This window comes from Triticum urartu, chromosome 2 (genome assembly GCF_003073215.2).
Source record: "Triticum urartu cultivar G1812 chromosome 2, Tu2.1, whole genome shotgun sequence".
NCBI classification, from domain to species: Eukaryota; Viridiplantae; Streptophyta; class Magnoliopsida; order Poales; family Poaceae; genus Triticum; species Triticum urartu.
Window position 1 is genome coordinate 544,404,470 of NC_053023.1, and position 72,089 is coordinate 544,476,558.

The window sequence follows — 72,089 nt, forward strand, 5'->3', positions numbered from 1 at the left end:
TGGGTTTATGATCAAGTTTATCTATGAACAATATTTGATTCTCCTCTAAATTCTTTTATGTATGATTGGTTTATCTTTGCAAGTCTCTTCAATTATCAGTTTGGTTTGGCCTACTAGATTGATCTTTCTTGCAATGGGAGAAGTGCTTAGCTTTGGGTTCCATCTTGCGGTGCTCGATCCCAGTGACAGAAAGGGAAACAACACGTATTGTATTGTTGCCATCGAGGATAAAAAGATGGGGTCTATATCATATTGCATGAGTTTATCCCTCTACATCATGTCATCTTCCTTAAAGCATTACTCTGTTCTTATGAACTTAATACTATAGATGCATGCTGGATAGTGGTCAATGTGTGGAGTTATAGTAGTAGATGCAGAATCGTTTCGGTCTACTTGTCGCGGATGTGATGCCTACATACATGATCATACCTAGATATTCTCATAACTATGCTCAATTCTATCAATTGCTCGACAGTAATTCGTTTACCCACCGTAATACTTATGCTCTTGAGAGAAGCCACTAGTGAAACCTATGGCCCCCGGGTCTATCTTCCATCATATTAATCTTCCAACACTTCGTTATTTCTATTGCCGTTTATTTTACTTTGCATCTTTATTTCTCTTTATCATAAAAATACCAAAAATATTATCTTATCATATCTATCAGATCTCACTCTCATGAGTGACTGTGAAGGGATTGGCAACCCCTTTATCGTGTTGGTTGCGAGGTTCTAATTTGTTTGTGTAGGTGCGTGGGACTCGAGCGTGATCTCCTACTAGATTGATACCTTGGTTCTCAAAAACTGAGGGAAATAGTTATGCTACTTTTCTACATCACCCTTTCCTCTTCAAGGGAAAACCAACGCAGTGCTCAAGAGGTAGCACATACCCCCTTGCCAAACTCATGGCGAGGTACACAATAGGTTTGGTACACAGCATAGCATACTTTATAGAACCTATGGCTGAGGCATAGGGAATGACTTTTATTCTCTTTCTATTTTCTGTCGTGGTCGTGTTTTGAGTCTTACTCAACTTTACACCTTGCAATACAAACAAGAACTCCTTCTTTGACTATTCCATTTTGAGCTACTTCAAAATCTTGTCAAGGTATGTACTCATTGAAAAATCTTATCAAGCGTCTTGATCTATCTCTATAGATGTTGATGCCCAATATGTAAGCAGCTTCACCAAGGTCTTTCTTTGAAAAAACTCCTTTCAAACACTCCTTTATGATTTTCAGAAAATTCTACATCATTTCCGATCAACAATATGGCATTCACATATACTTATCAGAAAGGCTGTAGTGCTCCCACTCACTTTCTTGTAAATACAGGCTTCACCGCAAGTCTGTATAAAACTATATGTTTTAATCAACTCATCAAAGCATATATTCCAACTCCGATATGCTTGCACCAGTCCATAAATGGATCGCTGGAGCTTGCACACTTTGTTAGCTCCCTTTGGATCGACAAAACCTTCTGGTTGCATCATATACAACTCTTCTTTAATAAATCCATTAAGAAATACAGTTTTGACATCCATTTGCCAGATTTCATAAAATGCGGCAATTGCTAACATGATTCGGACAGACTTTAAGCATCGATACGAGTGAGAAAATCTCATCGTAGTCAACACCATGAACTTGTCGAAAATCTTTTGTGACAATTCGAGCTTTGTAGATACTAACACCACTATCAGCGTTTTTTGTCTTTCTCTTGAAGATCTATTTAATTTCAATGGACCGTCGATCATCGGGCAAGTCAATCAAAGTCCATACTTTGTTCTTATACATGGATCCCATCTCAGATTTCATGGCCTCAAGCCATTTCGCGGAATCTGGGCTCATCATCGCTTCCTCATAGTTTGTAGGTGTGTTATGGTCTAGTAACATAACTTCCAGAAAGGATTACCGTACCACTCTGGTGCGGACTATGCTCTGGTTGACCTACGAGGTTCGGTGGTAACTTGATCTTAAGTTTCATGATCATCATCATTAGCTTCCTCACTAATTGGTGTAGGAATCACTGGAACTGATTTCTGTGATGAACTACTTTCCAATTCGGGAGAAGGTACAACTACCTCATCAAGTTCTACTTTCCTCGCACTCACTTCTTTTGAGAGAAACTCCTTCTCTAGAAAGGATCCATTCTTGGCAACAAATATCTTGCCTTCGGATCTGTGATAGAAGTGTACCCAGCAGTTTATTTTGGGTATCCTATGAAGACACACTTCACCGATTTGGGTTCGTGCTTATCAGTTTGAAACTTTTTCACATAAGCATCACAACCCCAAACTTTAAGAAATGATAGCTTTGGTTTCTTGCCAAACCATAGTTCATACGGTGTCGTCTCAACGGATTTAGATGGTGCCCTATTTAACGTGAATGCAGCTGTCTCTAATGCATAACCCCCAAACGATAGTGGTAAATCGGTAAGAGACATCATAGATCGCACCATATCTAATAAAGTACAGTTACGACGTTCGGACACACCATTATGCTGTGGTGTTCCAGGTGGCGTGAGTTGTGAAACTATTCCAGATTGCTTTTAAATGAAGGCCAAACTCGTAACTCAAACATTTGCCTCAGTGATCAGATCGTAGAAACTTTTATTTTCTTGTTACGATGATTCTCCACTTTACTCTGAAATTCTTTGAACTTTTCAAATGTTTCAGACTTGTGTTTCATTAAGTAGATATACCCATATCTGCTCAAAGAATCTGTGAAGGTTAGAAAATATTGATACCCGCCGCGAGCCTCAACACTCATCGGACTGCATACATCAGTATGTATTGTTTCCAATAAGCCAGTGGCTCGCTCCATTGTTCCGTAGAACGGAGTCTTAGTCATCTTGCCCACGAGGCATGGTTCGCAAGCATCAAATGATTCATAATCAAGTGATTCCAAAAGTCCATCCACATGGAATTTCTTCATGCGCTTTACACCAATATGACCCAAATGGCAGTGCCACAAATATGTTGCACTATCATTATCAACTTTGCATCCTTTGGCATTAATATTATGAATATGTGTATCACTACGATCGAGATTCAATAAACTATTTATATTGAGTGTATGACCATAGAAGGTTTTATTCATGTAAATAGAATAACAATTATTCTTTGACTTAAATGAATACCCGTATTGCAATAAACATGATCCAATCATATTCATGCTCAACGCAAACACCAAATAACATTTATTTTAGGTTAACACTAATCCCGAAGGTAGAGGGAGTGTGCGATGGTGATCATATCTACCTTGGAATCACTTGCAACACACATCGTCACTTTGCTCTTAACTAGTCTATGTTCATTCTGCAACTCATGTTTTGAGTTACTAATCTTAGCAACTAATCCGGTATCAAATACCCAGGGACTACTATGAACACTAGTAGAGTACACATCAATAACATGTATATCAAATATACCTTTGTTCACTTTGCCATCCTTCTTATCCGCCAAGTATTTGGGGTAGTTCCGCTTCCAGTGACCATTCCCTTTGCAGTAGAAGCACTCAGTTTCAGGCTTAGGTCTAGCTTTGGGTTTCTTCGCGGGAGTGGAAACTTGCTTGCCATTCTTTCTTGAAGTTCCCTTTCTTTTCCTTTGCCCCTTTTCTTAAAACTACTGGTCTTGTTAACCATCAACACTTGATTCTCTTTCTTGATTTCTACCTTCGCCGATTTTAGCATCGCGAAGAGCTCGGGAATTGTTTTTGTCATCCCTTGCATACTATTGTTCATCACGAAGTTCCAATAACTTGGTGATAGTGACTAGAGAAATCTATCAATCACTATCTTATCTGGAAGATTAACTCCCACTTGATTCAAGCGATTGTAGTACTCAGACATTCTGAGCACATGCTCACTGGTTGAGCTAGTCTCCTCCATCTTGTAGGCAAAGTACTTGTCAGAGGTCTCATACCTCCCGACTCGGGCATGAGTCTGAAATACCAATTTTAGCTATTGGAACATCTTATATGCTCTGTGGCATTCAAAACATTTTTGAAGTCCCGGTTCTAAGTCGTAAAGCATGGTGCACTAAACTATTAAGTAGTCATCATACCGAGCTTGCCAAACGTTCATAACGTCTGCATCTGCTCCTGCAATAGGTCTGTCACCTAGCAGTACATCAAGGACATAATTCTTCTGTGCAACAATGAGGATAATCCTCAGATCACGGATCCAGTCCGCATCATTGCTACTATCATCTTTCAACTTATTTTTCTCTAGGAACATACCAAACATAAATAGGGAGCTATAATGTGAGCCATTGATCTACAACATAGTTTGCAAATACTATCAGGACTAAGTTCATGATAAATTAAAGTTCAATTAATCATATTGCTTAAGAACTCCCACTTAGATAGACACCCCTATAGTCATCTAAATGATCACGTGATCCATATCAACTAAACCATGTCCGATCATCACATGAGATGGAGTAGTTTTCAATGGTGAACATCTCTATGTTGATCATATCTACTATATGATTCATGTTCGACCTTTCGGTCTCAGTGTTCCGAGGCCATATCTGCATATGCTAGGCCCGTCAAGTTTAACCTGAGTATTCCGCGTGTGCAAAACTGGCTTACACCCGTTGTATGTGAACGTATAGCTTATAACACCCGATCATCACGTGGTGTCTCGGCACGACGAACTGTCGCAACAGTGCATACTCATGGAGAACACTTATACCTTGAAATTTAGTGAGGGATCATCTTATAATGCCACCGTCGTACTAAGCAAAATAAGATCCATAAAAGATAAACATCACATGCAATCAAAATATGTGACATGATATGGCCATCATCATCTTGTGCCTTTGATCTCCATCTCCAAAGTACCATCATGATCTCCATCATCACTGGGATGACACCATGATCTCCATCATCTTGATCTCTATCAACGTGTCGTCACATGGTCGTCTCGCCAACTATTGCCTTTGCAACTATTGCTATCGCATAGCGATAAAGTAAAACAATTATATAGCACTTGCATCTTATGCAACAAAGAGACAACCATAAGGCTCCTGCCAGTTGCCAATAACTTAAACAAAACATGATCATCTCATACAACAATTTATATCTCATCATGTCTTGACCATATCACATCACAACATGCCCTGCACAAACAAGTTAGACGTCCTCTACTTTGTTGTTGCAAGTTTTACGTAGCTGCTATGGGCTTCTAGCAAGAACCGTTCTTACCTACGCATCAAAACCACAAAGATTTTTCTTCAAGTGTGCTGTTTTAACCTTCAACAAGGACCGGGCGTAGTCAAACTCGATTCAACTAAAGTTGGAGAAACAGACACTCGCTAGCCACCTGTGTGCAAAGCACATCGGTAGAACCAGTCTCATGAACGCGGTCATGTAATGTCGGTCCGGGCTGCTTCATCCAACAATACCGCCAAATCAAAGTAAGACATTGCTGGTAAGCAGTATGACTATTATCGCCCACAACTCATTGTGTTCTACTCGTGCATATAACATCTACGCATAGACCTGGCTCTGATGCCACTGTTGGGGAACACAGTATTTCAAAAATTTCCTACAATCACACAAGATCTATCTAGGAGAAGCATAGCAACGAGCGAGGAGAGTGTGTCCACATACCCTCTTAGACCGAAAGCGGAAGCGTTTACTAACGCGGTTGATGTAGTCGAACATCTTCGTGATCCAACCGATCCAAGCACCGAACGGACCGCACATCCGTGTTCAACACACGTTTAGCTCGATGACGTCCCTCGATCTCTTGATCTAGTTGAGGATGAGGGGGAGTTCCGTCAGCACGACGGCGTGGCGACGGTGATGATGAAGTTACCGGCAGGGCTTCGCCTAAGCACAAAGACGATATGACCGAGATGTGTAACTATGGAAGGGGGCACCGCACACGGCTAAGACAAATCTTGGAGTGCCTTTGGGGTGCCCCCTGCCCACGTATATAAAGGAGGGAGGTAGAGAGGCCGGCCCTCCTAGGGGCGCGCCAAGTGTAGGGAGTCCTACTAGGACGACTCCCAAGTCCTAGTAGGATTCCCTTTCATTTTTGGAGTAGGAAAGAAGGAAAGGAGGGAGACGGAGAAGGAAAGGGGGGGGCGCCCCACCCCTTGTCCAATTCGGTTTGGGCAAGGGGGAGGCGCGTGCCACCTCGTGGCCCTTCTTCCCTCTTTCCACTAAAGCCCGATAAGGCCCATTAACTTCCCTCGGCGAATTCCCGTAACTCTCCGGTACTCCGAAAAATACCCGAATCACTCAGAACGTTTCCGATGTCCGAATATAGCCTTCCAATATATCGATCTTTACATTTCGACCATTTCGAGACTCCTCGTCATGTCCGTGTTTTGGGACTCCGAACAAACTTCGGTCATCAAATCACATAACTCATAATACAAATCATCATCGAACGTTAAGCGTGCGGACCCTATGGGTTCGAGAACTATGTAGACATGACCGAGACATATCTTAGGTCAATAACCAACAACGGAACCTGGATGCTCATATTGGCTCCTACATATTCTACGAAGATCTTTATCGGTCAAACTGCATAACAACATACGTCCTTTTCTTTGTCATCGGTATGTTACTTGCCCGAGATTCGATCGTCGATATCCTCGTACCTAGTTCAATCTCGTTCCCGGCAAGTCTCTTTACTCGTTCCATAATGTATCATCCCGCAACTAACTCATTAGTCACATTGCTTGCAAGGCTTATAGTAATGAGCATTACCAAGAGGGCCCAGAGACACACCCATGACATTTTGGGCCGAACGGAATTTTTTTCTGTCATACATATGACACTTCTATGACGATAATTGTGACAAAACCCGGTATCATCATAGATGTGGTGGGATCCTACTTCTATGACAAAAAATCATGACAGAAAATGGGCTCTAACTGAACCCGAGCGATTGCACTGTAGGCTACGCGTTACTGAACCCGAGCGATCGATCGATGGCTATTAACTGAACCCGATCGAGCGATTCCTTCGCTACTGCTGCTAACTGAAGCCGATCGATGCTGCATCTGGGATGAACAGTGAGCGTTGCGGGGGGTTTGGATGAACAGTGAGCGGTGGTGTTGCCTCTGGATGAACAGGACCCCGTGGTGTGGTGGAGGGTTGGATGAACAGTAGACGGTTGAGGGGTGCCCGTGGAGGGGTGGTTGAACAGGACCCCGTGGTGTGGAGGGCTGGATGAACAGTAGACGGTGGAGGGGTGCCAATGGAGGGGTGGTTGAACAGTAGCCGGTGGAGTAGCGCGCGGTGGAGGCTGGATGAACAGGAGCCCATGGAGGCTGGAGGAGGTCGATGGTGGAGATGAACAGTATCCCGTGGAGTCCCGTTTTGCGGTACGCCACACCCCTCCCGATGAACATGACCCCCATTTCGACCGTAGCGCTCCAACACAAGTCCGTTTCGTCCGTTTTGCGGTACGCCACACCCCTCCCGATCAACAGGACCCCCGTTTCGACCGTAGGAGGTCCGTTTCCTCCGTTTTGCGGTACGCCACACCCCTCCCGATCAACAGGACCCCGCCTCGAACGTAGGAGGTTTGTTTCCTCCGTTGTGCGGTACGCCAGGCCTCATTTCCATCGCCTGTTCCATCCAAGCCCTCCCGATGAACACGACCACGCATTCCGTTCCGACCCAGCCGGTTGGCTCCCACGCGTTCCGTTGCCTCCCGATGAACACGGCGCATTCCGTTGCCTCCCCATGAACACGACGACAACGCTGTTTCTCCGTTCCGACCCAGCCATGTACACGAGCCCTGGCCGTACATATGCGCGAGTAGGCGTTCGAGACCCCGCCCGTATGTACACATACGTGGCCGTATTTTCTTTCTTGCACCCTGGCCGCTGTACGTACGTGTACATGCTACGTGCGCGCCTCTACTACGACATGTACGCGCCTCTACTACGACGCGTGTGCGCCTCTACATCCACCAGTATATATGTACGTACACGTTCGCGACCAGAATGACAACGCTACGTATGCTTCGACCAGGTGGGTCCCGACTGTCAGGCACTTCCTTGCCTGCGAAGATGTAGCTGGTGGGTCCCAGCAGTCAGGGGGAGAATCGTTTTCTTTTGCCCGGACGCACTTCCTTGCATGCGAAGATGTAGCTGGTGGGTCCCAGCAGTCAGGGGGAACGTTTTTTCGTGAAATATAGTGGCCCGTCCGGTGGGTCCCAGCTGTCAGGTGGAGGAATCATTATTTTCCGTGTAATAAGGAGGCACTTCCTTGCTGCGGCCATGGACCTAGCTGTTAGCCTCTCCACATACAGTCCATGTCTGATGGAAGTCGTTCCTTGACCACGTTGACCACGCCGCGCCGAGAGCACTAGGGCGGTGGATGACGGCAAGGCCTAGGAAGGGGACGACGGGGAGCCAGGGAAGAAGGTACAGTGGAAGCCCGCGCAGAGAGGATTACGAGGGTTCACTGGTTCGGCTGCGGTGTGAGGCTGCCGTCGCCGCAGGGCCTGGCCAGCGGTGGGAATAGTAGGGGTGGTGAGGCCTCCGTGGCAGCACAGCCGGCCACGGGAGGCAGGAGCATGCGGCACGATCGGCGCTGCTTTGAACGGCTGGAGCAAGAAGACCAGAGGTTGAAGAAGCACTACGACCGTTGGATGGACATCATACGGTCACTGGAGCTAGAGTCGCTCATATTCACTAAAGTTGACAAAGGCCCCCGTCCTAGTCAACTTAGTAGGCCCTCAAGTCAGCCTCCCACCATGGTGGGTCCCAGCTAGCAGGGGGAGTATTCATTTTTTGTGCGTAATAAGGAGGCACTTCCGGTGGGTCCGAGCTGACAGCGGGGGGAACATTTTTTTCGTGAAATACGCTGGCCCGTCTGGTGGGTCCCAACAGTCAGGGGGGAAACATTTTTTTCGTGAAATAAGGTGGCCCGTCTGGTGGGTCCCTGCTATCAGGTGGAGGAATAATTATTTTGCACGTAATAAGGAGGCACTTCCTTGCGGCCGCCTGGACCACGTTGACCACGCAGCGCCGAGAGCACCAGGGCGGTGGTCTGGACGAGGGCGAGGCCTAGGAAAGGGGACGATGCGGAGCCGGAGAAGACGCAGCAGTGGAAGCCCGCACGGAGAGGAGTACGAGGGTTCACTGGTTCGGCTGCGGTGTGAGGCTACCGTCGCCGCAGAATAACAGGGGGTGTGGGTGAGTAGAGGGATGGCCTGGCCAGCGGTGGGAGTAGTACGGGGCGGTGAGGCCTCCGCGGCATCATAGCCGGCCACGGGAGGCAAGAGCACGCGACACGACCGGCGCTGCTTTGGGCAGCTGGAGCAATAAGACCAGAGGTTGAAGAAGCACTACGGCCGTTGGATGGACATCGTATGATCACTGCAGCTAGAATCGTTTATATTGACTAAGTTGACAAAGCCCTTGGTACGCGTCAACTTAGTAGGCCCACAGCTTGGATTTGGCAGAGAACATATAGCCCATTTGCGATTTGTAAGAATGTACAGCCCATTTTTTAATTCTAATGGAATTTACTACAACCCATTTACAGTTTGTTAAAAGTATAACCCAACTTCTAGCTAGGACAATGATTAATAATTTCAAACAACTGCTCAAAACAGAATTCAAAAATAATTCCCACATTTTGATGGGATCCGAAATATTTTTATCCAAAATTTTTAGTCAGGTCAAATATAATTTCAAAATAAAGTTGTATTACGTTAAAATCCAATGAAATATTGCGCGCGCAACAAGTAATGAAATTAAAATTTTCAAATTCCAAAAATAATATATTTTTCAAACTAATTACATGTTTGGTGCATAATAACTGTCCAGTTATTATAATTACATTCCATTTATTATTTCTTAAAGTCCATTTTCTTGTTAAGCCTAATGCATACCTCCTAGGAAAGTTTGCAGCCCAGCGGGGCGGAGAATAACAAGTTGACCCGGATATTGTGTACAACTGTCGGCCCAGTTGCATTGCTGATGTTGAAAAAAAAGGCCTGTGTAGTACAGTACAACCTAACATGGTTACTCAGCCCACATTCAGCGACGCCAGAAAGGCCCAAACAAGGCTTCTGTACAACTTTTTGAAGTCACTGAGCTCAATTAATAACATAAGAAAAAAGTTAGATTACAATGGAACCTAATTAAAAGCTGTCACGAGAAAATAAATAATTCAACGGGTCTCACTTGTGCGTCCGCGCGTGTGTGCGTGTGTGTGTGTGAGAGAGAGAGAGAGAGACCCATCGGTCGATGCTCGTAAATACATCTTTCAGCCATATGCATTGCTGATGCTCAGTAAAAACTTATATAGTTGACACAATCATATAGAACATCATAGCACACTGAACTTGCATACAAAAATTTCACGCAGGCGGCACAATCAGGATGGAAGCAGTGGATCGCTACGGGAAGGGCTATGTTGAAACCAACGAAGTCGTACATAACGGTTCATCGTCTTTATCAATGACGGGGAAATATCTTGAATGTTGTGCAAAGAAAACAGACAGACAACACAATAAGTTCTGCTAGCACATTAAGTTGATGTACAGCCCTTTCTAAAAAAGTTCAGGTACAAAATTAGAACAGGTCACAATCAAATGTACTGGCATATCAGTGCTTCACACCCATTGCTTGGATTTAACTAGTACTCCCTCCGTCCGGGAAAAGTTGTCCACGGGGCAGTGTATTTGTTTTTTTGCAAAAAAACCCACAGAGTTTTAAACACGTCACAAAGAAGTCCATCTCCTTCCTTCCTCCTCCCCCGTCGCCCGCGCCTTGCAGCCATCGCCGGCTACCCACCTGCGCCGCCGCCCGCCTAGATCTGCGCCGCGACCAACACCAGAACCGTGGCCCAGCTCGCGACCCACAACAGCGCCACCACCCGCTTGCGCCTGTGCCGCGGCTTACCACCTGCACGGCCCACCGTGAAGGCGACCTGCGCCCTCCTCGAGCTACGCCGCCGGCCCTGTTGAAGGTCGCCGCCCATGTTCGCCCACCTTCGCCGCCCACCTGCGCCTCCGATTTCGTCTGCTTCGGCCGCCGGTGCCGTGGACAATTCCGGCCACTCCCGCCTCTCATGCTGCTACTGGTGGACGACGCCGGTGCCATGGACCTCTGATGCTGCTTTTGCCTTTTCCCCTGCCTCGCCTCTGCTGCCACTCCCGCCTGTGCTGGTGAGTCTGCCCCGCCCGCCTCTGCTACTGCTACTGTTCAATTTGTTGCTGTGAGTCTGAATTTGCTGTTCTTAGTACAGGCGGAGAAAATTCAGTCAGGGGATACAAAGCTAGAGAAATAATCCAGGACAAAGGTTGTACACTGCTGCTAAATGATGAACAGATTATAGTGAAAATTTAGTTTGATGCCATCAAATTCATTGAGTAATACTCTTGGCATTCTTGGAGATCTGCTAGTTTTTGGAAGTTTTTCTTGCTACAGTTAACTGAAAATGTTTAGTGTTCCAATACTGTAGAGAAACTACAGTGCCTGTAATTCAGTTATGACTCCTTTACTGAAACTGTAGTGTTTGCTAAAACTGAGATGTAAACTAAAGGAGTTTGTGATTTGCAGAAGCTGTAGCATACTCCAACAAGTGATAAATGCACTCAAAAGTTCACTGAGAAAATGCAGAGGCTGCTCACTTGTTACTGAAAGTTTTCTGGAGTGATAAATGCACGCAAAAGAAGTTCATTTAAGTGTTACTGTTGCTGTATGAATTCCAACCAGGTCAATTTGTTGTCAATTACTCTGTAATACTCAACCAGGTTTATGCAAAATGAAGATCAACCATGTTTATTTGGATTTATTTGAATCATTTGAATTTATTTGCTTTATTTGGATTTATACACCATTTGTCCAATTGCAAACATACCTAAAGTTTCCAATTGTCCAATTTCAGTCATTCGTTTTACAGAGAGCTAAGCATAGCCATGACTCTTCCCTAAATATTCCTGTAGAATCAATTCAAGCAGCACAAAACTAAAAACTGCCACAACCCCTTAACTAAGAGTTGATAAAAACATGTCCCTAAAATTGGAATTATTTGAATTAGCTAGGTTTATTCTTCTTCATATACAGAAAAAGATGAATATTGTTCGTCTACTAGTTACTTCAAATTTAGAACTGAATAAACACTTGTCATCTTCAGTAAACACTTGTAAATCTAGAGTGGTTTAAACTTAGAATGCACCAAGTACTAATATCCTTTGCCAGGCTACACACCATCTATTTGGAGTAGACAGCAAGATTCACAAAGACATGCACGCTTCAATAGACTTGTGAATGCTAGCAAAGTGATAAGTAAAAACTTGGATGTTCTCAGAAATATAGCACCAGAGGACATTAAGTGAACTGGCATGTATGCTAAAGGCAAGGAAATGCCACCTTCTTTTCTTCTTCGAGCAGTTGATGAACTGGCCTGTATGCTGCAGCTACACATAGGTTCTGCAGAAAATGCACCAAAAGAGTTACACACAGGTGAAGTAAGTGGAAAGCAACATTTAATCTCCACTTCTTTTCTTTTGGTAGTGAAATTCAATCTGAATTTTGTAAGCACAGAAAATGCACCAATACTGAGCATTTATTCCCACCTCCACCACCATCTTGTCAGTTTCGATAGTGTGTGTATGGAGTAGTTTTGACGGCAGTATAATTGTGCATCATGTAAACATTATGAGAATGATTAAGGGTTTAGCAATCAGATTATAATTATGATCAGAACAGAGGAACAAATATCATGGTTAGTTTTATGTAAAAAATCAGAAATGGAGTTACTCACTTGAAGTTACTATAGTTACTCACTTGAACTTACTGTAGTAGTGGCCAAAATTTAGAAAAGTTACTAAACAGCAGAAGTAGTGGCCAAAATTCAAAGTACTAAAAAGATTCTACACTAAATATACAGTGTTATCCATGTTCTGTATCCAGGACATTTGAATTATTGAGAGAAGGATAATGCAAATTGAAAAGTGTTACGCAAATTGAAAACTGATCCATGTTCTATATCCAGGACACTAATTTTTGACATTTGAAGCTACATTTCAATTGTTATGCCTCTGTCAATTATTGAATTATTCAGAATATTTAAATTATTCAGAGATCCATGTTCTATATCCAGGATAATGCAAACTGAAAAGTGTTAAAAAAGACCATGTGTTCTTTAGGGTCAAAATCTACATGTAAAACTGAAAAGTGAAAATAAAAATGGAGAATGTTGTGTCTCCCACTCATGCGCTCAAAAAAAAACTACGACACATTTTTTTATTTGTTTGCATAGGTCCCACCTATCAGGAAGGATGGGCACGTACACGAACAGGTACGACTCATCAGTCTACCCGCATAGCCTTTTCGTTTAGTCTACCTAGCCGTCTAATAAACTGCCTGCATGCCACTTCTCCCATTTACTTCTCCATCGGGAACCGATTCTCCTCGGCTTCTTCACCTCCCCTTCGTCTTCATTTGCATCCAAACCCCACTGCGTTCACATTGTTTTAACCTCTTTAAATAATCATCTACTACTTCAGTTAGACTAGCCATCTAATCCTAATTCTCCAAACCATAGCCCTCCGTTCCAGCGGTTCCAAATGGCGAAAGAGATCGAGATGCAGGTTTTTAGCGTCCAACATGTCCTCGTCGAAGGCTCGATGCGCATAGTTGCCACCGTCACCGTCCACCCAAGGGTTGTTCGGTAGTGGATCAACAATGTATCCAACTCCCTCGAAAAGGTAGAGACAACGGTCATCGGTCTCGACGCAGAGTACACGGAGTGTGCCCCTGGGAAGATCCAGCGCGCCACCGTCCTTCAGCTGTGCCACGAAGATGATGTTTTGGTGTACCACATCATACACTCGCCCTCCATACCACGTGAGCTTCACGATTTCTTGTCTCGGGAGGACGTATACTTCTGTGGGGCAGCCATCGAAGGGGACAAACAGAAGCTGGAGCCGTACAACCTTGATTTGAAAAGCATCGCTGACCTACAAACCAGAATCAAAATTCCTGTAGAAGATTGTGATAAACAGACACCATCCCTATTCGACGTAGCAAATTTTGTGCTCGGTACAAATCTTCAGAAGGGTGATGAGACGGTGGCATTAAGGTCGTCTGGATGGGAGAATTATCCCTTGACGTACGAGCGGATAAAATATGCTGCCTTCGATGCCCGTATGAGTTTCGAGATAGCTGCAAGGTCCAAAGAGCTTGTTGCGAAGCCGTCTCCCACAGAGAATGAGAAGAAGAAGAACAAGAAGAAGAAGAAGAAGAAGAAGAAGAAGAAGAAGAAGAAGAAGAAGAAGAAGAAGAAGAAGAGAAGAAGAAGAAGAAGAAGAAGAAGAAGAAGAAGAAGAAAAGGCTGCACCAGCAGGAGGGCATTATGGATGGATGAACTATTTCCTCTCTTGTAAAACAATTATTCCCTCTCGGTGTATATTGATATAGATGGACTATTTCGATGGTGTGCATGTCTTTGGAACAGAGTAGTAGCGTGGGTCCGCTTGACTATAAGTAACTATTTATCCGCATATATAGCTTTCTCTACTACTCCTTCCAGTGATTGGTATGCAGTGCATGTGTCTGTAGACATGACAACTTATGTGCATGACATGTGGGCCACCTAAAATGCGGCGAGCATCAAGTTTCTACCACAGCCACCCGCGATTCCCACGACGTCGCTCGAACCCATGAAACAACACGTCCCCCGACCTGCGGCTCACCCCTCTTGGCCCCACTGCCCCTCTGCCTACGGGAGCATTGCATGTGGACCAGTCACCTATCGGGTCCACATGTTATTGACTCAAAGGTAGGTGTAGTAAGGCGCTGAAGCTCAGTCCCGACGGTCCTGAGAGGCAAATGTAACTCCTGCGCCAGGGCTTGTGGTGCTCCCGCAGCACGAACTCGTGCCAAACTCGAGATTTTTTTCTTTACTATACATGCACGCAACGATTTAATGGACATTGTAATCTCAACATGTGATGGGAAGCTCTAAATTTGAATTTGAAACTTATAAAACGAAAAGATTCAAAACAAATAAACTGGGAGAGAGGGAGTATATCGTAGGATGTGTCCCATACAAAATAAGTCCCCAAGTTTGTCACCACGAAGATGCGGTTAGAAAGGAGCACAACGTCTTCCTACTCGTACGGCAACAAATCGGCCGCAGACAGCATGGTCCGCCTTTGACCGCCATGTGCAAGGTTCGTGCTATCTTATTCAATCTCACCGTGGTTCCATCGTACCAATTCAGGCGGTGGCCCGTTGCATGGCTGATCCCAATGTTGGACAAAGGTTCTACGGGAACGGTGTCACCGTTGTAAATGTTGTGCAAATTGATGTTGGTACCCTCCTGTACATATGCAAGCCAATCTCCACTCGCACCGAGCCTAACCTGTGAAACAGTGGGCAGGGGGAGAATTAGGAAATGGACATGGAAGTAGTCTTTAGAACGCATTTACTACGTGATCAAACTCATCTTACCTGCTCATCGGAGGAAATCCGAGTGCCCCTCAACGTCGGCATCTCAAGGGGCATCAACTTGCAACTACGGCCACGCCTCGCTGGAGAGACCCCCAAGGAAACATCCTCGTGCGTTCCACGGAACATCAAGATGCATTTGTATGAGTAGTTTATCTTGTGAGAGAAAAGGATGAACGAGGGAAGGCCTCTAGAGATAGAGATGGACACTACTACTACCAATGTGCTGGCCCATGTGTTGCAATGGATCCAAAGTAGTAGAATAATACTTGTTCACGTGCTTGAAATATAAACACTCTAGTTTTGATATACATGTGTCAGCAGACATGACAGCTTGTCCATGGAAGTTGAACCATGGCGAACATCACATTTCTTGTTTCTACCACTGCCACACCCACACGCGATTCCCACGACGCCGCTCCAACCCACGGAACGACGTCCCCCGACATGGACATGGATCCTGTAACATGGCTATCACCGCCTTGCCCTGCCTTTCCTTCGCTGACAAGTGGGACCCACGCTTATGGGTCCCACATGTCAGTGACCGAATGGTAGGATTGTTCGCGTCAGGGGATCCTCATCCCCCCGACGTGCACCTCATCCCTCTCGGTCCCACCGCTCCTTTGCCTTTGTGTGCATGACATGCGGGCCAGCTGAACTGCGGCGACCATCAACTTTCTACCACAGACACACCCGATTGGACGCGGTTTGCCTGCTCCGCTGCTGTGTTCTGATCCGTACTCCTGCACCATCGAATTTTCATCTAGCGGCTGTGACACATTTCGTCCCGGGCATAAATCCTCAGCTTGAGTACTTATGTACTCCCTCCGGTCCTTTTTACTCTGCACATTGGATTTGCCGAAAGTCAAACTTTGCTAAGTTTGACCAAATTTATATTAGAAATTATTAGCATCTATAATATCTAATAAATATAATATGAAAATATATTCCAAGATGAATCTAATGATATTGGTGTTGTTATGTGAATGACTATAATTTTTTATATAAACTTGGTCAAAGTTGGATGAGATTGACTTCGGACAAACCTAATATGCAGAGTAAAAAGGACCGGAGGGAGTACTACAGGTAGTACCCGCCAGTGTGGCCATCTACGCCTCGTAACGCCCCGACGCCCAGCTGTGGCACCCTTGCCACGGCCACGCCACCACCGGCCGGTTCATCTCGAATGAGTGAGTCACGAACCATCCCACCACCAACAGAATGACATGTGGGCCAGCCACATTTAAGGTCCGCATGTCATTGACTCATAGGCCGGGCACTAAGCCACTGAAGTTTGATCCCGTGGGCCCCGGGAGGGAAATGTAACTCCTATGGCAGGCCTTGTGGTGCTCCCGCAGTACGAGCTCGTACCAAAACTGGAATTTGTTTCTTACTACTACCAAGTAGTACTAGTAAGGTACACGTGCATTGCACGCATGAGATTCTGGTGGTTTGTGCATTATGCTTCTACATGTGGAGCTTTCTGGATTCTAACAAGTGGCAAAATCTGGTGGAATGTAAGGTTAGGCAAGTTTGATTAACTTAGGTGAGTGTTTGGTTCAAGCCACACCTTAGGCAAGCCACACTAAGGCCCCACATGACATACACACACAAAATGTGGCAAGATTCCCTTAGGCTTGCCAACTTGTTTCTTTCGTTTTGAAGAACTAATAACTCTGCCTAAGCTTAGTTGTGGCAAAGTTAGTCATGAATTAAGTTCAACCATGGAGTCTTCCAGATTATACATGTGGCAGAATCTGGTGGATGATATCCAACGGCCAGTAGTGCTCGGATTTGCCATCTTTGTACCGTCGGATTGGCTTCATCCAACGACCAACTTTCAAAGTTTTTCACACACTATATAGGGGGTATACATATAGATGTGTCGGTCCGTTGCAATGGATCCAAAGTATATATATCTATTTAGTGGAGTGCACTCTAAACACATTACCTATTTATTTTTCTCTAACCTTCCGTAGCCATGCAACCAAGCCACATAAGCTTCATGGGTGCCCCCCACATCATATTATTCATCTATGTTGATTGAAAAAAAAAGATAAATCACCCAAAACAAGATCTTCCCATTTTTTTCCTACGATGTTGTGCCATGCACGTACCTACTAGTTGTATAGTGGTAGTAATAGTAATATAGTATTAGGAGTACAAACTTGGTACTAGTAGGAGTAGTACTAGTACGGAATGCTCCTACTCTATCAACGAGCCCCGTATGACACCAAATTTCTTGGCTTCCGTGCTACAGCTAGATCTTTCCCTTGTTTATGTTTTCCAACCCGGCGGCGGGCGGGGTGTCGGTTTGCTCAACGGCGGTCCCACATGAAAGTGAAAATGCTAGGCAACACGCCTTCCCTAAGCTATGTGTCGTGCCGGACGGGCCGTGTTGTACTCCCGATTCCCGGGCGTGTGGGGGTGCGACGCGAACGCGGTAGGCCTTTTCCTTTTACCAGCAATGTGCCCGTGCATTGCGATGGATCCAAAGTAGTAGAATAGTAGTATTTGTTCACAAACTTGAAAGAAATCACTATTGTTTTGATATACTCCTAATATATTACTCCCTCCGTACCTAAATATTTGTCTTTTTTGAGATTTCAAATGGACTATCACATACAGATTATATAGACATATTCTAGTGTTTCTAGCAAGATGCCCGCGCGTTGCACGAAGTTGATGGAAAAGGTAAGCACAACTTATAAATTGACGGATGGAGTACTAGTTACAGTGATGCATATAATTAAGCAAAGGGATCGCACATTTCGGTATTGACTCAAACAAGAATGCAACAACACAATAAGAATTAAGGCCAGGATGATGCGATCGCAGTGGTGGTTATAGAAGGCAAGAAGAAAGATGGATCCATGAACGTATGACCTCCTCCTCCTCAACTTAGTGCGCCGGGCCACCGACCGACGGCTAAGGAGCGGCGGCTTTTGTGGCGAGGTCGAGGTGCTTCTCAGCAAAGGCATCCAAGGCTTCCAGCCGAGTGAGGAAGGCCAACGTCGTAGCATCCTTGCTAGCCTTGTAGATACCTATGTACACGTTTCCTCGTACATGTGGATGTGTAGGTCGACGAATTCTTGCAGGGCGAGGCGCCTCGCGGCGAGCGCGACCTCCAGGTGGACATTCTTCGTGGCGTCGGCGGGCTGTCGCAGGGCCACCAGTGCTTGAAAGAGGTTCCGGCCATGGAGGCCAATTAGGGTGGCAGGCAATGAGGAGCCCGGGCGCGCGGGCTGGAGGAGTACGGTGATGTCGTCCGCGAGCTTCTTGAGGACGGTGAACTTGTTGCTGGTGGCAATGCTCATCTGGTCCAACTGAGAGTCGTAGTTGGCGTCGAAGGCGGCCATCCACCAGCCGGTCTCCAACACCGTCTAGAGATGATCCTCGGCGCCATGTCGCAGGCCGGCGTCATGGACCATCTGGCGCAGCCGCTGGCCGCTCACGCGCATCACCGCCATGTGTCTAGAGTGAGCTCTTTTGCGCTTAGTGTAGGTGCTTAGGCAAATGCTTAGGTGCGTACGATGTGGTAGATGCATTGGAATGGAGGGGCGCCTTTATATGAGGGCAATGAGGGCAAACTGCGTTGCATTCACATCGTGCGGCCTCTTTTCCCGGACCTCCTCCCATTACTTCCCTCATGCATTAATTGAAGGAGGATGCATTGGCCGTTCAACATATCGGGAACCGCTACTCCCTCCCTCGTCTGCATTAAAGCCGTATCGGGAACTGTGCCGCCCGCTGTCAAATCGAATACTCCCTCCGTCTAGGTGAGTATTAAGTCATCTTACGAAAACCAAATAGTGAACACATATGCGTGGTGCATTAACTCTCATGTTGTTTCTTATTTTTTGACATAAATAGAGGAATCAACCAAGAAGAGATGTGGGGCTTGTATGCTTTTAATGACTCGAGACTATCAAACATGACATGTAGTGGTCAGTTCATTGCACAAGAACAAATACAACCCACGTCAGCACATACGCATATTATATAACATCACATCCAATGGCTATAAAAGATGAATGAGACCAAATTATATCTCATCTAGATGAGTTCTAGCAAAACTGTATTAATAATACGTAGTACTCCTGCGCCATGTATCATATATTAGTATCATGTAGTACTTTATTTATTTATGAGGTATCCAGATGGCACTGCACTGCCAAGAAAAGAGGGTAACATCAAAATTATGGACTACTTTTTTGAGTATGCTGGTTAGGTCCGGTCATAGTCACTTGTTGAAATCTCTAAAAAGACAAATACTCCCTCCATCTGGAAATACTTGTCATCAAAATGGATAAAAGGAAATGTATCTAGACGTATTTTAGTTTTAGATACATCTCTTTTTATCCATTTTGATGACAAGTATTTTTGGATGGAGGGAGTAGAAAACAAAGTTGGTGATGATGGTGTGCGTGCCATCCTGCAATAAAGGCCGCCGGATTTATATCTAACGGATAGAAAAGAAACTATGGCAATTTTGCAAAAATATACCCACACATCTCTCCATGTTTGCAAATAAGGCCTTCCCTCGTTCAACTTTTCTCTCACAAGATAAACTACTCATACAAATGCATCTTGAGGTGTCCATAGAATCGAAGAGAGGGATGATGTGTGTGTGTGCGCGCGCGCAATCGATAAAGAGTGCCATCAAATTTGTGTGTGCCCACGTCAAAGATATAGAGTGGCTGGCCTACTGGAACGTGAGATGGGACATGTGCAGTTTGTCTCTGTGGCATGGATACCTACCTGCAGCGCTCGACTATCGGTGTGTGGTGGGGGAAGAGGGAGGCCCAATTAACTATAGAGGTACAATGGCTGGTATATGTGTGGAGGAGGAGAGAGGCCTACCTCATGTATTAAGGAGATCGATCTGCCTCATGTATTAAGGGAGATCGATCGGCATCCATGCATATGTGCAGGAGAGGAATAAGGTTGGGAGAGAGATAGAGCTAGAGTGTTGGAGGGGGTGGTAGTGGAGTTGCTTCTAACAAATGGTGGGATAGGCTTGCTAGACAAACGGAGGGCACGCCCGCAATATCAATAAGAGAGGAGATGGCTGCTTGTTGTCTGTGCACGTGCGTGTGAGAGACGGGTCAGGAGGCATGCACGAATGATGAGGGGGGACGATGTGGCTGTGGTAAGCAGACGTAACTACATAGGAAGATCAATCACCCCTTGTTAGATAAAGGAGAGACATAACTTGTGAGGTACGTCGATCGATGGGGAGTAGTTAAAGTCGATCTAGGTATATGTTGGGAGATCGATCGGTATACATGCATGTGTGTGTTAGAAGCAAATGAGGCACGAGGAGAAGGATAGAGAGAGAGGGATGCATGTAGGAGGTGGTACGAGAGGCATACTATATCGAGGGGGGAGTGTGCGAGTACGAGAACGATGAAAAGAGTGGTGGGAGTGAGGCATGGACGGTGACAAGAGAAGAGGGGAAGCTTGTGTTTGTGCTAGGCACACCTGGCTAGAGAGGCATATCAATCGATGTGTGCCTTAAAGAAGGAGCTGGGGGGCCTACACACACCGTGGGTGAACGACCTAAAGTGAAAAGACGAATTTGCGCGATGGAGCTAGAGAATGCTGAGGGAGGGTGAGAGGGATGCGGGCGTGTGCATGCACAAGAGAAATTTAGCGCTAGCTACAAAGATAAGAGGGTTGTGTGGGTGTAAAAGACGGATAGAGATCATATATACTTCATTATAAAAAGTGAATTCGGATATTTGAATAATTTATCATAGTGTTTCAAACCGACGCATGTGTGAATATATATAACGGTGATACACATGGTGTGGTTATGAACATGTTATACTACATTTAATATATTTTATCTCTACTCTTATAAAAAAAATGGAGTTGTTGATGATGGTGTGCCTGCCGTCCTGCATTATAGGTTGTCCGATTTATATCTGGCGGATAGCAAGGAAACTATGATGGTTGAAGTTGGCAACAATCATGATTGTAGATTCTTATTGAAATAGAGAAACGAATTCAAATTTAGTTTGAATTGCAGCGGTAGTATAGACATTTGGAATGCACTAAAATGTTGGTGTGAGTAGGTTACATGCATTATACAGCAAGCGGAAAAATTTAATTGGACATAACATGGATTCATACTCCCTCCTTCCATCTATATAGGGCGTAATGAGATTTTTAAGACCGCCTTTGACCATTGAAAAGATTAATAGTACATGACATGCACAATGTGAAAATTATATCATTGAAAGAACCTTTCACAGACGAATTTAACAGTGTGCTTTGTGTAAGTTGCATGTCATATATCATTGCTCTAATATTTGGTCAAATTTAGCATCGAAAAACGCATTAGGCCCTATATAGATGGAAGGAGGGAGTAGCTTTGAATAGCATTTGTATAGTAAAACGGGGCAAGACTCTCTCTTTGTGTGGTGTGAATAGTTTTATTTTTTCGTTTTCTTTTTGGTTGAGGGAAGTGCGAACTGATTTGGTACATACAAGTACAATATTACTACACGTTAGGCTTGTCCCTAAAATTCAACCCGCGTCTTGTTATATCCCGAAAATTCAGATATCGTGCTTCCAAAACTGGCGCCTTCACAACCCGCGCCTTGCTATCCCGAAATTACAACGCGCACGAAAACTCCCTCCAGCTGCCAAATCCCGACACGCGAAATCCCCCTTCTAACCCTGAGCCAAAAGGGCCGCTAGTTCAAATCGGTGGGGGGGGTACTTTTGTAACACACCCTACATTTTGGACAAGCACGTCCCTAAGTCATGCTTCACCCCCTCCCATCGCCCCCTTTTCGCCATTCGAAATCCCAGGCCACCATAACCTCTCCGCTCTAGCCGCGAAACCCCACCCTCCTCTATCTGCCACGTCACCGCTGCCCAGCCGGAGCCTCTTCCCCGATGACGTCATCCACCGCAACAGCTCGACGTCCCTCGTCCACCTCCCCGGATCAGGATCCGTCGTCCATCTCGCCGTCCCGCCGGTTCAGCCGCCCCGTCCTCCACCTCCAAGGAGCTGCTCCGATGATCGCCTCGTCTATCGCGGCTGCTCCATCCCCACAGTGCCGCCTTAACCTGCTCCACCGGAACCGCAGCATCCTCACCGACTCCTCGGACGAAGCCGAGGCCTACTCGGAGCCACCAAAGAGGTTATACACTCATCGCATCGCACCTTCTCCTTAACTCGACATCCCGGCGCTGACGGTGCTCCATCTCGCACCCCCATGGAGCGGCTACCTTGAAGCCGGTGCCGCGGGCGACATCTCCACGGCGGCTCTCCCCCAGTGCGAGGCCCCTTCGGCGGCGGCGGCCATACCAGCCGGATCTGCTGCTGCTGCTCCGGCTCTCGCTCGCTCGCGCTGCTGCTGCTGCTCCGACTCTCGCTCGATCGCTCGCTCACCCAGCTGCTGCTGCTGCTCTCCCCCTCGCTCGTGCTGCTGCTCTGCTCCGATTAAGCCACACTTCAGTCGACTGAATCGACTTTTGGGTCAGTCGATTTTCAGGGGTTGGGGGGCTCGCCGGAGTTAAGGAAGAACCACCCGCAACAGGGACGGGGGCTCGCCGGAGAGGTACCCCACTATCTATCTTAGGGTTCAGGGTGGGGGCGGGGGGCCTAGAGGGCTGGCCGGGGCGGCGGTGGCGAGCTGTTTCGGGGCGGCGAGGCGGCGCTGGGGCCAGTGGTGGCTGGCAGCTCATGGGGGTGCAGGTTGAAGATGAACTGCAGGCCCTCCCTAAACTACATGTCAAGTGCCTCTCTGCTACCATTGTGTTCAGTTTCGACAGTAGCATTCAGATTCCACAGTAAATTTCAGTTTCGACAGTTAAGTTCAGAGTCAACAGTTTTTACCTCATCTGTTGTAGTCAGGTGGTTTTTGGTGATGTTAATTTTACATCCATTTTACATCATCTATTGGAGATGCTATTAGAATCCCACTTGAGATTGACGATGTCTGTCTTGTGCTGCTTCAGCCTTGACGTCTTACGACTCACCAGAGCTGCTCCAACGATAGAACGATCCATCACAACAGAGCAGTGCCCTGGATGCCGTCTACAGATTCCTCAGATCTTCCTCCACACCTCCGACAGCCACCTCTGCCTCAACTGCTTCAGCGACCAACCCAATGATGTTGAGGTCGACACGACTACGGCAAAGAGGTTGTACACTTGTTGCATCACTTATTACTATACATTCACGTCGATCCATTAGGGCTATTTTGGTTCAACGGAAAAACGTCGATCCACTGGTTGTTACCATCACTCTAAATTTATGCATGCTCTCCTTACATAATCTCACCATATTTTTTTCGTATGCATGTCAGACATTGTACACAGTCATGTTGAACATGTAGAGAAAAAGAGAAGAGTTTTGCGCGGCAATACAATGTCATGCAGACATCGCTCCATGGTGGGTTCAATGGCAAACCCTCCCCACCCCTCTCCAGATTGTAATCAAGAGGAAGATATCTGTTCTGAGGCGGATTCAGACGCCGGCTGACCACTCCTATTTACCCCCAAGGTGTTTGCTCTACCTTGGCATGATGATGTTAGTCATACCATGCATATGTTGCCTTGCAGTGCCTACTTTTGACATCATATATGTCATCTGCTTAGTTTAGACATGTTCTGTAATGCCACCTTTTTAGTTTCTATATCATATATGGGAATTATGCAGTCTCATGTCTTTTAGCCAACCATAATATATGTGAAATGTGCAATCCGATCCTGTTTAACCAGGCATCATATATTTGAATGATATATTGCCCATCCTTTTCTTCATTACATTTCCATTTGTCGACAATGTTTGTACATTAAACTACTCTTCCTGTGAATCAGCCATTTGGGTGGGAGATGGAAAAATCTGGAGTAAAAACAAGGCCTTCAGAGCAGACAGTGCTACCTGTCGAAGCAGATCTCTTGTTGGGTCCCGATAGCTCCTCAGAGATGGATTCAGAGATAGATGACCAGTCCTATTCCCCCACTGAGGTGTATGCTCTAACTTGGCACAGTTATACTTCTCATATCATGCATACGGTATCTTGCATTACATAGTTTAGACATCATATAAACAATATTCAACACCATGTTCTTAGTTCAGACATCATATCGAATGCCCTCTGTTTAGCATATAAATCACATATGTGAATTAAATGATGCGATCCTGATTACTTAGATAACATGTAGGTGAATTATGTCATCCAATCCTGTTTAGTTATTCATCATATCTTTGAATTATGTTATGCTATGCTATCCAGTTTAGATATACATCATATATGTGAAATTATGTCATGCTATCTGTTTTAGTTAAACAATAAACATGTCAACTATTTCATGCCCTCTTTTTTCCAGACTATCTATTGCATCTGTCTCTCATACAATGTATGTACATTCAACTATGTTTCCTGTTTATCAGCCATTTGAATTGGAGTGGGTGATGCCAGTATCTAGCGGACTAAAAACACGGTCTTCAAATAAAACAGTGCTACCTCTTGGTGGAGATAGCATCCCGGTTGTACATGCACAAGAACTAGCCCTACCACACATAACCCAAACTCTCGCAGATTGTACCCCTACCGCGATGGACAGAGAACCAGCTTCACCCAATCTAACCCCAACCCCAGCCGATAGTAACCCAGTTCCTGTTGACACAGCACCATCTCCACCACAGAGCTCCCAAACAAGAGTAGTTAGTAAGGCAGCTCCAGTGCCCAAAGGGCCAGTACTATCACGGCGAACCCCAACTCCACCAGTTAGTACGCCTATTCCTGTGGAGGAAGCACAACCAGCTAGTCGTAGTTTAACATCTAGCGCATTTGATGTTGTTAAATCGTATGTGCGTATCTTCCCATCTTGGAAATATTATACTGAAGATGAAGGAAAATTCCAGTTGCAGGTGTTTGTCCAGGAGTTATGTGTAAGTAATGTTATTCATGGCAATTACTTTGCTTCGTCCCATACATCCTACCTCCATGATGGTTATAATATAGCAAAATTTCCCATTTTTCTCTATAGAGAAGGACCAATTTGGAAACTCAGGATGAGGTAACCTGTGCTAATACCTCTGCTATCTTCAAAATGCTTGGTGGCAGTATTGGAATTACCTGAAGAAAACGTACTTCACCGGCAAAGAAACTCATCAAATTCCCTTACGTTCTCCTGAGACACATTTACTGGACGATGACTGGGAACGCCTTGTTCTGTACTGGTCCCGAACCAAGAATGTGGTAAGGTCTATGAGCTCATTTTCTATTTTTAAGTATTATATTCTTGCGTCTTACTGTACTCTGTTCATGTAGAACAAGTGCCTAAACCTGAAGAACAACTGTTCTAATTTAAGATTCCATTGCTATCATAGTTCAAAAAAGCGCTAGGCGTTAATTGTGCGTTTTGCCACCGCCTTGCGCTTTACTGACCAAAGCGCATGCTTATGCGCAGTTATGCACAGATTATGCGTAGTTATGCGCAATACGTTTTTCCAACGCCTAGAGCCTAGGGGCGCTTAAGCGCTCGCTTAGGCACGCCTTTTTTAACTATGATTGCTTTGCTCTTATATCACTGTATTTACTCATACAAACTTATTTTTAAATTAAAGGATCCAATCGAAACTCCAATGGCACAGCAGGTATGTTCACGCATATTTCTTTAACGGGTTTGCTCTTATCAATAGCTCTGTTGATTTCAATTTCAATTGTGTATACAGTTGACTTTCATATCATGCACATTACTAGCATCACAACAGAGCCAATAGTGTTGTTGTACATGTAGACCCGTGGTACCCATCTGAAATCTTGTTGTGCCGTGTAGTTTCCCACGCTTTATATTCTTTCACTGCTGCTTTGTCTTGAACTGATATGATTTGAACCATGTCTCTATTTTGATTTAGCAAGACAATGCAGTGACCATAGGACATAGATATATGTTTGTTTGATGCTTTTATTATGTACTAGTACTTGGCAATAGAAGACTTGGTAGTTTAATCCTGTCCACCTTACTAATGAACTGGTTCACCGAAATGAGTTTCATATACTAGTACATGCTAAACTTGTTATGTGTCTGCTTGTTTCTTCTTTTAGAATGCTGACAGAATATTGGGGAAGAATGCCTTATTAAGCAATGGTAAAGGAAGTAATGCAGATAAGGTTCAGGATAGTGACACATCCTTGTTGGTCTCCAACAAAGCTGAGAAAACAGCTAAGGAAGACTATCTTAAAGACAGCGAGACAACCCCAAAGTCCTGTCTTGGTTTAGTGTTCGAGTTACTGGCCACTACCGCTTGCACAAGCTATTCAAACTCACTGTCTGAATCAGTTCGGTTTCTTGAGTCTCAACTACAAGCTGAAAGACATCGATCAGCTGTGCTGCGACAAGAAGCGGAAGGACTGCGGAAGTCCCTGGAGCATTCAGATGCATACTTTCTGGTGCAACAGCAAGCGTTGGAGGATTTTAGCACCAAACAGGACAAAGCTAATCAGCTTGCTAAGCTTATTGCCAGCATGGTGGATACCCAGGATAACGTTTCTTGAGCTCTTCTGAAATTGTTTCAGTTATGCTCTTGTTTTGCTGCCGCGTTTATTTGCACTGGTGGCCAATTTTGACGGCCAGTGTATGTAATGTGCTGCTTTGTTCCCTATATTTGCACTGGTGGCGAACTTTGATGCCCAGTGGATGTAATATGTGTAATAGCGGTAATAGGCTAGCGTTAATTGCTTGCTTATTTATTTCCTTATTGTCTTGTTTAGTTGTTTGCTTGTAGTCACTGCAATTCTTTTTCTAGTGGCCACAATAGCCTATTTTTGGTAACTAGGCCAAAATAATCATGGCAACACACGGACTGTTGTAACCATGGGCCTCCTGCAGACCGTATGATCCATGGGCCTTCGTCCAGCCGTAGGATCCATCGGCCTTCTATACGGGCCTTAGGGTCCATGGGCCTTCTACGGGCTGTAGGGCCATGGGACTTCTATGGGCCGTATGATCCATGGGCCTTCTACGGGCCGTACTATCCATGGGCCTCATACGGGCCGTAGGATCCATGGGCCTTCTATGGGGCGTATCATCATTTCCCCAATCATGGGCCGTACTATTCATGGACCATAACGGGCCGTTAATAGGTCGTATTTGATAACTCTATGAAAACAGCCCAACGGGTTTTTTTACATGAAAACGACCTAACGTATTAACGGACCGCAAACGGGCCGACTGTAACGACGGGCTGAATTTGGCCCACAAGCAGAAAATGACAGTAACGGGCCGTATGTAACCGAATGCTGCAAATGAGCCCAAGAATCAATGGGCCCTTAGAAGGCCGAAAGATAACTTGGGCTGGAAACGGCCCAATGGAATAACGGGCCGTTAATGGGTATAAAGTGATACACTGTTCATTACGGACCAGTTTCACCACGGGTCGTTAATGGGCCAAGAGTTACAAAGGTCCTCATATGGGCCGAAAGAAGTCATGGGCCACAAATGGGCTGGAAGTTAAAACGGGTTGAATCATATTGGACGGCCCAGATGACGCTACTGGGCCTAATTCGGATAGGGCGTAACGGGCTGTAAATGGGCTATATGCGAACAGGCCGTTAACAGCTTTCCGTGGGCTGGCCCGCCACCTTTTCACCAAGTCAAACGGGTCGGCCTTTTCACAGCAATGGGCCTCTGTTGGGCCGTGCCACGTGTCGCCGTATCATAGGCGCCTTCGGTCCAATGAGCGGATGACATCTGTCCCAACGGTGAGCCGACACGTGTTTCCTCCAGCCAATGATGGTTTTACACATGGAAAATCCCCATTGGTCGGGGCTGTTAACGGGTTATCGGATCCAAAACCCGACCCGATAGCTTAACAGCGTTCCGTTACGGTGGATGCCACGTGTCGGTCACCCTTGACGAAAGCACTTCTGTGACGCGCGATTTATCTTCATGGAAGTGGACACTTCCGTGATGATAATTTTGGTAATGTCATGAAACACTTCTACAACATCACAGGTATGACTATCTTGATTTTGTCATAAAATCGTCATGGATGTACATGCATGACAAAAAACGCGACCTACTGTGACAAACACGTATCATCACGGAAGTGTATTTTTTTGTAGTGTAAACGATCATAATGCTAAGCTAACGCGTGGGTCTTGTCCATCACATCATTCTCGTAATGATGTTATCCCGTTCATCAAATGACAACACATGTCTATGGTCAGGAAACTTAACCATCTTTGATTAACGAGCTAGTCAAGTAGAGGCTTACTAGGGATACTCTGTTTTGTCTATGTATTCACACATGTACTAAGTTTCCGGTTAATACAATTCTAGCATGAATAATAAACATTTATCATGATATAAGGAATATAAATAACAACTTTATTATTGCCTCTAGGGCATATTTCCTTCATTACAAAGTAATTTGTAATTCCTATAACTAAGAAATACAATAGAATCTTCTGGAAATATCTTCTTTGTGGGATCAATCTTTGCAAGATGAAATAATTCTAACATATCGGTAAAGAAGCTACAATTGGAATAGAGCAGCAAGACTGTCACCCCTTCACGTTCACGTGCACGAACTTGATTATCTATAAAGGTTTCTAAAATCACCTTCAGTCATCCATTCGAATAGATGGGGAGCCATGATCAATGGCCAGACTTGGGTCATGAATAATCCCCTAAAGTGCAGGTTATCGAACCACAAGACCTTCACCATAGTGTTGATGAAGGATTCCAACCTCACAATGAATGTAAACAACAAAAGAATATGATGCAATAACATAAACTCATTTCATATGAATAAACAGATCAACTTTGAGGTGGCTAGGTTTTGACAGAGGAGCACCAACTAGAGATTTACCCCGTCCACTCACCTCCGACTACCATCTTGACGCTAAGAGTTGTGGGGACCTCAGATTTGAGAGCTTTGTGTTTTTGCCAATGTCTTCTTATTAGTGTTTTTGTGAACTAAATTTTCCCTCTATCATGGCGAGGCCATGGAACCAGAGAGGTTTACGTTCTCATATGCTAATTGGGTCTCCATCTTAGATTCAGGTGTCAAGATGAACTCGGTCCAACAAAAAATATGGTAGTAGTTTATTAGTTATTTCCATGGAACTATTGTAACTCATTGCTCGTGACGGCAATGGAAGCTCAATGTTGAAAAGGAAGCTTGAGAACTATATCTCGCTTATAACGAAATACTGCGCAATCACTCCTTAAGGGGTATCTCTTGCAAAGGTCACTTTCACCTTCTCATGCGATGACAAGTGACACGTGATACGTCTCCGTCATATCTACTTTTCCAAACACTTTTGCCCTTATTTTGAACTCTAACTTGCATAATTTGAATGGAACTACCCCGGACTGACGCTGTTTTCAGCAGAATTGTCATGGTGTTATTTATGTGCAGAAACAAAAGTTTTCGGAATGACCTGAAACTCCACAGAGATTATTTTTGGAAATAATAAAAAGTACTGGCAAAGAATCAAGGCAAGGGGGCCCACACCCTAGACACAAGGGTGGGGGCGCGCCTGCCCCCCTGGGCGCGCCCCCTGCCTCATGGGTCCCCTGGAGCTCCACCGACCTCAACTCCAACTCCATATATTTATGTTCGGGGAGAAAAAATGAGGGAAAAAGATTCATCACGTTTTACGATATGGAGCCGCCGCCAAGCCCTAAACTCTCTCGGGAGGGCTGATCTGGAGTCCGTTCGGGGCTCCGGAGAGGGGAATCCGTCGCCGTCGTCATCATCAACCATCCTCCATCACCAATTTCATGAGTAATTCCATCGTAGGCTTGTTGGACGGTGATGGGTTGGATGAGATTTATCATGTAATCGAGTTAGTTTTGTTAGGATTTGATCCCTAGTATCCACTATGTTCTGAGATTAATGTTGCTATGACTTTGCTATGCTTAATGCTTGTCACTAGGGCCCGAGTGCCATGATTTCAGATCTGAACCTATTATGTTTTCATGAATATATGTGAGTTCTTGATCCTATCTTGCAAGTCTATAGTCACCTACTATGTGTTATGATCCGGCAACCCCGAAGTGACAATAATCGGGACCACTCCCGGTGATGACCATAGTTTGAGGAGTTCATGTATTCACCATGTGTTAATGCTTTGGTCCGGTACTCTATTAAAAGGAGGCATTAATATCCCTTAGTTTCCGCTAGGACCCCGCTGCCATGGGAGGGTAGGACAAAAGATGTCATGCAAGTTCTTTTCCATAAGCTTGTATGACTATATTCGGAATACATGCCTACATTACATTGATGAATTGGAGCTAGTTCTGTGTCACCCTATGTTATGAATGTTACATGATGAACCACATCTGGCATAATTCTCCATCACCGATCCAATGCCTACGAGCTTTCCATATATTGTTCTTCGCTTATTTACTTTTCCGTTGCTATTGTTATCATCACTATAAAACACCAAAAATATTACTGTTGCTACCGTTACCTTTTACCACCGTTGCCACTACTATCATATTACTTTGCTACTAAACACTTTGCTGCAGATATTAAGTTTCCAGGTGTGGTTGAATTGACAACTCAGTTGCTAATACTTGAGAATATTCTTTGGCTCCCCTTGTGTCGAATCAATAAATTTGGGTTGAATACTCTACCCTCGAAAACTGTTGCGACCCCCTATACTTGTGGGTTATCAACACGCTGCATGTGCGACACTTGTCGTAACCTATGAGTTTTTCCTTTTTCAGAGATTTTTTTTTAACATTTTATCTCTTGAACCGTACGTCCAAATCCTGAACCATTTTCCACCATTGGATTTCTCGTGTCGAGATCTCCGAAACCAGATCCCACGTTAATAGAGTGACAAACTTTTTTTCATAGAAAAACCGAAAGAAAAAACCCATAGCCGAAAGCATGTTTTTTTCACCGTTTTTTCCTTTTCGGAAAGCACAGATCTGTACCTCCACAAGATGCAAATTGTGCCTCTCGTGAAAGCACAAAAAATCATATTTTTTTCCTTTTTCGAGAAGCACAAATGTGCTTCCTGGGGAAGCAAATCTGTGCATCCATGACATGCAAATTTTGTGCTTCCCGTGGAAGCAAAAAAAAATCATGCAAAAAAATCATGATTTTTTTATCCCTTTCCGAGAAGCACAGTTATGCTTATTGTGGAAATAAATACGTGCCTCCATGACAAGCAAATATGTGCCTCTCGTGAAAGCATTTCTTTTATTTATTTTTCCTTTTCTGAGAAGCACAATTGTGTTCTCCTCGCGGAAGCAAATCAGTGCCTCCACGGGAAGCAAATTTGTGCTTCTCGTGGAAGAAAAAAAACCATGATTATTTCCTCCAAAACCTAGAAAAAATCTTAAATCAAAAAGGCAAAAAAAAATAAAACAATCTAGAACCCACAAACATGTATAGAAAAAAATCCAGTAGGAGTACACAGCACGTGACACATGGCGCCGGCTGGACACATCACTTGACATGTTCTTAGCCCACAAAAGTGACCCTTACGGGGCACCCGCAAGGTGCACCCTTAACTTCTTTAGTTAGTTTCTCTCAATGTACCAGGGAATTCCCAGCGTGGGTCAGGGGATAGCGACGAAACGCGCACCACCGACCACGTTAATGGGCTGCCTGTTTTTCTGCTTCTATATTTATTTTGTTTGTCTTGTTTATTTTTATTTTTCCTTTTCCTTTTTATATTTATTTCTTCTTTATTTTTTCTGTTTCTAAATTGCCAAACATTTCTTAAATCACGAACTACTTTTAAAATTCATGAACATTTAGGCAAATCATGAACAATTTCAGAATTTGCTGACTTTTCTAGAAATCAAGAACAATTTTGATATTAAAGAATAGTTTTTCAATCTAAGAGTGTTCTTTAAAATCATGCAATGTTTTTAAATCTGAGATTTTTTTTCATATTCATGATTTTTCTTTTGAATTCATGAATAATGTGTGAAATCTATATTTTAAAAAACGTTAAGGAACATTTTTTATCCATGAAGCTTACTTTAAATTTGTGAACATTTTTCTAAATCCAAGGACATTTCTGTCAAATTCATGAACATCTTCTCAAATTCAGAAATAATTTTCTGAATTTTTTTTGTTTCTACAAACATTTTTCTTCGTTTTCACTTTTTTTCCTTTCTTATTTTGTTTGGTTTTCTTTGTTTCTTCCTTGATTTTCATCGGTTTTCTTTGTTTCTTTCTTGGTTTTCACTGCTTTCCATTCATTTCCATTGTTTTTTCATTCATTTCCTTTGTTTCATTTTTAGTTTTTATTGGTTTTCGTTGCCTTCTTTGTTGGTTTTCATCGGGTTTTTTTCTTTCTCTTTATGTATAGAAAGGGAAAAAATTATACAAATTAAATATTTATTCAAATACGGAAAAATGTGTACACGTTGAAAAAAATAGTTACAAGATTTTGTCTTTCAAACATATATTTTGTTATCAACTTTCTTTACACACATTCTACATCCTTTCTATACATTAGGAACCTTTTTTATTCAGACGTTTAACATTTTCCAAAAAATTATAGACATTTTGTTATAGTAATTTTTTATGTCTACTTTTTTCATACACATTGTAAAAAACTGCATACATTAGGAAAAAATTTGGCAAATATTTAACAATTTCTAAATACATGATTAACTTTTTTTCGTATATGTGTTTTGATGTCTATTCTTTCAATAAACATTGTACAATTCTCATATACATTGGAATATTTTTATATACATGTTTAACATTTTTTCTAAGTATATATTTAGAATATTAGGACATATAAGAAAAATTGAAAAGATAAGGAAATAAACAAAGCAAAAATATTAAAAAACGAAAATAAAAAAGAGCACTCAAGGCTAGTGGTCCACGCTAGGCCAGCCCATTCGGCGGCAGCTTGACGCGAGGCTGCGCTGCGTCTTGCTAGACTTCCTTCCTATAGGAGCCCTTCTTTGACGCTCTTTTGCATCAAATTGGCAGCGCCACGCACAGGCGACAGCCCGACTGGGCCGGCCCATCGAGATATACAGCGACACGAAAAAGAAAGCTAAAAAGTGGCGACGTCATGTCTGCCATCGAGATATACAGTTAAACTAGCATTGTTGGCAGGACGGTGGCCGACAGCTTAAAGAACTAAACCGAACTGGGCTGCTGTACAAAGTGGAACAAGACCCGAGTTAATTACTGTAGTGAACGTCTTCATAAAATGTATATTTTTAAAAAGTCCAATCATTTTTGAGTAACTGAGAGAATTTCAGAGACGAACATAATTTGGAATATGTGAACAAAAAATAAATAAAAAGTGGACTTTTTTAAGAAACAAGAATCATATTTAGAATTTTTGAGCAAATTTAAAACAGCGAACATTTTTTGAATTTATGAACAAATATTTGTAAAATGAAACATTTTAGATATTCCAAACAAAAAATGAAACCATGAATATTTTTTCAACTTGTGAACATTTTCTTAGAAAATGGAACATTCCACGAAAAAGGAAAAAAAGAAAAAAAAAAGAGAAGAGAACAAAAGAAACAGAAAAAAAAATAGACAGAAAAAGAAAAACTGGATAGAAAATGAAAAATAAAAACAGGTTCAGAAACTTTTAGAAGGTTCCCAAAACCAGAAGCTGAAAGCTGTACGTACGCTATACTTGGGCCGGCCCAAATTGCTGGTTAGGTCGCCCCGCCAGTGCGATTCACGCACTATTTCATGCAGTATGCGTCAAATAGGGTTTTCCAGGCGAACGACATTCCTATATAGCGCTTCAGGCACCCATTTCATTGCATTTATTAAAGGGCACTGATAGGCGCCGGCGGACCGGCCCAACTTTCGGCCGGTCGGTCACTAGCCGCCCGATATGTGCGTGCGGAACCGCGCGATCTGCACAAACCTGCAGTCCCCTCTTTGTCATCCTCCGCACACCTCGCGGAGAGAGAAAAAAGAGTCACTCGCGCAGCATGCCGCACCCCTCTGCATCTCGCTCCAGGACATAGCTCGCCATCTTCCCTCGTTGCAGCTCACCGCCGTCATATCTCGTCACAGAACAAAGGTCGATGCAGCTCCCTTGTCGTTCTCGTTCATCAATGGTAGTAGCAAAAAAAAATTGACGGATGTAGCTGTCCACGTTGCCGGTTCCGGCAAAAATCAACGATGCAGCTTCCCTGTTCGTGTTGGTCCGATCACCGGTTCCAGCAAAAAAATTGTTGGATGCAGCAAAATCAATACATGGTTCCAGCAAAAATACCTCTCTTCCCCGCCACCCCTCTGTTGGTCGTAACACCGTGCACTGCTGGTTGTAGCTCTCCGCACAGCTGGTTGCAGCTCCCCAGAGTGCCGATTCCAGCAAACGGCAGCGTGTCGTCGCGGCCCTGGAGCTACCAGTTCCAGCAAAAAAATGCCGATTGCAGCAAGGACGGATGCTGGTTCCAGCATTTGGGCATCGCGGTTGCAGCTCAGGGCTGAGCCGGTTCCAACATCCCATGCTGCCCCATGGTAGCAAGACGTCGTCGACGCTCCAGCAGCGCCCTTTGCCTTATGCAGCTCTCGCTGAGCCGGTTGCAGCTCGCGGACGAGCTGGTTCCAACATCTACCCATTGATCAGGGCGCCGCGCGTCTCCCTTCTCTTCCACAGCCACCCGCACACCTAACCGCCATGAAGGAAGGAGGAGGAGGAGGGGGCGGGGAGAAGCGGCCATGACTATGATTCGGTGCCACGACATGAGAGGGGGTAGGGGCTGAGAGTGACGCAACGGGACTGTGGGGAATGAACGGTGCCAAGACGGAGAGAGGAGGTTAGTGCGAGCGCAGCGCCGAACTCGTCGGTAAGAGAGAGAGAGAGAGAGAGAGAGAGAGAGAGAGAGAGAGAGGTGTGAGCGATCTGAGAGATGAGGAGATAAGATGGAGGAGAGAGGCCGCGATATTTCTGTTTCCTTCCACCACTCGTGTTCGCATGGGTCCCATCGCGCGTGGGCCTGAAGGGGACACATGCAGCAACCTCGCGTGGACGCGTGATCAACCTTAATCACATGGTCAGCGTGCGTCCGGTGGAAATCGTTGAGCCGGTCCGCCGGCTACAAATGTTTCCCTTCAGCAAAGGGGCGCACACCCCTCCTGCTAGCTGGCCTGACCCATCCAATTTTTTTTCTTCTGTTTTTAACTCTCAGAAAAACTGAGTGAGGGGGTAGGGTAGGATTTGAACACACGACGTCCTGTTCTTTGTTCCCCACAGTAACCAACCGGACACCCTCCATGTTTGTTTACATCTTCACTATTTCCTTCTTTCTTTTTCCTTTTTCCTTATCTTGCTCCTGTTTTCCTTTTTTAGAACGGTTTGTTTAGTTTTTTATATTCTTTTTATTTTTAATTTCTTTTGCTAAATGCGTGAACTTTTTTTTAAAATGCGTGAATTATTTTCAATATCAAAGATTTTTTTTTCAAAATTGACGAACGTTTTCCAAAATTGATGAACTTTTCTTAAATGCGTGAATTATTTTTCAAAATCTATGATCTTTTTTCAAATTCAAAATTGATGAATTTCCCTGAAAGTTGAAGATTTTCTTTCAAAATCAATGAACTTTTTTCAAAATTGATGGAGTTTTTAAAAATAGATGAATCTCTTTTCAAATTTGCCAAAAAAATTCAAATTTTATGAACTTTTTTTCAAAATCGATATTTTCTAAAAAACATTGAAGACCTTTTTTAAGTTTGTGAACTATTTTGAAATTTGATAAACTTGTTTTCAAATTCGTGAACTTTTTTGAAGGTTGTGAACTTTTTTGAATTTGGCAATTCTCATTCATGTTCGTGAAGTTTTTTTTGAAATATGCGAGCTTTAAAATTTGGATCACATTTTTTAATAAAATCATATTTTTTCTAAAATATTTTCAAATAATTCAAAAATATATATGATACAAGAACAGTATAGTGCAATTTTGTGTTTACTAACGTGGCTAGAATTATTCTTAAACTTTCCTCGCTGCTACAGATACTAGAGTCCACTGGTTCAAGTTACGTCTAAAGTTCGAATCTTTTGGATACGCTCTTTTTGGTGTTTTTTGTGCGCTGTTATACGATTTTGTTGCTCTGCTCGTCTGTGGGTCCGCCCACCAGGCGCTACCAAACAACTGCAGTTGCATGTACTGAGCATGTCTAGACTAAGCATGTCTCAAATGGGAACAACTATGCTAGGGTGGGAACAGCTACCAAACACACCCTAGTGATCGAAAAAAATGTTCGCAAAAACTAAAAAAATGTTCATAATTTCGAAAATGTTGGCCGTTTGATAAAAAATGTTTGCGAATGCAAAAAAAATCATGGATTTGAACTGGTTCACAATTTCAAAAATATGTTCATGAATTCACAAAATACTCATGATTTCAAAACATATTCACGAATTTTAAAATATGTTCGCAACACGAAAAGAAAAAGGAAAACAGAAAAGAAAAGAGAAAATGAAAAATAAAAAGCAAAACTGAAAAGAATAAATAGAAAGAAAAAACAACGGAAAAAGAGAGAGCCGGTTCAGGAAAGGTTCTAGAACCTTCCTAAAATATGTGTGGGGAACATCCCGGAATGGGCCGGCCTAGAAGAAGACCACGCGCACGGAATAAGCTTTCAGGATGTTTGAGCTGCAGGAGCCAGCCATATTGCTTCAGTTAGCAGCATTTCTGACAGTGATCCACCCTAAAAGAAACGTTATCGCTGTGATCCCAGACTTATAGGCTGCAGATCCTCATTAGGCTGTAGTCAGACTCAATCTGCATGAAGAATAGCCATTATGGCAGGAAACTGACATTTGTTTGTGCTTCAGGATTGTGCAGCACTCACAATCCTGTATACCCAGACGTATAGGCTGCAAGCGAAACAAATGGCAATTTCCTGCCAGGGACAATTGAGGGTGCTGCACAAGATTGAAGAATATGTTCCACAGATTCTCACCTATGACGGTAACACGAGAAACCACAAATTTCGGAATAATATTACGTTACTATAACCATTATTACATAATAACCGGGAGGACTTTACACTTGGACTGAACGTTACAAATGGATATGGACTGGAAGTGTGTGTACTCATGTATTGTGAAACACAGTATATCTGTAGTGAGGGTCCGAGAGACCAAGTAGTACTCATGAAATGAAAATGGGACCCGAGGGGGCAATCTCTCTGGTTCACGCAAGAGCTATCTTCCAGATTACATTTTCATGACCAGCCTGTAGAAGTAATCTCTGAACCACAATGGGGCATAATACAGGATCGTCAGAATAGCAGTGAACTGCCCATAGGCGAACCAAGCAGGAGGATTTTTCTTAAGAACCAATTTGACGACTCTCTTTGCAAGGTCTTCTGCTGTAACACACCCGGCACCCTGGGATATATCCGTCCTGGCTCGAAGTGATTTCTCATATTTTTTGTAGTACTTCCAGTCGTTTATTTGATCATACTTGTCTGCAGAATTGCTTCCTATGTTTGACTTTGTACCTCCTGGGGCAACTATCATGACATTTATGCCAAAATTTCTTAGTTCCACCCTGTAACAAATTAACAATCAAATACCTACCAAGTTAGAATGGGAGATAATGGAGAAATGCATATTCAAAGAGTACAAAATGTGCAGTAACAAGTTGAAAGAGCTAACCATGCAAGAACATGACATGTGAAATTACAAAGGAAAAATCGGAATAGTGTTCCTATGTTGTATATGTTGCCATTGGGTTCTTAGATCTTACGGTTTCTGTCAAGCAATCATTTCCCCACATGATTAAATCATCTTGTGATATTCAAGTAAAGGTACAAAAAACATCTAATACTAACTACTTAACATAAACTAACTGTTAAGTGCTCTATATTTCCCCCAAGTTAGATTAGAGCTCAGAAAATTAATACGATATCAATTTTTTCAGATGAAGGATTGGAATATCACCAAAGAACTAGCCATGGACAGGGGTGCATGGAAGCTTGCTATCCATTTGCCAGAACCATAAGTTCGTCGCGAGATCTTATGGGTTTCACCTCTAGCCTGCCCCAACTTGTTTGGGACTAAAGGTTTGTTGTTGTTGTTGAAGGAATTTCAATTTTAAGAATGCATACAAAGTTGCATCCATAAGTAATGTTTCACCATCGGCTTGTACCTTCAGATGCTTTAAGTTGTCCCATAAAAAATGCTTTACATTTCGATGGAGAGCACAAAATCACTCTAACAATAATCCTTGAACACACAAACCTTAATGTATCGCTCAATGCATGAAGAGCGGCTTTTGATGCCGAATACGCACCAGCCCATGGTCCTGGAGCCAAGGCTGTAATGCTTCCAACATTCACAATTGTACCTTCTTTTCTTTCCATCATATGGGGAATAACTGCTTGAATCATCCTCATTGTTCCTGCATGTGAAAGGACAGGTAAGGTCATTTAGTCACACAAATGCAGGTCCAAATATTAATTTAGAAAAATAGTATGTTACTATTTTTTTTTGAAAAGTGACATTACAAAAATGAACCATCCAATCCAAGCAGAGGAACAGAAGCATTAAAAGATCAACACCTCAATAGTTCATATAGGATGAAGTTGTAAAGTACACACATTCAATTGTTATCACTAAGCTTTCAGATGAGAGACCGTCTTAAAGGTGAAACAACTGCTGGCCTTGCTGAATTATTTTCCAATCACTTATGCAATTAGAGATTAGACATGTTTATCACAGGATTAATGGACAATATAGCATTCGTGGGAAGAGACAGGTTCTGAACTCCACAATTTCAATTGCCTCCCAGACGCCGTTAACATCGCAGCAGCAAGCACACTATACTTCTCCTATTGTGTTCATTTATCTTTAACAGTTTTGCTATTGGGACAAGAGATATTCTTTGAAAGACAACTGACCTGATCATTTCATCAGTGGTACAGGATGCAGCATGTCCTGCTATATGTTTTAAAAGTAGGGGTATACAGCCCCTTGTTCACTTCAGATTGTAATTCAAGCTGTAGGCATCCTATACTAGCTGCTGTTGTAATATGATTGCCAATGTGATTCGTTAAATCTCAGTCCAATAAGCTAGATACTGACAGCATACCACTGACTACAGTCTACTGTACTTCTCAAGTCTTCTGGACATATACTACATTTGAAGCACTCCCATGAATAAATTCACATATTTCTATCCTCCCTTCCTTCATGGCGAGACGGCCTTGGGGTGTTTTTTGTTTTTTAAAGAAAGAGGACAGCCGTAGATAGATCCAACTATAAAACACTTTTGTTTCACCATGAATCTGTTAGAATCCAGAATCCAAAATCTTGTCTACCTTAGAGGACGTCGCAATCATCAAGCTGCCAAACAAACAGAAGAAACAAACTATCCTCGCACAAAAAGAAAACAATGATTTTGGTAGCCTACCATAAACATTGGTGTCAAAAACCTGGTGGAACGACTCCATGGGCACCTCAGCCACCGGCGCGACGAGGTGGACCCCCGCGTTGTTGACGAGCACGTCGACGCGGCCTAGCTCCCGCAGGGCGTCCTCAACGGCGCGGCGCGCGCTCTCTTCGGAACGCACGTCGAGCTCCAGAAGCAGGTACCGCGGGTCACCCTCGAGCCCGCGCATGGACGCGCGCGACCGCGCCGTGGCCACGACCGCACACCCCTCCGCCGCGAACGCGCGCGCCATCGCGTGCCCGATGCCCCCCTCCGAACAACCTGTCACCAGCACCACCGGCCGCCCCCGCCCCTCTCCGTCCCCTCCGGGAACCGCCATCGCCGGGATCCTGCCTCCTTTGGCTCACGCCGGGTGGCCGGAAAGACGGGATATTCCCGTTTCCTTTGCAGTACTACTACTGTAGTGGGAGTCTGGGAGGTGTGACCTTTTCCGCTGACTATTGGTGCGTACTCGCGTCGTGGCTCATAATGAGGATTTTCCGCCTATTTATCAACAACGTGGCCTTGTCGATGTTTTTTTTATAGGACCTAAGGCCCCGTTTGATAGCTCAGTTTTTTTAAAGTATTCTAAGAATACTGCAGTTTTTAAGATTACCACAGTTTTAATTACCATGAGGTGTTTGGCTGCCACTAAAAACTACTATGTTTCTAATACTGAATTATTTGCAAAACCATGGTATTATCTCTGTATAAAAAATAAAAAAACCCAAGACCTCTTTTTTTAAAACAGAGCTCGTGAAAGAAAGGCCTCATCGTTATCTTCTTCCTTGCTCCAAGCCGCTGCTGCCCCCTCCTTCGTTCTCCCGTTGCTTTCGCTCGGCGAGCTTGTTCTGCCGGATCTCGTTCAGTGTGGTCCACATGCAAGCTGCTAGCCGGAAGCGGTGCTGACCTTTGCCTCTGCTGCGGTGCCCTGTATGTTGGCTGCTCGATCGTCGGATCGTCGTACACCGCCTCACTACGCTGGCTGCTGGTCCCTGCCTCAGCGAAGCCCCTCTAGCCCCGCCACGCTAGCCTAGAGAAAATAGGCAAGCAAATCCTGCTGGACTCGAGCTTGCTACCCAGGCGTATGGATGCAAAGCTGATTTGCTACTCTTCTTGATCATGCGATTTTTGTCTACCCGTGCTGGCCACAACACACGAATGTCCATACCCAACTATATAATCCACTCTGATCAAGCAAACTATTGAGTGATTGCAACTAGCCAGGAACATACGTGTTCGTAGCTGCTATCAACTGCCTGGCTAGTTAGCTAATTTACATTGTTGCATAAAGCACTAGCCAAACAGGTCACAATATTCCCAATACAGCAAAATATTTTGATATATCAAAACTGTGGTATCTTGCACCTACGGACTAAAATACTGTGGTTTTTCAATACTTCAGTTTTTGCAATACCTTGCTATCAAACACAACCTAATTCATCTCCAATTCTTTTTTTTTTTGAAAGTAATTCATCTCCAATTCTAACACGTAAAATCAGACACCATATCCGTTCGCGGACTGGTGAAGACTAGTCCGCGAAAAATGCTATGGTAGCCTTTCGTCTTTAATTTTTTAAGTCTGGAAACTCAAAATAACAACATAGCAAATCGTATATGATTGAAAATATTGACAGTAGTTCAAACTTAAAACTAGCACATATGTTCTAGTTGTCCTCTTTAACCGCCCACAGATGCTCAATACAATCTTCTTTGAGTTGCTCATGGGGTGCTCGATGCTGAATTTGTTGATGCATTTAAACAAAGTCATCAAACGTGTTCTGATGGGGAAGTTGGATATGATCACTCATTTTTCTTGAATTCAAGACCCACGACAGCATTTTCACCCTCATCCTCTATGATCGTGTTGTGTATGATCATAGAACATGTAATCACCTCCATAAGATTTCTGAATCCCATTGTTTAGCAGGTCCACGAACAACTGCAAAACAGGAGCACTCAAAATGCCCTCTCCGCATCCTTTCTAAATTCTTCTTATCTTTGGGCAAGTAAGACCATTTCTGACCAACTGGCTCAGAGATGTTGACAAAAATAGCCCACGAATGATAGATACTGTCAACCAGATAATAGGTCATATTGTATTCATGCCCATTGACAGTATGGTTGCAAGGAGGAGCTTGTCCTTCAGTCAACCTAGCAAACAATAGAGACTGCTGCAGCACACTGATGCCATTGTGAGACCAGGACATGCCAAAGAAAGCGTGCCAAATCCAGAGGTCCCGTGATGCAACTACTTCAAGAATGATGGTGAGCTTCTTAACATGGCCCTGATATTAGCCTTGTAGAGCTATTGGGTAGTTCTTCCATTTTCTGTGCATGCAACCAAAAGATCCGAGCATACCCGGGCACCTTCTTGCTTCGGACATTGCCAAGAGCCTCTCGGTGTTTGCGATAGTCGATTCTTTCAAGTACTGAGGTCCAAACACCCCTATCAGAGTGGTAGAAAAATCTGACTGTGGCGTCTTCGCATGTGCTCTTAGACATCCGGAGGTATTCATCCCATGAATCTGCGGCCGTACCATATGCAAGCATCTGCAATGCAGCCGTGCACTTTTGGTAACCAGAGAATCCAATTCTTCCTATCTTCTATAATACGAAGCAGTCACCGTAGGACCGGACGCCATTGTAGAGGATATCGAAGACACTTTTTCGTATCCGAAAGCATTGGCAAAAAATGTCCATGAATAAGGCATCACAGGCAAAATAGTTGTCCATTAGCGTCAAATGGCCCCGTGCGCTCCTCCGATTGCGCACTTGATGACCCTTGATCGATCCCTCGAAACTGAGAACATGCTTTTCTGCAGCCTCCGCTTCTACAAGCACCGCCTGCATCATCACCGTTTCATCCACATAGTCCTCCTTATCGAATAAGTTGTCGAACAATTGAACGTAGTGCTCGTATATGTACTCCATTTCCTAATCCTTTGCTTCAAAGAAGGGCAAAAAAATTAGCACGGGCATTTCATGAAACACTTGTTGGACGTGGTGACCCCCGTAGGGGCGGATGGTACCTATGCGACAGATGGACGAGAGGTCTGGACCGGTGATGGAAGACAAGCAGTATGGAGGCCGGGCGTAGCGATGGAGGTCACATAGTTCCATGAAGGACTTGGCGGGCAGCCGTTGTGGAAGAGGAGCGACGTCGGCGAGAGAGAAAACAGATGCAGAGCAAGAGGAAAGTATGGAGACGCGGGTCCGAGCGGGGTTTTGGGTGGGCCGGGGTGTCGCAGTCCTATGCGGATGGTGTCCAGACCCCCACAAAGCCCCCTGGTTTGCTTCCGGTTTGTGAGAAAATGAAAGTCCGAGCTAGTCTACGGACTGATGCAGTATGATGTTGGATGGCAAACTGCGTCCGAACACATCAGTTTGTATGCTTACGGGAGGTTTGAGGGTCTGCTTTGGAGATGTTCTAAGGTCATTCCAACATTGTCCCTTGAAAAAGACACATTGTTTTTCCACTGGACCAGTCCACGGACATGGATACAGAACCGATCATCCAACCGCACCCTCTAAACGTCCACCGTCCGTCCAGGTCCGAAAATTTTCATTTTGAATGCATAGCAGTATGAGAAAATGAAAGTGCAGTGTTCATAGTGCTGTATCACAACCAAAAAGAGGTGGATGTTTAAAGTTTTAACATGCGCACGATCACAAAATAACCAATCCAGCAGTCCGTGCAGAAAAGGACATTTTCCCCTCCCATATTGGCTGTTCAAGCATCTTGCTCACTCTGCCGCCACCTCCTTACCATCCGCCTTCACTTCGACCGCCAAGCACTTCAACATCTTCACACGAACAACACACAAAATCATCGCCGCATCCGGATCCAACTCGACCATCATCATGGTCAACATTTTGGTATTCTTCGAAGTAGTCGCAAGCTCAACCCTCATTTCTTCGAGGTCGATCTTCTTCTCGATAGATGCCATAAAGATGTTAAAACTCTCTGCCTTCTTTTCCTCCTTCATATCGAAGCACTTGACACATGCATTCTCCTTCACCAAGATGCTCTTGAACCTCACCATCATCTTGGCTACCGCCCCTTCTCACTTCTCCTTCTACGTATCCCCCTCCATCATGGATCATCTTCAAACTGCATGTCCGCATCATCATATGCCATCTTGCCCGGTTCAGACATACCAGCAAACAGGGAGCGGGCACCATGTTGATCCACGCCCAGAGTCTACGACCGTACAAGCTAAGGCGATGCCCAGTGGGTGAAATGGAGCGGCATTGCGTTGACGTAGACGCAACATGGCACGTATCCCGCGGCGAAGGCCGGGGACTGTCAGTCGAGCTACTTGCAGGCTTAGAACTAGGTGGATGATATTTCCCTAGTTAGGGCGGTGTGTGCATGGATGACGTCGGTGGTGGCGCCCCGCATCCCTGGCACGCTCGCCACCCCGTCGCCCTTATTTTTGCCGGTCGGCCCAACAATTGCCTTCACTTTGGTGCGGCAGGCTTGCTGTGTCACCGAGTTGATCTTCTGGGCGGCCACCTTCTTCAGATCCTCCTCCTATGTCAACTCCGAGGACTCTTTTGTATGTGTCAATGCGGCGGCGGAAGCGAAAAGCATAGGAATTGGGGAGAAGAGCCACGACGATCAGCATGAAGAGTACGGCGAAAGAGAGGTTTTGATGCAAAAATAGTGCGAACTGCTCCAAATGCGCGGGCTTTGCCTCAATTTTGGGTGGCCGAGGGTGTCGAAGGTCCGTACTCTAGCAAATCCCCCTAGTTTGCTTCCGTTTTGTGGGAAAACGGACACATGAACGCGTTCGCGGACAAATAAAAGTCCGCATTAGATGATTTGCAACATTTAGAGTGCTTGGTCTAGATGATGGTGGTTGTTTTGAGGGTCCACGTTGGAGATGCTCTAAGGTCATGTATTAAGCATCACATGTGTCAGTGTCAAAACCGACGGATCTCGAGTAGGGGGTCCCGAACTGTGCGTCTAAGGCGGATGGTAACAGGAGGTAGGGGATACAATGTTTACCCAGGTTCGGGCCCTCTTGATGGAGGTAATACCCTACGTCCTGCTTGATTGATATTGATGATATGAGTATTACAAGAGTTGATCTACCACGAGATCGTAGAGGCTAAACCCTAGAAGCTAGCCTATGATATGATTGTTGTTGTCCTACGGACTGAACCCTCCAGTTTATATAGACACTGGAGGGGGCTAGGGTTACACAGAGTCGGTTACAAGGGAGGAGATCTACATATCCGTATTGCCAGGCTTGCCTTCCACGCCAAGGAGAGTCCCATCTAGACACGGGACGAAGTCTTCAATCTTGTATCTTCATAGTCCAACAGTCCGGCCAAAGGATATAGTCTGGCTGTCCGGAGACCCCCTAATCTAGGACTCCCTCAGTAGCCCCTGAACCAGGCTTTAATGACGATGAGTCCGGCGCGTAGTTTTGTCTTCGGCATTGCAAGGCGGGTTCCTCCTCCGAATACTCCATAGAAGATTTTGAACACAAGGATAGTGTCCGGCTCTGCAAAACAAGTTCCACATACCACCGTAGAGAGAATAATATTTCCACAAATCTAATCTGCTGACAAGTTTTGACAGCATGGCATCATGTCATGGCCCGGTCATTATTCGAGACCGTTTTTCTCAACCAGCACCGCACATATCGCGAGGCGGTTTTCTTGACACGTCTTGTCAAAGAAGAGATCGTGTCCCCCTTATTACGGGATTCTCATCAATACAGACGTGGGTAACCCAACCGCGCCATCAATTACGGCGCTTGGGGAATAAGCGATTTTACCAGGCAAGTGGGGAGGCGCATCGCCTCTTCCACCCTTATAAAGGGACAATGATTCACCCTTTTCACCCACGCCTTCTTCCTCCTTGCTTATCCATTCTCGCACACTCGAGCTCCAGCGCCCAAGTTCGCGTCTTTCTCCTCAAACCACTCCAGGCAAGTGGATGGTCTCCTCCGTCACGGAGGAGCACATCACAAAGTTACGGGAAGCCGGATATCTGGCCACGGATATCGCGCACCGGCTGCCAGATGCGGGGCAGATCATTCCTTCGCCCGAACCCTAAGAGAGGGTAGTCTTTCTTACCCACTTCGTCCTTGGACTGGGATTTCCCCTCCACCCGTTTGTCCATGGGCTCATGTTCTACTACGGGCTGGATTTTCATGATCTGGCCCCCAATTTCATCCTCAACATCTCGGCGTTTATCGTCGTGTGCGAGGCCTTCCTCGTATCAGGCCCCACTTCGGCCTGTGGCCGAAGACCTTCAATGTCAAACCGAAGGTGGTGGTCGGCCAGCAAGCAGAGTGCAGAGGCGCCATGGTGGGCAAAATGCCCAACGCCACCTGGCTCGAAGGCTCCTATGTGGAGACCATAAATGGGTGGCAATCGGGGTGGTTCTACATCACCGAGCCGCGCGACACCAACTGGGTGGCGGCCCCCAAATTTCGATCTGGAATCCCCATGCGGCTCACTTCCTGGAAAGAGAAAGGTCTGTCCTGGGGTTCCCCGGTAGAGCTGACCGGACTCCAGACCTGTATCCGAAACATGATGAGCACGAAAATCAAGCTCGTCAACGACAGGCGTTCATTCTGTGGGAGTTCGACCCGGCCAAGCACCAGACGCTGCGAGAGCTCTTCGACACGACGCACAAGGACGTCTAGAAGGTGCTGTTCAAGGGCACCGAGGTACCTCCTCCCCTTACCGAGGACCGCGGACTCAGCGCAAAGCGCCATGCCAATCCGGTAAGTTTTTCATATCTCACAAGATATTTATTTTCCCCAGTTTAATCATGTGCGGGATCTAAGCTTCCACGCCATTAACAGGACTGGGTAAAGACAGCGGAGCAGCTCGATTGCCCAGCCCCCCTGCCTGAAGATCCTGCAGATGCTCTCCTAACAGAGATGCTGGCTCCGACACCTTACGAGGTGCCGGTGAAGAAGACCAAAAAGAAGGCCACGGGGACCCGAAAGGGTCTCCGGTGCAAGGTTATATCGGACTCATCGTCCGATAACTCCGATGCGCCCTCCTTCCACGAAAACGAGGAGGAGGAAGAGGAAAGTTCTCCTCCCCAGACGGGGGAGACAAGAAAAGGAAGGCCGACCCAACCGGGGAGGCCGAAGGGTCCAAGAAGGGAAGGACCCTCCTTCCGGACTGCTCCACGACGGCCGCCTACAGCGGTGATGAGTGGTTACCCAAGGAGAAGCCCCTGGTGAAGTCGTAAGTATCCGGACACCATAGTAATTCATGGTATGTTTTATTGCGCTGTTTCTCATTACGCCGCATATGATTATGCAGTCCGTCCCGAGCCCATCTCGACGTATCTTCGTCGGACGGTTCATTGGACTCGTCGGATATGAATAGCGATTCACTTCCGACCGCCTCCACCCCTTGCCCTACGGACAACGTCGGGGTGTTATCCCGAAAGGCACCGAGCCGAGGGGAGATAGTCCTGGGGGCGCCTTGAGGCGACCTTCCGGACCCTAGGCGCAAAGGGAGCAAGACTCCCACGGGCTCCAAGTTCGGCCCCCAGCCGAATACTGCCCCGGAACCTTCGGTGGTTCCGGACTCCGGTAGGCGATCCCCCGTTAAGGGGGACAAGCCGCCCATGCCGGTGTCCTCTGTCCATCCAGAGGCACCGGACAACTTGTTGGAAGCGCTTCGCGGCGCTTCCATCGACGAAGAGCACCACACTATCATGAGTGCGGTGATCGAGAAAGTTCAGTCCGCCAAAAACGGACTGACCGAAGCTTGCGCCAGCCTCCTAACAGGCTTTGAGGTAAGCAATCAAAATATGAGAAAATATTACCACATAGACAGTAGCCCCTGATGCTCTGTTTGGCGTTTGCGCAGAAAGGCCGAATAGAGGATCAAATAATGACTCAGGAGTCTAATCAGAATATGTCTGTGTGCATGTGCAGGCTTCACTGCTAGTCATTGTCGCACGTACTGCGGAGGTCGCTGCACTGAAGCAGGACCTTGAGCGGTCCGAGAAAGAGCTCGGCCTTACCAAGAGGCAGCTCGAGGAGAGCAAAGGTAAGCAATACCTTGTCTATATATTAAAAAGGAATTTGGTTGTAAAGTAATAGGATCATTATGAATTTGTCAGGGGCCACAACCGAGGTGGCGACCCTGAAGAAGGCGTTGTCCGAGGCCGAAGACAAAGCGGCCAAGGAGCGAATTGAGCGGGAAAAGTAAGAAGCCCGGGTAGGCGAGGTGCAGCAAGAGCTTGAGGCTCTCGCCAAAAAACACGAGTCCTTGGAGCTTGACTCTAAGACGCGAGAGTCCGAGCTTGCGAAGGCGCTCGAAAGCGCACGGAGCGCCAAGGCTGAAGCCCACAAGGCCCTCCAGGAGATGGATACGGTGAAGAAGATAGCAGCAAGTAAGGCATTCATTATGCAAAGCAAGCATGTGAAGGAAACTTTCCTTTTACTTACCCGAGTTCGGAGCTCTCCAGGAGCGTTCGCAGATCTTCCCCGCAGTGTACTGGATGCCGCGGAGTTTTACTGAGCTAAGGAGGGGAGCTCGACGGAAAATTTGTTCTGGTCTCAGTATACTGGGACCGAACACCCAATGCCCTTGAGCGACCAGCTGAAGCAACTTGTCGAGCTTCACAAGGCGGCCGAACAGGCCATGAAGGGCCTTATAGTCCGGATGTGGCCTGGCGATCCCCTGCCTAGCAGCTACTTCGGTCTGGTGAGGCGGCTTGTGGATGCCTGCCCACGGCTTGAAGTTAGAAAGCGGTCCGTCTGCATCGAGGGTGCGCGCAGGGCCTTTGCCCGGGCGAAGGTGCACTGGGCGAAGCTGGACGCCGTGAAGCTGGTGAAGGAGGGGCCGCCGGAGGGCAAGGAGCATCGCTGCCCCGAAATGTATTATGACAGTGTCCTGAAGGGTTCCCGCCTTGTGGCAGATGAATGTGCTAGGGATGTAATTTTTGAATGAACATGCTCATGTGATCCTGTAATATGAAACGAGTTCATTTGCGCTATGCAACGCTTTTTGAATTTAAAATATTACCTTCTGTGCGGCCGTTTATAAAATCTGAGAGTTGGCCAGTCGTTGGCTTTTGCCCCCATGTAACTAGTACTGGGGTGTTCGGGATAAACCTGAGCACTCTTTATCCCAATTTTGGGTCCTTTGAGGGAGGTGTTCAGAACAACGACCAGGCAATCGGACTATACGTCTTTATCACTCTCACTTAGCCATAGAAGTCTACAATTTTAAATTTTGGCGAAGCCCCTAGTATTCGGAAGGCCGAATTGGGGGCGCTATATACGCCTAAGTCGCACAAGACCGACTCCTCGCCCGAAGCGGGAAAAGTCTTTAAGGACTTGAGACCTCTCGAACATCGACCAGCTCTCGCCTTATCATGGCAGTCACTTTTCGGCTTTCTCTACTGAGGTGCTCGTCCGGAAGAACCGGGACACAATCACAGTAGTTCTCTAGCGCTACCTTAGCCGATATAGCGGAACGTAAGGTACCAAAGCATGGGAGCCAGGCAAACCCAACTATTGACCCAAGACATGATTCAGAGCTGATGCATACAATGCTATAAGTTCGGGGTGCCGCATTATCGAAAGTGTTCGGACTTCTCACACCGTATTATGGGGTAAACGAAAGCCCCTGGCGTACTGACCGTACCAGAATGTACGGGTGCAAGTTGTTGTAAATGAACATATAAGCAAAAAGGGATGGATAATGCAATAATAGACTAATGCTATGCATTGTTATTTAAATAATACGTCGAAGTGTACTGATACAAGTAGTGCAATAAGCAGAAAATAGGACTATTTGACATGTTCTATCCAAGGGCAAGCTGCGTATGGATAGTAGAAAGCGGGTATATCGATTATTATTAGAGACCACCTGGGGATTCCCGTGTACATCTTAGCTTCTTGCCTCCTTGGTTGTTCCTTCCCGTAATGTGTCCGGCAATCGTACTGCCAGAAAGGGCTTACAGAGAGTTATGTCCTGAAAGAGAAAAATGATAAAGGTATACAGCCTCTAGGGCGGTTAAGCCGCATTGCGGGACGTGCCTTGATCGTGCCCCCGCCTATGCCCATGGTATTTTCAGTGCGTAATTATGTACACGCGGTACGAATTTCGTCGCTTGACTAGGACTGGGACGGGGGCCGAATTGCTAGGCGAGTTCTGAACGTGCCAGGCGATCCTGTTGCAGTTTACTCCGGACTCGCTTGACGGTGTCCGGGGGATGTATCGCCGAATTGGTGGTTTGCCTTAAAAGGCTGCTTTCTGCTTCTGTTGCGAGGGCCGTAGTGTGCTCTTCCGTGTGGAGCGAGCGTTCTGTGTTTCCATTGACTGTTATGACCCCCCTAGGTCCTGGCATCTTGAGCTTGAGATATGCGTAATGCGGTACCGCATTGAATTTTGCAAATGCGGTTCGGCCGAGCAGTGCGTGATAGCCACTGCAGAACCGGACGATATCGAAGATTAACTCCTCGCTTCGGAAGTTGTCCAGAGATCCGAAGACCACTTCCAGTGTGATTGAGCCCGTGTAATGGGCCTCTACACCTGGGATGACGCCCTTAAAGGTGGTTTTGGTGGGTTTGATCCTTGAGGGATCTATACCCATTTTGCACACTGTATCCTGATAGAGCAGGTTCAGGCTGCTGCCGCCGTCCATAAGGACTCGAGTGAGGTGAAATCCGTCGATGATGGGGTCTAGGACCAGTGCGGCGGATCCGCCATGATGGATACTAGTGGGGTGGTCCCTGCGATCAAAGGTGATCAGACAAGCGGACCATGGGTTGAACTTTGGGGTGACGGACTCCATCGCATAGACGTCCCTTAGTGCATGCTTCCGTTCCTTCTTGGGAATGTGGGTTGCGTATATCATGTTCACCATCTTCACTTGTGGGGGGAACCTCTTCTGTCCTCCCGTGTTCGGCGGCCGGGGCTCCGCCTCATCATCACTATGCAGCCCCTTGTCCTTGTTTTCGGCATTTAACTTGCCGGCTTGCTTGAACACCCAACATTCTCTGTTGGTGTGATTGGTTGGCTTATCGGGGGTGCCGTGGATTTGACATGAGCGATCAAGTATGCGATCCAAACTGGACGGGCCCGGAGTACTTGTTTTGAATGGCTTTTTCCGCTGACCGGATCTAGAGCCTTTGAATCCGGCATTGACTGCCGTATCATCGGTGTTATCGCCGTTGTTGCGGCGCTTTTGTCTGTTACGACGTTGTCTGCCGTTGGCATCTTTGGTATCCGGAGTGCCCGGATTCCTTGATGTGTTGTTTCTGCGAGCCAGCCAGCTATCCTCGCCCGTGCAAAAGCGAGTCATGAGTGTCGTGAGGGCTGTCATAGACTTCAGCTTCCCCTGGCCGAGGTGCCGGGCAAGCCACTCGTCACGGATGTTATGCTTGAATGCCGCTAAGGCCTCTGCATCCGGACAGTCGACAATTTGGTTTTTCTTAGTTAGGAACCGTGTCCAGAATTGCCTGGCCGATTCCCCTGGCAGCTGAGTTATATGGCTTAAGTCATCAGCATCCGGTGGTTGCACATAAGTGCCCTGGAAGTTGTCAAGGAATGCGTCTTCCAAATCCTCCCAACTGCCAACGGAGTCTGCTGGCAAGCTATTCAGCCAATGCTGAGCTGGTCCTTTGAGTTTTAGTGGGAGGTACTTGATGGCATGCAGATCATCACCGCGGGCCATGTGGATGTGGAGGAGAAAATCCTCAATCCATACAGCGGGATCTGTTGTACCATCACACGATTCGATATTTACGGGTTTAAAACCCTCCGGGAATTCGTGATCCATAACTTCATCAGTGAAGCATAGGGGGGGTGCGGTGCCTCTGTGCCAGGCTATATCACGACGCAGTTCATATGAGTCTTGTCTGCTGTATTCGGTCCGGCCGGATTTACCTTTAGTGTATCCAGCGTGACGGTCATCGTCCCGCATTGGCGCACGCCCCCGTGACCCGTATATCGACCTTGCATGTTTTGCCCTGCTGTCCAATACGTCTCGCAGGTCCCGTGTGTTGCCCCGGGCCTTGGTATTTTTGTTTGAGTGGTGACGGGTGCAGGTTGAACTTCAGGCTGAAACTCCGCTCTGGCTCGGCCACAAAGTGGCCGGTCAGCCGCATCGTACACTGGTGATGTAGGTTTCAATGCTTGCTCCTCGAGGTGAGGTAGAAACCTGCGCTTTGGGTAACTCTTGGAGGGGCGCTCGAGTTCGTATTCCTCGGCCGCAAGGACTTCGGTCCATCTGTCTGCTAGCAAGTCTTGGTCAGCTTGAAGCTGTTGTTGCTTTTTCTTCAAGCTATTTGCTGTGGCCATAAGCCGGCGCTTGAAGCGCTCCTGTTCGATGGGATCCTCAGGCACGATAAATTCTTTGTTGCCGAGGCTCACCTCGTCTTCGGAGAGAGGCATGTAATTGTCCTTCTCCGATTCTCCATCTGCTGCCCGCTCTGGAGGGCTAGCTTGTTCACCCTCCCGCTCTAAATCGTGCTGGGGGGGGGGATTGTTGTCGTCTTCGGCACTATCCGGTGTGTTATTGTCTCTTGTGCCGGTATCACTACTTTTGCTATGGCGGGACTTAGAGCGGCGCCGCTGACGTCAGCGCTTGGGTTGTTTCTTGGAGGGGTCATCCTCCGCTGTCTCGTCGCCATTGCCTTCTTTGGGGGTGTCCACCATGTATATATCATATGATGAGGTGGCGGTCCAGCGCCCTATGGGCGGTGATTCCTGTTCGTCTCCAGCATCGTCGTCCATGCCGTCGATGTCTTCGGAGTCGAAGTCGAGCATGTCGCTTAAATCGTCGACAGTGGCTACTAAGTGGGTGGTGGGTGGGGAGTGAATTTCTTCGTCGTCCGCATCCCATTCTAGCCGGACATAGTTCGGCCAAGGTTCTCCTGACAAGGAGAGAGACCTTAATGAATTTAGCACATCGCCGAAAGGTGAATGCTAAAAGATATACGCGGAGGTGAACTCCATGATCGCCGCCCAATCGGATTCGATAGGCACGGATGCAGGCGGCTCGGAGTCCGTGGCCGGAGACAAATCCAGTGGTTCGGCAACACGGCTCTCGTAAGGGGTGAAGTCAGTATCCGGCTCCATCACCACTGAGAGTGCGGCCTCCATGGCGGGGTCTATCCCTCCATCCTCGGATGACGCAATTTGCTCCGGATTGAAGGCCGGAGTAGTTGCAGATGCAATCTCCCGAACACTGTCCGACGACAGAGTTACGTCATGCTCGTCGTGATTGTGCGGCGCGCCTGACATGGGCTCGAATCCATCGAAGATCAAGTCTCCGCGGATGTCAGCAGTGTAGTTTAAGTTTCCGAACCTGACCTGATGGCCAGGGGCGTAGCTATTGATCTGCTCCAGATGGCCAAGCGAATTAGCCCGCAGTGCGAAGCCGCCGAATACGAAGATCTGTCCGGGGAGGAAAATCTCACCCTGGACCGCATCGTTACCGATGATCGAAGGGGCCATCGAGCCTTATGGTGACGACACAACATAACTCTCAATGAAAGCACCAATGTTGGTGTCAAAACTGGCAGATCTCGGGTAGGGGGTCCCGAACTGTGAGTCTAAGGCGGATGGTAACAGGAGGCAGGGGACACGATGTTTACCCAGGTTCGGGCCCTCTTGATGGAGGTAATACCCTACGTCCTGCTTGATTGATATTGATGATATGAGTATTACAAGAGTTGATCTACCACGAGATCGTAGAGGCTAAACCCTAGAAACTAGCCTATGGTATGATTGTTGTTGTCCTACGGACTGAACCTTCCGGTTTATATAGACATCGGAGGGGGCTAGGATTACACAGAGTCGGTTACAAGGGAGGAGATCTACATATCCGTATTGCCAAGCTTGCCTTCCATGCCAAGGAGAGTCCCATCCGGACACGGGACGAAGTCTTCAATCTTGTATCTTCATAGTCCAACAGTCCGGCTGTCCGGAGACCCCCTAATCCAGGACTCCCTCAACATGTCCTTACAAATACATCCTTACAAGAAAATCATATTTTTTTGCGTACCGAAGTATTCTTCCTCCTACATCCACCGCCAGCGCGCCATGAGCATTGCTCCATGTCATCTCTAGGTCTCCGCCTTGGTGGATCAAACTTTTTTCAACCCAGGAGTTTGTAGAAGCAACGGTCGGAAAGTTATTGATGCATACCATGAGATGCCGACAACCACGATTTGCGAAGCAAATCACCGTGAAACACTGATAATGGCTTGTCGAAACTCCGAAGACTATGAAATATGACCAAATCCAGGTGGATCCATCGGATCTCGGAAGACCACGCCAAAGGCATTGCTCCACACGCCTCCCGCCGGCGATAAGTACCCCAACGAAACGAGGAAAGAGCGGGAGAACATTATTCCTATACTGGAACAACACCACCGCCTTGTCGTCCCGAACCAAACTCAAAGACTCCCAAAATAAAACATGAAAAAATTACCCATGCTGCTACATGACAGGTCCGAGTACGATGTCAGTACAAGGTGGGGCAGTTAAGACGGTTTTCAGGGAAACTGGGTGGTGGAAAAAATAGAGCTAGATGAAAAAATTGGAACAAAGAAAAGGAGGGGAGCCTACGTAAGGTTGGATGAAACACTCTACGATGCAGAAAAAAGAACACTATTATTTTTAAGTACTAGAGCCATAACTAAAAAAGACTAAATAAACTAGATGTGACGGGAAGAGCTAGTGTGTGACTTGCCACAGTGAGAACCGAAGCTGGAGGCAGTCTCAGCGGTGTCAAAATGGGTGAGGGTATCTAGGTCCCATGTCGGTGAGGCGCCATCACCGGCATAGAGTGACTGCGCGACCCCAAATGATGCCCTCCATCCCATCAACCATCACCCTTGCTTCTGCCATGCCATTATTTAACTTGACCTGCCTTGCATTCTCATCAAATACATGGGCAGGCAGGGCAGTTTGCGGTGGCAGCATGATGTGCCATCCATGCTTCCTTTATGCCGAGGGAGCGATGATGGAGCCACATCCGTGACACATGTCTTGCGGGACCTGTCAAGGATGCTCTCGAGTACAAGATACTGGTCGTCCAAATACAATCTATAGTTTAACAATCCTCCACAAGATCTCGAGGCACATTAGTTTGTCATTTGTTGTAAACAATGTTGTGATACACCAGAATTTTTAGTGGAGACTGTCAAGTTGAACTTGCACCTAGAGCAATGGGACTAGACTTATTCGCGACCAAACAATGGACGGTGCCTTAAATTGTCTGTTTAGCTTGGAGAAGTTTCACCTATTGCTGATACTTGGTTGCCTAAGGCTAAACCCCACGGGTGGAGCTTATTAGTCATACTCCTGACCTGTTCATGAGCTTCCTCGAGATTACCCTATCTCATAGACCGTAACTAGTAGTCGGGCTCACATAGGTGTGTTCCTCTAAAGAATACTCTGTAGGATAGCATCTTACTTACACATGCTTTGAAACACATTAAGATAAAAGTCAACCCACCTTACAAATTACGAGAGTATTGCATCTCCAACGGAGTGGGTTAGTAAGGATATTCTCCTCAGTTGACCACTGGCTTCTTTTTCCAGGTCATAATTCACGGGATCTCCGATCACATAGGTTGGGTTACCCCCATGGCAACTTACGTGGGTCTCATGCCCATCTCCCTCGATGCATTTTATATCACAATCCATGATAGCCCTTTCATAAAGGGTGCCAGATTCTTAGTCGACTGGATATAATCCAACGCTATTACTCTGAAGTTTCTTGAATGCCTGACATATTTCAATCTTCTTCTTATATACTTTGTGGATTTCATGTTGTCCTTTGAACTCTTTGCCTTAGCAATCATTGTATGATTGTCACAGTTCATAAGGATAGCCGGAACTAGCTTATCAAACACTGAAAAATCCATCAGAAGTTCTTGAAGCCATTCTTCTTCGACACATGATGTGTCTAATGCTATGAATCTTCCATAGTCGATCTCACTAAGATCGTTTTGCTTGCGAGACTTCCAGGAAACAATACCACTACTAAGTGTGAAAACATATCCACTTGTGGCTTTCATCTCATCAACATCAGATATCCAATTTGAATCACTATACCCCTCAAGTACCATGGGTACCCAATATAGTGAATTTGGTAGTTCATATTACCTCGCAAATAATGCATGACTCGCACAACAGCATGCCAATGCACATCCCCCGGATTGGAAACAAACCAGCTCAGTTTACACACAACAAATGAGATGTCGAACTCAGTAGCACAAGCTAGGTACATGAGCAAACCAATCGCTTGAGAGTATCTGAATTAATCTATAGTCGTGCCTTCAAATTTTCGAATCCGCACGCTAGGATCATATGGTGTTGCAAAAGGTTTGCAGTCCAAATGTCCAAAACAACTCAAAATTTTCTCAACATAGTGAGATTGCAGAAGTGTAATTCCACCCTAATTATCTCTCAGCAGTTTGATGTTTAGGATAACATCAGCCGCATCATTCCCACGTCGAGGTGATGCGGTAGTTGGAAAAATCCAGTTCACGTTCATGGATGACACATATCATCATGTGTGCGACCAACGATAACAATAGGACAAGTGACAATGTATAGAAGGTTGCCGACATCTTCATAAATATATGGGTCAGAGTAATTACAAATTTTCTCATCGAGGATGACGTAGGCTTGCGATGTTCTGTGTAGATTGAACGGCAAAATTTGTCATACACGATGCATGATTCGAGCTCCTCTTAGTCTGAATGGATTTTTCTGCTCAATACGACTCCAATGGCGCAAATGCTTAGCCAATGGAGCTCCAATGCACAAAAATGATGACGACGTCGAGTGGTAGGTGGCATCTTAGAGTGGATTATTGTGCACGAAAGAAATAGGAGTCAGACATAGTTGTGCGTGTGTTCACGTCTCTCTTTGCAACTAGCACCAATCTTTTTAATCTCTTTTTTTTACAGAAGACAATTCTAGTTCTTGTGCAAGTCTGGGCAAAGGGCCAAAGTGAGGGTTCGGACGCGGCGTACAAAGGCCCAAAGTGGGGGCTCGAACGCGAGTTGCCAAAGCTCAGGATATCGTACCAAGGCTGATAAAAAAGGTGGAGAAATATTACTCCCTTCAATATTATGTATAGATATATCGGATCGAGTAAACATGCAATGTGTATCCATACCCGAGTAAAACTCATCCCACATCTATTTCCGACAACATCCGTATTCGTATTTGTTTTAAGAATATAGAAACTGAACTGGGAAGAGCACTAACCTATCGGTATCCGATCCCGTTTCCACCACTATATACCTAGTATTGCAAGTGAAGAGGCGATTGCACATCCATCTCTTTTTTGTGGGAGACACTGTTAGTTTTATTCCTCTATGATAGGAGGGTTACACCGAGAGAGGATTTGTGGCACATAAGTGTAGAAGCACCAAGTAACTCGCACGTGCTTTTCCTTTTGGCCTCCGATTTCAATCTTTCATATTTTTTGAATAAAAAGTCTAAACTAAATTCTGTTTTCATATTCGTATTTCTCGTGATCAGGGCTTTCAAATAAGATTCATTTTGAATATATTTTGACGAGTGACCGACAAAATCAAAAAAATTGTACAAAGTAAATAGCTTAAAGTTTCAATTTTGGAACTTGATACGAGTGGCCAAAAAAACACAAGTTTCAGACGCAAAATCGTAAATTTCAAGGATTAAAACTCAAAACTGTGCTCTCGTGCGGCATACAACTACTTTACGAATTGCGAGGCAATCGGGTGGCTGGGAAGAGCTGGGCTGGGCAGGTGCGTGCTCCCACACTTGTATGCCCCTGCGAATTTCCAGGTTTACCATGAGCTATCAGGAGTTAATGAAATACAATATGGTGGTTCACGCAACCAACAAACCGTGTGTCTCCACTCTACCAAAATTTGCCAGACAGTTGGCGACCCTATTCTGCTTAGATTCAACTTTTTGAAAGATAAACTCACGGCCTTCCAGTAATTATTGAATTTCCGATATCAAGTATCCGTTGCATGACCTGTCCATACCATGATTAGATATGGCATTGAGCGCTGCAGAGCAGTCAGACTGAATTATAACTAGGTCACTACACCACTGATGAAGTTTAAATGCGATGCCCTTCATGAGTGCACATAATTCAGCCTCCAAAGAATTGTTGCAGTGAAGCAACATGCGGCAGCTCAAAAAAATAACGTCACCCGAACGAGTACGAGGAATCATCACTGCACCGGTGCTTCCTTGTGACTCGACGTATGATCCATCATCCATGTACGTATGGTTCGGTCGCTTGACAATCACTGCCACCAGATCGATAACTACGTACGCTGACGTGTTAGAGTCGAAATGATCACCTGATATAGAGTTCAATCTGTAGCGATATGCTACGTTCTTAAGCTCGACAGGAACTTATATCTCCACGGAAAAATGCGTGGCATTTTAGGACTGTCACGCGGTCTCACTAATTACTTGTTTGTGTGCTGTCATTAGGTACTCCCTCGTGAGCAAGCGGCGACTGTTTCCTTAACAATAATGAGATGTCAAATAGGTAATACTCCCTCCGTCCGGAAATACTTGTCATCAGAATGGATAAAAAGAAATGTATCTAGATGTAGTTCTAGATACGTCACTTTTTACATCTAGATACATTTCTTTTTGTTCATTTTGATGACAAGTATTTTCGGATGAAGGGAGTAGTTGTTAGTCTCTGTGGCTGTAAATCATGTTAGTGCGGATGTCGATCAAAACAAAACGTGCATTTATTTGTTGGACCACGCCAGGGGCCGGTCGACCGGCCCAACTTTCGGCTGGTCGCCGTCGAGCCGTCTGATGCATGGATCCTCACTTGACATATCAGGCAACCGTTCCCCTTCGCCCCCTTCCATATCATCCACCTCAAGCCAGCTGCACACCGGCGCACAGAAAGAAAAACCGATGACCGAGCGTCCCTGACCCCGTCATGGAGGAGCGAAACGACCGGCGTCGAACCTCGTCTGCTCGCCATCCTCGCTCCGAGGCAGCCACGGTTCCAGCAAAAGCCCGAGCCATGGTTCAGCAAATCTCAACCACGGTTTTAACTCTCCGCAATCGTGGTTCTAACTCAGCGCGGTGACCGTCACAGACTCGCAGCTCGCCGCAGCCATGGTGCCAACTCGCCGTGGTGACCGCCATAGCTTGCCGCACTCACCGGTTCCAGCAAGCTGAGTCACGGTTCAAGCACCCCGTGGCCACGGTTCCAGCTTGCCGCGACCATGGTTCCAACTCGTCGTAGTGACCGCCATAGCTCGCCGCACTCATCGGTTCCAGCACCCCGCCTCTACGGTTGTAGCTTCCGCATTGTCGGTTGAAGCTTTGCCCGTCAACATTTCCAGGGCCACTGTCGGCGAGTCATAGCATCATGTGGTCTCCAATGCACCTTGTCGGTCGAGGTAGTAACAAACATAGTCGCCGATTGCAGCTCGCCACGAGCCGGTTGTTTTTCATTGGCAACCGGTTGCCGCATTCGCCCTAGACAGATGTCTTGCTGGCTTACGGTTGCAGTCGGCCGGACGGCCCTAGGTTCCAGTATCTTCTTCTGCTGGTTGTAGTTCGCCAGTGCAACGGTTGCAACACCCGCCTGTAATAGTTGTAGCTCGCAGGTGTGATGGTTGGATTTCGTCGGCATGAGGGTTGCAGCATCCTCCTGTGTTGTCGGTTGTAGCTCGTCGACATGATGGTTGTAGCTCATCGCCCCCTCAGTTGCAGCATGGCCTTTGCGAACAACCCTCCGTGCGGCAATACATGTAGCAACGGTTGTTGGGGGTTTGCAGCGGCCAACACGACGACAGTGTGGGCTTCATGGTGGTTGCTGCAGAAGGAAGGGAGAAGGAATGGCGGGGAGCACTGGGAGGAGCGACATAGGAGGTGGAAGGAGATGGGGGAGATCGGCACGGAGAGATGTGTCGCTAGGAGCCACGAGGAAAGGGATAATGTACAAAATGAGGCGGTTGTATAGGGCCCACGTAGGGAGGACGTGGTTCTCTACGCGAGCGCTACCGGCGGAAGCTTCGGCCAGTCGATCGGAAGGAAACATTTACATTATTATTTTTAACATAAAACAACTTTATTCCTCATATGATAGACATACCGTTTACAATTTAGGGAAGGACAAAGTCTGGATATTAGAATCCCCAAAATCAATTAAGCTAGACCTAAAAGCATGTTTAGCTGAAAAGTCGGCAACCTCATTGGATTCTCTGCAGGAATATCAATAGCTAACATTTGGGAAATCAATACCAAGGAGGGTCTGCCACATTAGGCCCAAAATAATCATCTGAATGCGTAATTGCTTCCACTATCAACATACTATCAGATTCAGTGATCACCGTATTGCATCCAATGTTTCCTGGCAAGAACATACCATTCAGGATTACACTCGCTTCAGCGACTAACATGTGGCAAAACACAGGTCATATTAGCTATAAAGTTTCCTTTGTAGTCTTGCGCCACCGCTCCGCTAGAGCCCGAGAGTGCCCCAACATGAAAAGATGCATCAACATTGATATTTACAGTCCCCTCCATTGCTTTCTTCCAAGTATGAATTTCCTTACGGATAGGGTGATTTAGTGTTGCTGCTCGAACAAAATTAGCTGCCATAATCTGAATTGAAATAGTTGTATGGTCTTTCTCCTTTAGAAACTTGCCGCCGTTGCTACCATATGTACCACATAGGAATCAATATTAACTCAACCGTAGGTAGATTCTCTAGTCTTGCCCATTTTTTTCAATAAGATTTCCAATGTAACAGAACTAGAACAATCCTGAGCCACTGCCTGCTATATAGTATCATTGAGTCCAATTTCTTTCCAAACCTCCTCTCATGCTTCCAATTGAACAGGGTATGTTGGATGCCTTCATGTCTAATTCTCCACCTTAGGCATTGGGGTAAGACTGGGATGTGCCATCCGGCCAGTACACCCAAGCACGGCAGCACACCTTTAAGGACCTTCCACCCGAAGTGTTTAATATTGCCTAGTAGTCGAAGCTACTAGAGGTCTTTCCATATGGGGTTTATGTGTACACAACCTTTTTCGTCCGCCCTACTCATCTGATGCCCAAACTGATGGTGAAACTCGACACGGTAAGCTGACTGAACCGAGTAGGTTCCTGATCTGGTATGATGCCAAGCTACAAAGTCGTCTATAGCCTCAGTTCGAAGAGGAATTTGTAAGATTCTGTTTGTAACCACCGGTGAAAAAAGGGACCTTATGAGATCAACACCCCATTGTCCCGTATGAGGATCTATGATTTCCTCTACTTTGCTTAGCATGTAAACGACGATCCTTTGTTCAGTCTAGCCTTTAGAATGTCCCCATTAGGATAGTACTTAGCACGTAATACTCGTGCACAAAGAGATTCTAGATACTGGAGTAGTCGCTAATATTGCTTTGCTAACATATCGAGATTAAAGCTATGAAGGTCCGTAAACCCCCTACCCCCCTTTTTTTGGTACACACAATTTCCACCAGGCGAACCAATGCATCCTTTTCTTCTCTTCTCCATCCCCCCATCAAAAACCTGAGATCTCATCAGTAATTGATTTGCAAATTCCTTTCGGCAGCTTAAACACTGACATTGCATAGGAAGGGATGGCTGGTGCTACAAATTTTAGTAATATTTCCTTCCCTTGCATTGAGATAACTTTCTCCTTCCAACCTTTAATCCTTTGACAAACTCTGTCAACTAAGTGCTGAAAACAGTCATTCCTGTCAACTCCAACCACTGTAGGTAACCCCAAGTATTTATCCGAGAGAGCTTTTGTCAAAATATCCAGGTCCCTACAAACATCTTCCCTGACCCTGACACTTGTATTGGAACTGGAACTAAAGAAAACACTAGATTTATAGCAGTACTTACACGTTGTCCCAAGCTATCACAATGAGTATTCAGAATTCTCTTCAAAGTATTTGAACTATGGGTATTTTCTCTCATCAGAATTAATGAGTCATCTACAAAAGAAGGTGAGAATAAGAGGGTGCTTTTATGCAAACGTGAATACCCTCGATGCCACCTACCTCCTCCTCATGAGATAGTAAACTAGATAGACCTTCCGAATAGAGCAAAAAAAGGTATGGAGATAGTGGACACCCCTGTCTTAGGCCTCGAGTAAGTGTGAATTCATCGGTCTCTGTGTCATTAAACCCGATCCTGTAGCTAACATACGAGACACATCCCATGATCATCTCAACCCATTGTGCATTAAAATCAAGGTTTATCATCATCTACTGCAGCAACCCCATTCAACTCTATCATATGCATTAAGGATGTCTAATTTAACTTCACAATACCCATTAGATCCATGAGTTTTCTTCTTTATGGAATGAAAGCACTCATAGGATACAAACACAATATCAGTGATCAACCTTCCTGGAACAAATGCGTTTTGGGTAGGGGAAATAACTTCTGGTAGAATTTTTTCCAATTTGTTTGCAAGCATATTTCAAATTACTTTTTACAAAACATTTCACAAACTAATGGGCTTGAACTGAGTGATTACCTATGGGCTATCCACCATGGGGATCAGTACCCCATTAGTAGAGTTCCAACCTTCTAGAATCTTTCTTGTGTTGATCGCTTGAAGCACCTCATTGGTTAGTTCCTCACCAATTATGTGCCAAAACCTTTTAAAGAAAATTGTGTGAAGGCCATCTGGACCAGGAGCCTTGTGTATGGTGCCGTTAATATTCTGTTCATATCCCCCGTAACTAGAAGATTAACAGTCGCCAATAAACTCTCATCCGCCAGACCTGCATCTGAATGGATGAAATTCTAGAAATAATCAAAAATAAGGGGCTTGAGCTTTTAATTACCGTCAACCCACATATTATTATTACTTTTCAGTTTTTTGATCAAGTTCATGTGCCTACATGCAGAAACAAACTTATTGAAGTATTTTGTGTTGCGATATCTATCCCACAGCCAATTAACTCGGCCACACTGGAAACAATAAATTTCTTCATGTGCTAGAAGATTTTTAATGAATGAAGTTAACTCTTTCTGTTTCATGCTAGTATCATCTATGAAGAACGCACACATCAATTCCTCTAGTTGTTTCTGTGCCGAACATAGCCAGGTTCTCGGTCCTTTCAGCACCTTCTGGTCGCATTCGTGTAGCTCCTTATGCACATGTTCTAATTTTTTTAGTCGATAGGCACAACTCTTGCACAATATCTTTTTGCCACACTATTTTTCTGACTTCTTTCCTCTGTCTCCTCTTCAAGCCAACGAGTCTCAAATCTCCCTTGAGGATGTGGGTTAGCAGTCGCCACTCATGCCAAGTGTTATGTGTCCAAGCATATGGGGCGATGGTCTGATTTCCCCATCTCTAAGTTGCTCAATCCCAACAATGTATGCATCTCCATCAACTCCGCATTAGAGATGGCACGGTCTAGCTGTTCCCGTAGGCAACCTGAAACTAAGTAAACCTATCGCCGTTGTATCCAATGTCCTGTAAGGAACAATCATTCGAAGCATCCTGCAATGCTTGTAACTGTGACTGATGACACGATGCTCTGATACGTCTCCAACATATCTGCAATTTTTGATTGTTTCATGTTATTATATTACCGATCTTGGATACTTTATATGCAATTTTATATCATTTTGGGGAACTAACCTATTAACTCAGTGCCTAGTGCCAGTTGTTGTTTTCTGCTTGTTTTTGGTTTTACAGAAAATCTATACCAAACGAAGTCCAAACACTACGAAGCTCAATGACAATTTTTTCAAGACTTAGGAGATCCTGGAAGCTTTGGGAGAGGACCAGAAGACCTACGAAGAGACTGCAATGTAACAGGGCGTGCCCTGATGCCTTGTGGGCCCTATGTATCTCTGTCTGACATAATTCTAGCGCTATAAATTCCCAAATATTCCAAAAAACCCATAGAGCCAAATGAAACAATTTTTCCGCCACCGCAAGCTTCTATTCTTCCGTGATCCCATCTGGAAGCCTTTTTCAATACTCAATCGGAGGGTGAATCAATCATGGAGGGCTTCTACAGCAACCTTGTTGCCCTTTCGATGATGTGTGAGTAGTTTACCATAAACCTTTGGGTCCATAGCGATTAGCTAGACGGCTTCTTCTCTCTCTTTGATCTTCATACAATGTTCCCTTCGGAGATCGACTCAATGTAATCTTCTTTTGCGGTGTGTTTGTTGGGATCCGATGAATTGTGGATTTATGATTAAACTATTCATTGAAAGTAGTTGAGTCTTTTCTGTACTTTATAATGCATGATTATTATAGCTTTGTATTTTTCTCCAATCTATATGTTTGGTTTGGCCAACTAGATTGATTTATCTTCATTGGGAGAGGTGCTTTGTAGTGGGTTCAATCTTGGGATGTCCTCAGCCAGTGATAACAGGGGTAGTGAGGCACATTTTTGTATTATTTCCATTGAGGGTCAAATGGCAGGGTTTAATCATATTTCTTGGTTTTATTCTATCTACATCATGTCATCTTGCTTAAAGTGTTACTCTATTTGTCATGAACTTAATACCATAGATGCAGGTAGGAGTCGGTCGATTGGTGGAGTAATAGTAGTAGATGCAGGCAGGAGTCGGTCTACTTGCCATAGACGTGATGCCTATATACATGATCATTGCCATGAATAACGTCATAACTATGCGCTTTTCTATCAATTGCCCAACAATAATTTGTCTACCCATCGTATGTTATTTTTATGAGAGAGAAGCCTCTAGTGAAAACTATGGCCCCGGGGTCCATTTTAATCATATTACTAAAACCTAAAATACCTGGCTGCAATTTTCTTTCTTTTATTTTAATTTTCAATTTATATATCTATCACTACTAGATTTAATCCTTGCAAGTAATGAGTTCAAGAGGATTGACAACCCTCTTGCCCGCGTTGGGTGCAAATATTTGTCTTGTCTATGTAGGTGCGGCTTACTAGGCATTTGTGTGGTTCTCCTATTGGTTCAATAACCTTGGTTCCCACTGAGGGGAATACTATTCACTACTATATTGCTTCACCCTTCCTCTTCGGGAAAATCCTAACGCAACTCACAAGTAGCAGAAAGAATTTCTGGCGCCGTTGCCAGGGAGACATCATCAAATACCTACATGTTCCTACATACAAGTTATCATTTACTTGCTCTACTTTTTATTTGCCTTCTCTTTTACATCTCCCTCCACTTCTCTAAAAAAACAATATTTTGTTTGTTTGCTTTATTGCTTGCTTTGTCACTATGTCTACCTCTACTAATTACTTCAAGCAGAAAGAAGGGGAAAATTTAAAAGATGCTTGGTTTAGAATAATGGAATCTGATCATTGAAGGAAATATGCCCTAGAGGCAATAATAAAGTTATTATTTATTTCCTTATATCATGATAAATGTTTATTATTCATGCTAGAATTGTATTAACCGGAAACATAATACATGTGTGAATACATAGACAAACAGAGTGTCACTAGTATGCCTCTACTTGACTAGCTCGTTGATCAAAGATGGTTATGTTTCCTAACCATAGATATGAGTTATCATTTGATGAACGGGATCACATCATTAGGAGAATGATGTGATTGACTTGAACCGTTCCGTTAGCATAGCACTTGATCGTTTAGTTTGTTGCTATTCCTTTCTTCATGACTTATACATGTTCCTATGACTATGAGATTATGCAACTCCCGTTTACCGGAGGAACACTTTGTGTGCTACCAAACGTCACAACGTAACTGGGTGATTATAAAGGTGCTCTACAGGTGTCTCCAAAGGTACTTGTTGGGTTGGCGTATTTCGAGATTAGGATTTGTCACTCCGATTGTCGGAGAGGTATCTTTGGGCCCTCTCGGTAATGCACATCACTTAAGCCTTGCAAGCATTGCAACTAATGAGTTAGTTGCAGGATGATGTATTACGGAACGAGTAAAGAGACTTGCCGGTAACGAGATTGAACTAGGTATTGAGATACCGACGATCAAATCTCGGGCAAGTAACATACCGATGACAAAGGGAACAACGTATGTTGTTATGCGGTCTGACCGATAAGAGATCTTCGTAGAATATGTAGGAGCCAATATGAGCATCCAGCCGCTATTGGTTATTGACCGGAGATGTGTCTCGGTCATGTCTACATTGTTCTCGAACCCGTAGGGTCCGCACGCTTAACGTTACGATGACAGTTTCATTATGAGTTTATATATTTTGATGTACCGAAGGTTGTTTGGAGTCCCGGATGTGATCACGGACATAATGAGGAGTCTCGAAATAGTCGAGACATAAAGATTGATATATTGGACGACTATATTCTGACACAGGAATGGTTCTGGGAGTTATCAGATATAAAACGGAGTACCGGGGGTTACCGGAACCCCCCCGGGGGTTAATGGGCCTCATGGGCCCAAAGTGGAGCAGAGGAGGGGCAGCCAGGGCAGGCTGCGCGCCCCCCTCTAGTACGAATTGGACAAGGAGGGAGGGGCGGCGCCCCCCCTTTCCTTTCTCTCCTCTCTCCCTTCCTTCCCCCTCTCCTAGTTGGACAAGGAAAGGAGGGAGTCCTACTCCCGGTAGGAGTAGGACTCCTCCCTGGCGCGCCTCCTCCTGGCCGGCCGCCCCTCCCCCTTGCTCCTTTATATACGGGGGCAAGGGGGCACCTCTAGTCACAACAATTGATCCTTGAGATCTATTAGCCGTGTGCGGTGCCCTCCGCCACCATAATCCTCGATAATATTGTAGCGGTGCTTAGGCGAAGCCCTGCGATGGTAGAACATCAAGATCGTCACCACGCCGTCGTGCTGATGAAACTCTTCCCCGACATTCTGCTGGATCGAAGTCCGGGGATCGTCGTCGAGCTGAACGTGTGCTAGAACTCGGAGGTGCCGTAGTTTCGGTGCTTGATCGGTCGGGCCGTGAAGACGTACGACTACATCAACCGCGTTGTGCTAACGCTTCCACTTCTGGTCTACGAGGGTACGTAGACAACACTCTCCCCTCTTGTTGATATGCATAACCATGATCTTGCGTGTGCGTAGGAAAATTTTGAAATTACTACGTTCCCCAACAGTGGCATCAGAGCCAGGTTTTATGCGTTGATGTTATATGCACGAGTAGACCACACGTGAGTTGTGGGCGATATAAGTCATACTGCTTACGAGCATGTCATACTTTGGTTCGGCAGTATTGTTGGATGAAGCGGCCCGAACCGACATTACGCGTACGCTTACGCGAGACTGGTTCTACCGACGTGCTTTGCACACAGGTGGCTGGCGGGTGTCATTTTCTCCAACTTTAGTTGAATCGAGTGTGGCAACGCCCGGTCCTTGAGAAGGTTAAAACAACACTAACTTGACAAACTATCGTTGTGGTTTTGATGCGTAGGTAAGAACGGTTCTCGCTCAGCCCGTAGTAGCCACGTAAAACTTGCAACAACAAAGTAGAGGACGTCTAACTTGTTTTTGCAGGGCATGTTGTGATGTGATATGGTCAAGACGTGATGAGATATAAGTTGTTGTATAAGATGATCATGTTTTGTTGAAGTTATCAGCAACTGGCAGAAGCCTTATGGTTGTCTCTTTATTGCATAAGATGCAAGCGCCAAATAATTGCTTTACTTTATCGCTATGCGATAGCAATAGTTGCAAGAGCGGTAGTTGGCGAGACTACCATGTGACGACACATTGATATAGATCAAGATGATGGAGATCATGGTGTCATGCCGGTGACGATGGAAATCATGACTATACTTTGAAGATGGAGATCAAAGGCACAAGATGATGATGGCCATATCATGTCACATATTTTGATTGCATGTGATGTTTATCTTTTATACATCTTATTTTGCTTAGTTCTACGGTAGCTTTATAAGACGATCTCTTACTAATTATCAAGGTACAAGTGTTCTCCCTGAGTATGCACCATTGCGAAAGTTCTTCGTGCTGAGACACCACGTGATGATCGGGTGTGATAGGCTCTACGTTCAAATAAAATGGGTGCAAAACAGTTGCACACGCGAAATACTCAGGTTAAACTTGACGAGCCTAGCATATAACAGATATGGCCTCGGAACACTGAGACTGAAAGGTCGAGCATGAATCATATACTAGATATGATCAACATAGTGATGTTCACCATTGAAACTACTCCATCTCACGTGATGATCGGACATGGTTTAGTTGATTTGGATCACGTGATCACTTAGAAGATTAGAGGGATGTCTTTCTAAGTGGGAGTTCTTAAGTAATATGATTAATTGAACTTAAATTTATCATGAACTTAGTCCTGGTAGTATTAGCATATCTATGTTGTAGATCAATAGCTCGCGTTTAGCTCCCCTGTTTTATTTTTGATATGTTCCTAGAGAAAATTAAGTTGAAAGATTTTAGTAGCAATGATGCGGATTGGATCCGTGATCTGAGGATTATCCTCATTGCTGCACAGAAGAATTATGTCCTTGATGCACCGCTAGGTGGCAGACCTATTGCAGGAGCAGATGCAGACGATATGAACGTTTGGCTAGCTCAATATGATGACTACTTGATAGTTTAGTGCACCATGCTTAACGGCTTAGAATCGGGGCTTCAAAGACGTTTTGAACGCCATGGAGCATATAAGATGTTCCAAGAGTTGAAATTGGTATTTCATACTCATGCCCATGTCGAGAGGTATCAGACCTCTGACAGTACTTTGCCTACAAGATGGAGGAGAATAGCTCAACCAGTGAGCATTGCTTGAATCAAGTGGGAGTTAATCTTCCAGATAAGAGAGTAATTGACAAAGTTCTCTAGTCACTATCACCGAGTTACTGGAACTTAGTGATGAACTATAATATGCAAGGGATGACAAAAGTAATTCCCAAGCTCTTCGTGATGCTAAAATCGACGAAGGTAGAAATCAAGAAAAGCATCAAGTGTTGATGGTTGACAAAGACCACTAGTTTCAAAAAGGGAAAAGGGTAGAAGGGGAACTTCAAGAAGAATGACAAGCGAGTTGCTTCTCAAGTGAAGAAGCCCAAGTCTGGACCTAAGCCTGAGACTGAGTGCTTCTACTGCAAAGGAACTGGTCACTGGAAACGGAACTGCCCCAAATATTTGGCGGATAATAAGGATGGCAAAGTGAACAAATGTATATTTGATATACAGATTATTGATGTGTAGTTTACTAGTGTTCGTAGCAACCCCTCGGTATTTGATACTGGTTCAGTTGCTAAGAGTAGTAACTCGAAACGGGAGTTGCAGAATGAACAGAGACTAGTTAAGGGTGAAGTGACGATGTGTGTTGGAAGTAGTTCCAAGATTGATATGATCATCATCGCACACTCCCTATACTTTCGGGATTAGTGTTGAACCTAAATAAGTGTTATTTGGTGTTTGCGTTGAGCATAAATATGATTGGATCATGTTTATTGCAATACGGTTATTCATGTAAGTTAGAGAATAATTGTTGTTCTGTTTACATGAATAAAACCTTCTATGGTCATACACCCAATGAAAAAGGTTTGTTGGATCTCGATCGTGGTGATACACATATTCATAATATTGAAGCCAAAAGATGCAAAGTTAATAATGATAGTGCAACTTATTTGTGGCACTACCGTTTAGGTCATATTGTGTAAAGCGCATGAAGAAAATCCATGCTGATGGGTTTTTGGAATCACTTGATTATGAATCAGTTGATGCTTGCAAACCATGCCTCATGGGCAACATGACTAAGACTCCGTTCTCCGGAACAATGGAGTGAGCAATAAACTTGATTGGAAATAATACATACTGATGTATGCAGTCCAATGAGTGTTGAGGCTCGCGGCGGGTATCGTTATTTTCTGACCTTCACAGATGATTTGAGCAGATATGAGTATATCTACTTGATGAAACACAAGTCTGAAATATTTTGAAAAGTTCAAAGAATTTCAGAGTGATGTGGAGAATCATCATAACAAAAATAAAAGTTTCTACAATATGATCGCAGAAGTAAAATATTTGAGTTACGAGTTTGGCCTTCAGTTAAAACAATGTGAAATAGTTTCACTACTCACGCCACCTGGAACACCACAGTGTAATGGTGTGTCCGAATGTCATAACTGTACTTTATTAGATATAGTGCGATCTATGATGTCTCTTACCGATCTACCACTATCATTTTGGGGTTATGCATTAGAGACAGCTACATTCACGTTAAATAGGGCAACATCTAAATCCGTTGAGACGACACCATATGAACTGTGGTTTGACGAGAAACCTAACCTGTCATTTCTTAAAGTTTGGGACTGGGATGCTTATGTGAAAAAGTTTCAACATGATAAGCTCGAACCCAAATCGGAGAAGTAAATATGCATAGGATACCCAAAAGAAACTATTGGGTACACCTTCTATCACAGATCCAAAGGCAAGTTATTCGTTGCTGAGAATGGATCCTTTCTAGATAAGGAGTTTCTCTCGAAAGAAGTGAGTGGGAGGAAAGTAGTTCATCACAAAAATCTGTTCTTGTGACTACTACACCAATTAGTGAGGAAGCTAATGATGATGATCATGTAACTTTAGATCAAGTTACTACCGAACCTCGTAGGTAAACCAGAGTGAGATCCGCACCAGAGTGGTACGGTAATCCTGTTCTGGAGGTCATGTTACTTGACCATGACAAGCCTACGAACTATGAAGAAGCGATGGTGAGCCCAGATTCCGCAAAATGGCTTGAGGCCATGAAATCTGAGATGAGATCCATGTATGAGAACAAAGTATGGACTTTGATTGACTTGCCGAATGATCGGCGAGCCATTGAGATTAAATAGATCTTCAAGAGGAAGACAGACACTGATAGTAGTGTTACTATCTACAAAGCTAGAATTGTCGCAAAAGGTTTTCGACAAGTTCAAGGTGTTGACTATGATGAGAGTTTCTCACTCGTATCTATACTTAAGTCTGTCCGAATCATGTTAGCAATTGCCACATTTTATGAAATCTGGCAAATGGATAAACAAAACTGCATTCCTTAATGGATTTATTAAAGAAGAGTTGTATATGATGCAACCAGAAGGTTTTGTCAATCCTAAAGGTGCTAACAAAATGTGCAAGCTCCAGCGATCCATCTGTGGACTGGTGTAAGCATCTCGGAGTTGGAATATACGCTTTGATGAGTTGATCAAAGCATATAGTTTTATACAGACTTGCGGTGAAGCCTGTATTTACAAGAAAGTGAGTGGGAGCACTACAGCATTTCTGATAAGTATATGTGAAAGACATATTGTTGATCGGAGATAATGTAGAATTATTCTGCAAAGCATAAAGGAATGTTAGAAAGGAGTTTTTCAAAGAAAGACCTCGGTGAAGCTGCTTACATATTGATCATCAAGATCTATAGAGATAGATCAATACGCTTGATAAGTTTTTTCAATGAGTACATACCTTGACAAGATTTTGAAGTAGTTCAAAATGGAATAGTCAAAAAGGAGTTCTTGCCTGTGTTACAAGGTGTGAAGTTGAGTAATACTCAAAACCCGACCACGACAGAAGATAGAGAGAGAATGAAAGTCATTCCCTATGCCTCAGCCATAGGTTCTATAAAGTATGCCATGCTGTGTACCAGACCTATTGTATACCCTGCCCTGAGTTTGGCAAGGGAGTACAATAGTGATCTAGGAGTAGATCACTGGACATTGGTCAAAATTATCCTTAGTGGAATAAGGATATGTTTCTCGATTATGGAGGTGACAAAAGGTTCGTCGTAAAGGGTTACGTCGATGCAAATTTTGACACTGATCCAGATGACTCTAAGTCTCAATCTGGATACATATTGAAAGTGGGAGCAATTATCTAGAGTAGCTCCGTGTAGAGCATTGTTGACATAGAAATTTGCAAAATACGTACGGATCTGAATGTGGCAGACCCGTTGACTAAACTTCTCTCACAAGCAAAACATGATCACACCTTAGTACTCTTTGGGTGTTAATCACATAGTGATGTGGACTAGATTATTGGCTCTAGTAAACCCTTTGGGTGTTGGTCACATGTCGATGATAACTATGGGTGTTAATCACATGGTGATGTGAACTATTGGTATTAAATCACATGGCGATGTGAACTAGATTATTGACTCTAGTGCAAGTGGGAGACCGAAGGATATATGCCCTAGAGGCAATAATAAAGTTATTATTTATTTCCTTATATCATGATAAATGTTTATTATTCATGCTAGAATTGTATTAACCGGAAACATAATACATGTGTGAATACATAGACAAACAGAGTGTCACTAGTATGCCTCTACTTGACTAGCTCGTTGATCAAAGATGGTTATGT

The 72,089-nt window shown here is 44.9% G+C and overlaps 1 protein-coding gene across 1 annotated transcript; it reads right to left on the reverse strand.

Annotated features, from left to right (window-relative positions):
- Positions 1-37,370: 37,370 nt before the first annotated feature.
- LOC125538661 (short-chain dehydrogenase PC-15) lies at positions 37,371-40,307 on the reverse strand. Its single transcript, XM_048701930.1, has 3 exons — positions 39,808-40,307; positions 38,637-38,796; positions 37,371-37,944 (listed from the first exon to the last, which is right to left on the reverse strand). Exons 1-3 carry the CDS (start codon positions 40,163-40,165, stop codon positions 37,608-37,610), a joined length of 855 nt encoding a protein of 284 aa, XP_048557887.1. The 5' UTR covers positions 40,166-40,307; the 3' UTR covers positions 37,371-37,607.
- Positions 40,308-72,089: the final 31,782 nt, after the last annotated feature.

Coding starts and splice junctions, on each gene's coding strand:
- LOC125538661 (XM_048701930.1), bottom strand. CDS start 40,165: ATGGCGGTTCCCGGAGGGGACGGAGAGGGGCGGGGGCGGCCGGTGGTG. Junction 38,797..39,807: donor TTTTGACACCAATGTTTATG/GTAGGCTACCAA, acceptor TTTCACATGCAG/GAACAATGAGGATGATTCAA. Junction 37,945..38,636: donor GCATTGAGCGATACATTAAG/GTTTGTGTGTTC, acceptor AATTTGTTACAG/GGTGGAACTAAGAAATTTTG.